The 72089-nt window shown below is 36.3% G+C and overlaps 4 protein-coding genes, 1 non-coding gene and 2 pseudogenes across 12 annotated transcripts; 4 read left to right on the forward strand and 3 right to left on the reverse strand.

Annotated features, from left to right (window-relative positions):
- Positions 1-30769: 30769 nt before the first annotated feature.
- On the forward strand, positions 30770-38443 carry LOC147489218 (cell division protein FtsZ homolog 2-2, chloroplastic-like). 2 transcript variants are annotated; one of them, XM_086569931.1, is made up of 8 exons: positions 30770-30992; positions 31078-31798; positions 32724-33023; positions 34262-34352; positions 35287-35411; positions 36733-36825; positions 37959-38024; positions 38107-38443. In XM_086569931.1, the coding sequence occupies exons 2-8, from the start codon at positions 31190-31192 to the stop codon at positions 38236-38238; spliced, it is 1416 nt and encodes a 471-aa protein (XP_086426057.1). In that variant the 5' UTR covers positions 30770-30992; positions 31078-31189; the 3' UTR covers positions 38239-38443. The 2 variants fall into 2 exon arrangements, with proteins under 2 accessions (XP_086426057.1, XP_086426058.1); XM_086569932.1 differs by lacking the exon at positions 30770-30992 and having other exon boundaries at positions 31049-31798.
- Positions 38444-39049: 606 nt separating this feature from the next.
- Positions 39050-42280, reverse strand: LOC147489219 (putative pentatricopeptide repeat-containing protein At2g01510 pseudogene; annotated as a pseudogene). The gene has a single exon (XR_015201576.1). The product of XR_015201576.1 is annotated as a putative pentatricopeptide repeat-containing protein At2g01510 pseudogene (transcript).
- A 374-nt stretch (positions 42281-42654) lies between these two features.
- On the reverse strand, positions 42655-45999 carry LOC147489220 (mitochondrial pyruvate carrier 1-like). 4 transcript variants are annotated; one of them, XM_086571737.1, is made up of 5 exons: positions 45839-45999; positions 44060-44175; positions 43561-43615; positions 43328-43463; positions 42655-42919 (listed from the first exon to the last, which is right to left on the reverse strand). In XM_086571737.1, exons 2-5 carry the CDS (start codon positions 44150-44152, stop codon positions 42880-42882), a joined length of 324 nt encoding a protein of 107 aa, XP_086427863.1. In that variant the 5' UTR covers positions 44153-44175; positions 45839-45999; the 3' UTR covers positions 42655-42879. The 4 variants fall into 4 exon arrangements, with proteins under 4 accessions (XP_086427863.1, XP_086427865.1, XP_086427864.1 ...); XM_086571739.1 differs by having other exon boundaries at positions 43328-43445; positions 45839-45978; XM_086571738.1 differs by lacking the exon at positions 45839-45999 and adding an exon at positions 45480-45639.
- A 250-nt stretch (positions 46000-46249) lies between these two features.
- LOC147489221 (U1 spliceosomal RNA) lies at positions 46250-46399 on the forward strand (annotated as a pseudogene).
- Positions 46400-47654: 1255 nt separating this feature from the next.
- Positions 47655-47848, forward strand: LOC147489222 (U2 spliceosomal RNA). The gene has a single exon (XR_015203461.1). It is a non-coding gene; the product is annotated as a U2 spliceosomal RNA (small nuclear RNA).
- A 13075-nt stretch (positions 47849-60923) lies between these two features.
- LOC147489223 (uncharacterized) lies at positions 60924-61869 on the forward strand. The gene has a single exon (XM_086570892.1). The coding sequence runs from the start codon at positions 61217-61219 to the stop codon at positions 61793-61795; it is 579 nt and encodes a 192-aa protein (XP_086427018.1). The 5' UTR covers positions 60924-61216; the 3' UTR covers positions 61796-61869.
- Positions 61870-64990: 3121 nt separating this feature from the next.
- Positions 64991-69857, reverse strand: LOC147489224 (mediator of RNA polymerase II transcription subunit 11-like). Of its 3 annotated transcripts, none has more exons than XR_015201133.1 (5): positions 68129-68206; positions 67918-68034; positions 67190-67386; positions 65973-66051; positions 64991-65384 (listed from the first exon to the last, which is right to left on the reverse strand). XR_015201133.1 is itself a non-coding variant. In XM_086570893.1 (5 exons), exons 2-4 carry the CDS (start codon positions 68180-68182, stop codon positions 67210-67212), a joined length of 348 nt encoding a protein of 115 aa, XP_086427019.1. In that variant the 5' UTR covers positions 68183-68206; positions 68305-69857; the 3' UTR covers positions 64991-65384; positions 67190-67209. The 3 variants fall into 3 exon arrangements, 2 of the variants coding, with proteins under 2 accessions (XP_086427019.1, XP_086427020.1); XM_086570893.1 differs by lacking the exon at positions 65973-66051 and adding an exon at positions 68305-69857; XM_086570894.1 differs by having other exon boundaries at positions 65956-65977.
- Between the last annotated feature and the right edge of the window lie 2232 nt (positions 69858-72089).

The raw sequence follows: 72089 nt of genomic DNA on the forward strand, positions 1-72089 counted from the left end.
CTCACACCGGGTTGAGGTCCGAGCTAGGTTTGATAGCATTGGTTATAGGTCAATGCAAAACCATAAGAAACCGAATCAGATTTCTTTTCATTTTCTAGATTTTCAAAAATGACCTAAAGTAAACCCCCTTTGTTTGTAACAATGCTAATTCCATCATGTTTAGAAAAATTGACATATGAATCTGTGAAAGGTAAAATAGCTGATGATTTACCTGTACTGATTAGTTTAGTTGGTTATGCTACTGAGGATTTATCGATTGGATTTGATGGTGTTGTCATTCTGTTAAGTTAGACATCTCTCTGCATATGGTGTTTTTCCTGAGACGACTTGGTGAGTAGATGTTTCAGCTTCAGTGCAGATCTCCAATGCCATCTTACTGTTTGAAGAAAGGCATGCATCAGTTTGCTTCTCCATTTCTATACACCCATATCCTTGTTAGAAATTCGCTGAATTATTCGCGAATAATTTGCGAATTGAATTTTTGAAGGGCAATACATATAATACTTCCGAATGTTTGAAAGATTCGGAATAATTCGTGATTTTTTGCCTTGGAAGTTGGAACATATAATACGGTTTTTGGCGAATTTTTCAAAAATTCGGCTAAAAAATATAAAAATGATGAAAATTCGGTTACACTTTTGTTATTTTTTATGTACTTTATGTCCTCACTCTTACTTTAAGTCCCCCACTCTTACATTCTTAGTGATAAATTAATCCAAAAGTTTTGCTTATATATTTTTTGGGCAAAATTTAAATGTTGTCATGACATGGTGTGTATATTTTGAAGTTTGAACTGTAATTTCAATCCAAATTAAAAACAAATAAATGAAGGCACATATGTGAACCGTTCAATTGGTTTCAATGTTTTTGTAGCTAAATTGCTTAAATATGTTTGTTATGTTGTAAAGAATGACAACTATTATTAATATTTACTAACATAATATCATTAATTTTTTACTTTTGAATTTTTGTAACCAAACGTTTAAAACTCGTATTAATTAAACACCACATAATTTCCATATATATTACTAATTTTTTACCATACCGTTTTTCTGACTCACCGAATAATTCTTGAATTATTCCCGTATCGAATTTTTGTCGTATCCCGAATTACTAATAAGGCCCCATTTCATTTAGCAGCTTAAATAACCTGTCAAATTGTTCATCCATCCTTTTCTCATAAAGATCAAATCTGACATCTATTTTCTCCAATCTGATCAGTTCATCCACCTCTACCAACATCATCTTTGCCAAAAATGAACTGCTCTGATACCAATTGTCCTGTTATGAAGATATTTGATAAGAGATACACAAAATAAAATAGAGAATAAACAAAAGAAATCCCTGATTCAAAAGAATAAGGTTGGTATTTGAGCCAAGCGGCTCGAACTCGGCTTGTTTAGCTCAACTCGAGCTCGTTTGTTTAACTATATGAGCCGAGCTCGAGTTCAAATTAAAACTCGTGTAACAAATGAGCTTGATGAAGCTCGGCTTGTTTGACTCAAATAGTATATTTGTAGTGTAAAATGACCGAGCCACTCGGGAATGGCTCGTTTAAGCTCGACTCGAGCTCGCTTGTTTAACTATATGAGCCGAGCTAGAGCTCAATTGAAAGCTCATGTAATTAACGAGCTGACCTTGAGCATGGTAAAACTCGGCTCATTTAGCTCGAATTCCACCCTTACAAAAGAATACAGAGCCTTAATCTCTGTTTCAAAAGAAACTATAGCTTAATATTTGTTTCACTGAAGAAACTAGAGCCGGAGTTTTCACTCTTTAGTTATTAGCTTTTTTTTACAATGAGTTTATCTCTTTATTTAATACACCAAATCCAAGAGCCTCTATCTTTACCATACACGTGTTCAAATCCTTACAGACCTTAGTGTAGGAACCGTTATTTAAGAATGCAAAATTTCTACAAATCGCGAAAACCTACGCACAGCAGAATTAATGGGGTTTACAGTTTTGGATTAGAGAACATACTTTTTAGATCCGGTTTTGATAACTCTGAGAATCCAAGCTTTATGAATCCGAATCAACAATCAACCCCTTGATCTTCTGTTGTATTCCTTTAGAATAGATTGGACGTTGTGTGGGCAACGATCTACCAACCCCCTTCTTTCTCACAAAGCTAGATCCAATTTTGGATCTATCTTTCCTCGCCTCTCTTTTCTGTTCCAGTGAATAATGATTTTGGCCAAGAGAAAAGAGATTCTATTTATAGGCTACAACAAGGACCATGAGGAGAAATTAGGGTTGGGCCTCCTGACGGGCTTGGGCTTCTCATGTTCACCCAGAACACACGGCCCAAGTCTATCAACAAATGGCTTATTCCATTAAAGGCCATTGTTGCACTACCGCCCTAATCCCAAATTACGTGTCAACGTTTATGGGCTCCATATTATATGCTCGTTGATCTCCCCGTGTTTAAGATATCGAATGTTCGTTGATTAAGTCAAGTTACTGACAACAACATCAATCAACTTCTTATGTCCTTGAGTAATACCACTCAACCTCATTGTCATGTCGGATCAAATCCACTTGCAGGGTTTACATGACAATCCTTATGAGCTCCTCAAGGGCACATCATCAACCCGACTTCTTGGGGGACACGGATTCCTTATATAATCAACAGCACACCTTACATACAATGTCATTACCCAATCCATCGAGTTTGTTGATTCATAAATGAATCTCACTCATTGATGATTTAAAGCAATGTACAATGCACGTAAGTGCCTATTATTATATCCGGATTAGGACGACAAGCATCCATAATAACAGAGACGTTTGTTCTCTTATATAGTCAGTATAAAGAGAAACAACCTCACTCGATCCTGTTCAATACACACAAAGTGTACTAGTGTAATCATATAGTCAAGATAGACTAATACCAGATTATACTACAACCGTACCAATAGTTTGTCCAAATCCATCTAGGTTGTGAACGATTACTTATACTTTATAAGGTACTGATGATATGATCTTCTATGTGTTCACACCATATTATCTACAGTATAAAGTATTAGACACATGCATATAACTAATAACATATATAATATGCATAATATTTACCCATATGATTCTCATTCAAAATATAAAGAATTAGAGTTAATATAAAAGTAATGCTTTTAGTATATAACCCTATCACTTAGTTATTACAATCACTAAACTACCCTTATGAACTGAAGTAGTAACTTTGCCAGTTCATGTAAGTCATAACCATCTTGCCAGTTCTAGTAGGTCATGACATTAACCTGCTCTGAATCCGACCTGTGGCAGTGAATTTGACCTTAGTTGGCCAATTAAAATTGTTTCTTCTTCCAATTTTAACCTCACTCTCTTGGAAAACTTCACAAAAATTTTCATTTTCCATCAATCACTTCTCCGCCTTTTTTTCATCTTTCTTTTGAAACTAGTGATGTAGTTTTAACAAATTAACTTTGTAATAAAGATTAGATCCGTTATCTATATTATTTCCTTTAATTGAGCAGATTTAGACCTATGAAAATTGTATAGATAAAGCTAGTTTAAACACTTAGGATTGTAATGAGATGGTGTGTCATCAACAAATATGATAATCTGGTTGACTAAAAATTATGTGATTATTAAATTATTGTAGAGGTGCATTTTAGTCACGATCTTACCATCTTGGAGAATAGGGTTTGTATAAGATGTTTAACTAAACTCAGGTCGGTGTTCTGAGCTGCCTATGTATCCAGTTATCTAATGAACTAGAATTAAGTTAGATGTAGTTCATCTTGAGTGATTGAGTTGGAGATGGAGAGAATGTGAGCCTCCCCCTTGAGAATGGAGAAGACACCTCCTTTTATAGGCGTAGATCCCCCTTTTGCGTTGTCTTGATGATTGCTTTTACTCCTTTTGTTACGAAGTAATAATCTGTCATTAATGATGTTGTTGACTAGTTTGCAGCGGTTATGTTTTCTAGGTCGTTTGGATTACCTGACCTTAGGTCGTATGCACGTCCTACTTGTAGTCTGGACACGTGGTCTGCCACGAGTGGTTGAGAGTGGAGGGTACTGACATAGCCCCTTTTCTTTATATCACTATTTGTAGAATAGTGGTGTAAAGAAAGATAATAAAGGAGACCGTGTGTCTTACTTGGTTGAAAATGGAGATTGCTGTGAATTGAATTTTCTATGTTTGTAGGATGGATGTCGTTTGTTGCTTAGAGCTTTGTTGGGAGTTGATGTGGTAGGTCCTACGTCGTAGTGCGCAGATCGTAGCTCATAGTGCGTAGATCGTAAATCGTATGTCATAACTTGTAGTGCGTAGATCATAGTTCATAGATTGGATTTGACTGATAATTAGCATTTGAGTGGTAATTACAGTTGAATCAAGTTTAACCCTATCAGAGGCCTTAAGTTGATTTGTGGTCCTTTTAGGAGTACCGTGGATTGGATTTGACTAATAATTAGCCTTTGAGTGGTAATTACAGTTGAATCAAGCTTAACCCTGGCGTTGGTGTTAAGTTGATTTGTATGCCTTTTGGGGGCATTTTTGTTGATAGTTAACCTTTTGGGGGCATCACTATGGTTGATAGCTAGCCTTTTAGGGGCATCACTATGGTTGTTTCCTGTTGAGCGTCCTTGATTATGATCTGACATCGTAATGTATGGTTTGAACTTGATCCTTAGCAGGGTGTCAAGCTGATTGGTTGATAGCTGGCCTTTTGGGGGCGCTATTATTGTCGTCGATGCCATTTGAGTTGGCTGATTAGTAAGCCTTTTGGGGGCGTTACTATGATCGTAGATGCCAATTTGGTTGGCTGATAGTAAGCCTTTTGGGGGCATTACTATGATTGATAGTTAGCCTTGAGCTAGCGTGCTTATAGCAAGCCCCCAGTTCGTAGTAGAAGCAGCCTTTTGTGGGTGTTATGTTGTTTAGCCCCAGTGTTAGAGCTTGGTTGACATGTTTAGATGGCAATAACTTATCCCAGTTCAGAGATGGCTATGGCTAGCCCCCAACTTGATTAGCTTGCAATAAACTGCAAGGGAGTGAGCTTCTATTTTGCAATTCGATCGACTCACTAGTTTGTAATATATGTGAACTATTAAGGAGGGAACTACGTGCTTTGAATTGTCATTATATCTTATTCGAGAACACTTGGACGCTTCTCGGTTTGGAATTGTTGATTCCTTGATTCGACAAAGTATTGCTTCCCCTTGATTTGTTATTTCAATTAATGATGGATATGCTGGAAACTTTTTGTGTGTGGTATAACTCCATGGTGAGCGAGCTTTGCGGTGTGGTCAGTCTGGGACAACCTACAATATTGATGTTCGTTCAAGCTCTAGTGAACTGATGACAACCTATGTACAAGCTGAACTGACAATGATTGTGTTCGAGTTGAACTGATATGATAGTTAGAATATTGGTTGCTTCTTCCAGGTTATGGACCTGCTCTGACCTGACTTGAGGATGACCGGACTTGAGGAAGACCTGAGCTGAGGATGACCTGATCAGAGGATGAGCTAATCTGAGGATGACCTGACTTGAGGATGACCTGAGTTGAGGATGAGCTGATCTGAGGACGACCTGACTTGAGGACGACCTGAGTTGAAGACGACTTGTCCTGAGGAAGACCTATGCTGAGGACGACCTGATCAGAGGATGAGCTGACCTGAGGATGACCTAGCTGAGAGTTGCAGGAGGATCTGAGTCAGATGATGCTGAGTTGTCAAATTGCACATTGATGGTACTAAATGCTCTGTTTGGTTCACTGTAATGGGATGCATTTGCACCCATTTCCCACTAACTACCCATTTATTGGTGTTTGAACCACTAATGCAAAGTGGCAGTTATGCAAATAAGTTGCACTCATGTGCACTGTATAAATAGGTCAGGAGACAACGTGTTGCAGCCAAAAAAACAGCGTAACTATTTGCAATCTCTCTCTCTCTCTCTCTCTCTCTCTCTCTCTCTCTCTCTCTCTCTCTCTCTCTCTCTCTTAGCTTTTTTTGGTAACTTCCTCCTCTTTTGTAGCTGCCACCAGTAAGAAAAATAAAAATTTAGTTTTTTCATCTCAATTTCTCCTCTCTCCTCTCTATGAAGATTTAAACCAACTCAAATCAACTAATTTTGTTGAATCTCTGTCGAAATTAGATAAAAAATTAAGGGAAAAAAAAAATTTTAGGTAGTTTTTATGGATGAGATCTGAAAATAAACTGTTCAGTATTTAAAGATTTGTTTTAATATTAAAGTGTGTATTTAGAATTTGGAATTATGGAGAGGAGAAAATCATCTGGTTATTTAGTTATGTATTTGTTAAGAAGATGAAAAAAATATAGGGTGCTTTTGCACTACTCTAACCAAACAGTGAAGTGAATTGTCATTGCAATTTTTTGTCGTGCATTACGATGTAATTGCACTCATTTACTATTTGCACTTGCTTGCATCGAACCAAATAGAGCATAAAGTATCATGAGTTGGCGGATCAGCGCAAAGATGGCAAGTAATCGTGATATTTAGCTAATTGGAGTAAGTTTGGATGCGTTTTGGTATTTTGGCCATAACTTTGGTTACAGCTGTCAGAATCACACGTGCGACCCCAATTCGGAAAAATCTCGGTGGCGCGCATACTGTCACCACCGAGTTATGCTCCGTGGTGGCCATTTTTGAGGTCAAAATCTACTGTTTTCTCTTGTATATTCACCTTTTTATGTTTTTGTCTGACCTAAGCTGATGATGCGCTAATCTGATGGACGACCTGGTTGAGGATGACCTGGAGGAGGACGACCTAGAGGAGGATGACCTGGAGGAGGATGACCTGGAGGAGGATGACCTGGCTGAGGATGACATGACTGATGACGACATGGCTGATGGAAGGCTGATGGACGACCTTGCAGAGGTCTTTGCATGAGATATGGATGAGGTTTTGATATAGCTCTATGATAAGTTGTGTTGGTGTGCACTTTTCCTCATTGATATAGGTCCATAGATTAACATGCTCTGAAATTTTTATTTGAGATTGGTTGAACCAACACCTTAGTTGACCTGGTAAGGAGCAACCTGTAAGCTAGATTCCTGGATATGTATTGTCATCGATTCGCCGTAAAGGAACGTGTGCCATGGTGGTAGTTGCAGTTGCAGCCCTCGGGTTGGTACGGGATCAACTGCAAGTGATTTGTAAGTATAAAGTATATCTTGCAACATAGAAGTGTGCACAGATTATCCGAACTAATCCAAAGATTAAAGATTAGTATAAAGAAAGGATAGTTGAATGTAGACTTATCTCTTAGAATGCTGACTTTTCGCTTACTGCCATTGATAGTTGAATGGAAGAATGCTGACTGTTCTTCCATGGTGGTTTTACCAAGTTTCATGGGCTTGAGAAAATGGTGTGAATGCTTTTTCTCAAGAAAACGAACTGGTAGACGGCGCCAATGTAAAGGTGCATTTTAGTCACGACCTTACAATCTCGGAGAATAGGGTTTGTATAAGATGTTTGACTGAACTCAGGTCGGTGTTCTGAGCTGCCTACGTATCCATTTCTCTGATGAACTGGAATCAAGTCAGATGTAGTTCATCTTGAGTGATTGAGTTGGAGATGGAGAGAATGTGAGCCTCCCCTTTGAGAATGGAGAAAACGCCTTGTCGGGGGAAAAAGTTAACCCGACACTCCCGATGTAGTGGTGCTTCCAAAAACTCGAAAGAGATGGGGATTAGGTTTTTTTTAGAAAGAGAGACTGCACCAACGTTCTGGTTGCCTACGTACCCAAAGAGGAATCCGGGATCAAGTATCTTAAAACGTAGTTCTGGAGGCTACAGAAGCCTCTGTATATATAGCAATCTCCTACCTTGGCATGGCGGCCAAGAAAGTGATTCTCAGAGATTGCCTTCCTTGATGAATCCTAGTATGATCCTACTTCTCAAATAGGATCATTCCCCAAGATTCCATTCTAGCCTTGTGCAAGATCTTATCGGATTGCACTAGGGTTTCTTGCTTCCGCAGATCGAATTACTGGATCCAGTGATCAAGACGGATTGGGTCCATGAACTTGGGCAGTCCGGATGGGCCCTGGACCTGTTGTAAACTTTGAGGGATTAGAGAACCGGATGATCCACAACGTTTTTAACAACTACTAGGCTGGTCCGTCGCTAGTCCCACACCTGGTCAATGGTCCGAGTACACTCTAAACTGAAAATATGACGTAGGGTTCGCTGGTCCCACACCCGGTCCATGGTGCGAGTCCACTTTGAACCGAAAATATGATGTAGGGTATACACATTGCCCCCTCTTCAACAGATGAGCAAACAAAGATGAAGGTGATATGTTGAAGAATTAAAGTATCAATATCAAAATATATATATATCGAGCGGTTATATCGAGCGGTCGGGGAGAAAGCAGTTTTGGGATGATCCTACGGTCATAAATCAATTTATTTTAAGAGTCCTACTTACTCTAAACTAAACTAAAGAGGAATAAGATATTATAAAGGATAAAAACAATTTTATCTTTTATCTTTTAGTACGTCTATGTCTTGATTCCATTGATATTAATCCTCATATATTAAATTAAATTATATCTGATATCTATATAAATCTAATCTAAGCATCTCGGTTTTTTATGCTGTTATATCGAGCGGTTGGGGAGAAAGTAGTTTTGGGATGATCCTACAGTCATAAATCAATTTATTTTAAGAGTCCTACTTACTCTAAACTAAACTAAAGAGGAATATGCCTACGTCTTGATTCCATTGATATTAATCCTCATAGATATATATATATATATATATATATATATATAAATCTAATCTAAGCAGCTTGGTTTTTTATGTTGTTATATCGAGCGGTCGGGGAGAAAGCAGTTTTGGGATGATCCTACGGTCATAAATCAATTTATTTTAAGAGTCATACTTACTCTAAACTAAACTAAAGAAAAATAAGCTATTATAAAAGATAAAAAACAATTTTATCTTTTATCTTTTAGTACGTCTTAATTCCATTGATATTAATCCTCATAAATATATATATATTAAATTATATCTGATATCTATATAAATCTAATATAAGTTGATTCCAATTAGGAAACTACTACTCAAAGATATTGATTGATCCAACGCTATATAAATCTAATCCAGAAGAAAGTATTCAATTGCCGCCAGAAATTCAAAATTGAAGCAATCTCCATGACTTGCTAAATAATGTATATCCCGATCTAAGTGAGCAGTATGAAGCTGACCCAAATTATTTGACCGAGCGGACTATACTTTCAGCACGCAACGATGATGTTAGCACTATAAATTATACTGCACTAGATATGTTTCCTGGGGAAGAAATTGTTTGCTTAGGTGCTGACAAGTTAGGCGCTGCCAGTGTTGTTGATAGTAGTAACGCAAATAGCTATCCGACAGAGTACTTGAACTCACTCAATCCTTCTGGGTTGCCTCCATTCAAGCTTACTCTCAAGAAGGGATGCCTAGTAATGTTGCTGAGAAATATAGTGCCAACAGATGGACTTTGTAACTGAACGCGCCTGATGATTGTGTGCACAAAGCCACACGTGGTGCAAGTTCTAATCTTAACTGGAGAAAAAGCAGGGAATGTATCATTTATCCCGAGAATATCATTAACGCCTTCGACCAATGAAATACCATTTCAAATGACCAGACGACAGTTTCCGATTCGATTGTCGTTTGCAATGACGATAAACAAATCATAAAGGCAGTCTGTTAAGTACGTTGGTATTGATTTGTGAAACCATGTGTTTATCCATGGTCAATTATATGTTGCGTTATCAAGATGCACTTCTTCAAAACGAATCAATGTCATCCTCCTTCCTGATTCTTCAAACCACACAACTAATATCGTGTATCCTAAAGTCCTGCTTTAGTTTGAGAGAAGGTGTATTTCGTAACTTTTGAGCTTTGATATTTATTTCTCAATTTCTTTTTATACATATGGTTATGAAATAAGGAACCCTTCATTGTATGTGAGGATTTGAATATAGATTAGCTAACAACGAGTGTGAAATATTGACTAGTTGTTATGTCGTAGCATTTTGCTAGATAGAGGAATTTGCTTTTTGGATATTTTTAGATAAAAAAATACAATATTTGATAGGATAATGACTTCTTAAATTTTCTGATAAATGAATGAATTTGATGCATATGTTTATATAACAAAGGTCATCCTAATCCAAAACAATCTAAGTAGCATACACCCTCCATAAGCACTCAATATTAATTTTGTAAATAATAGTTAGGGTTAACTAGTATTACCCCTAGACTAGATGAGCCAATTAGGATTCCCCTAGATGAAATTAGGGTCTCCCCTAAATACACACAAAAAAAGTCAAAGTGGGTTGACCAAAAATTTTTTGTGTGTATTTAGGGGGGAGACCCTAATTTCCCATCTAGTGGGGGGGGGGGGGAGGTAATACTAGTTCAACCTAATAGTTGTTAGATTTTTGTGTTTCTTTTGTAGCTTTTAATTTAATTAATAAAAAAATGAATAACATTATAACTCGAGTGGCGTAGCCACGGGTTAATTTCTAGTATATATATATATATATATATAAGTGAAAAAGTTTTACAATGAGGGACTAAGTTAAAAATTGAGATAAGTTGGTATAAAGGAATGAATAATGTGAACAAAAGAGGGACTAAAGTCAAAAGTTGGGAAAAGTAAAAAAGGTTGGTGGGGTGAAGTTGAAGATGTGGATAACAATTGGGGGGGTGGGAAGTGAAAGAATGAGATAAGAAGAAAAGGAGGAAGACGAGGACAAGTGAAGAACAAAACATTACAATGTAAGTATGCTTCCATTTTTCACTATTGCCTTTGTGTAGTTGTGATTAGATGTTAACTAGGTAAAACATATCACTTCTTACTTATGATCTTGAGGTGATCACATAAAACACAAAGGCATTAGTGAAAAATGGAAGCATACTTACATTGTAATGTTTTGTTCTTCACTTGTCCTCTTTCTTCTTTTCTTCTTATCTCATTCTTTCACTTGTAGTGTGCTGGGTGCATTAGTTCAGCTTAATTGTTTCACTTTTTCTATTAGAGATTGAGCTTAATTGTTTCACCTTTCTTCGCTTTTGATATTGAACAAAGGTGCTCGGCCTCTTCTTCAAACATATCACTGAGCTTGGTAAATGAATCAATTGAACGCGGTGTCAACTTATTGAACCATGACAGTGCAATGTTGCTGGAAAAATACGCACATTAATGACTCATGAAATTCCCATAAGGTCATAGCCGCTTGGTAGCTCATGACGTGCTCATTTGGACAGCCATCCACGTCATCGTAAGTCGAAAGAGGGGGCTGTTTGAATGCCTCAGGATGAACACAGTTCCTGATGTCATTTACAAATGGTGAAAATTCCGGACCTCGCACAGCCCTTTCCAAGAGGAGATCGTCTCGGATGGTTTGCCTGGTCACGACTTGGTTAATCAATTCATTAACCCTTTGTTCATTCATATTCTCATAGCCATCTTCATCTTGATTCTCTTCTCTCTAGATCCGTTCATTGCGGGCTAATATTCGATTGGGATTCAGTCGTTGCCGACGTTTAATTCTACCCTGCCTTCTCCCTGCCGCTTTGTTAGCAGGTAGTGAACTATCATTCCGATTTGTATGCTGGGATCCATATCTTGATCCAGACACTTCCATGGATGCTGGCGTTTTAGAACTGGAACTCAATGCAGTTACTGGCATTCTAGATTGTTGTGACTGGTTTGTCTGAGGATTTGTGCCCAAACGATCCCAGACATTGTTTGACTGTGAGTGAGTGGAGACAGGCACGATATGGGTGGATAGTCTGGCTTTGGCTTGGATCTCTAACTCGACCATTATTGTGAATAAGATTTTGGCCATTGTTAGAATCTTCGCACTGTCCCTGTTCGGCCCGTTGCCTTTGCCTACGTTCAGACAAATGTGACTCGACCGATTGGTGCTCCTCAGGGTCTCTAGGCCATTTGCCTAGTTGATTTCTCAAACTCTTGTTTTCCACAACTATTCTTGTCAAAAGAGATATGAGAGTTGGATCCGATTGGTATTGCAAGTTCCGAATGGAGGCTCGTGGGTTAGCATGGTGGCCTCCCCTGCCCCTTCTAGGACGTCGCGCGGTAACATTGCGGGTGGATTTAGCAGGACCATCCCTGATGTGTATTTTGGCAGCTCTTGTGCTCCGCATAGCGTTGCGGCGAGGGACATGGAGATTAGATCCCCGAGTCCCTAGCTACTCCAGAGTATGTGGAACTGCTTCAGACAGTTCGTTTCCTCCGTTCTGAGAAAAAGATCTACGACGGCTCAACTGCCCCACCTCTGTAGTGGTGCATGGAATAGTCTCCATGTTCTGTCGAGTTGCTACATGCTGATTGGCAGCTTCTGCATTACTCATCACAATTTGTTCATGGCCCCTCATACCCCTACAAATTCTGAATTAGCGGCAATATCTCGCTCAACGGCTTGTTCAACAGCACTTGTTCTGCTTCACGGTAGGGTTTTCTCTCTCGGTTCTCCCTCCTAGCCTCTTCTCTGCCCCTTTCGGGCCGTGACGAATACCTTCGGTATCCGCTGCCTCCCCTGTCAGATGACTCATATCGTTGACAATCCTCGCCTCTATCTAACGACAATACTGCCTTCCCCGGCCTTTCCATCTCCTTCTGCATAGTGTCTTCATACCTGATCGATGTATTTCTCCACCCTCGGGTATTGATATAATGTAAAATTATAGTTTTACCTACGCATAAGCTATGAGACTCACACACAAGTAAAACTAAAACTAATTTCAGCTTAATTATCAAAGTTTTCTACTCTCGATGCTATTGTAATATAGTTGGAATAGAAAGTTCGTTCCACTCCTAGTTCTTTAGAATTTAAGTTAACTAAGATTATCAGTTCTATCAAAGTCAATGAGAGTAATGATGGAAATTATACTAATCAAGATGCGATAATTCAAAATACTAAAATACTAAATTGACTATATGATAATGAATTAAGGGAATTTGATTCCACCTTAACTCGACTTAATTTACTAACGTAGAATTGTCGTAATCTGAATTGCAATGCTTCCACATAACAATTGGGTATTTCTAATCCCTAATTGTTCATTGTAATCTCTACCAACTAACAACTAGCATGTGAAGTAATCAATTCAATTCTCATGGTAAAATAATTACTTTCCAGAATAGAATAACACATTACAAACTATTCTATGCTAATCTAAATCAAGTTTCATCAAGGCTTCTTCATACCCCTCTAATGGAGGTTTTAACCTTGAATCATTACACTATCATTTCTTAAACAAGAACAAATATAACAACTCATTATTGAATAAATGGTTGAACTTTATAATCTAAATTAACAATAGTCTAATATTCAAAATGGATTAAACCGAATTTAAAACTAATTTAGAACTAAGATTATGAATACTAATTATCAAATTAAAACAACTAATTATGAGTTTAAGACAACTAAATCTAAATAAGAATTGAATCAATAAACTAAATTGAAATGAAAAACTAATACTTTATTATAAAACTAAATCTGATTCTAAATAATAATATACTTTGTTCTAAAACTAATTAATTGAATGTAAAAAACTAGATCTAAAACTAAGTTATTGGATAATAGCTAACTAAAAAACTATATTAAAAAACTAATTGACTAAGTAAAAAACTAAGTTTTTAATTATTTTTCTGATCTAGATCTAACAATGCTTAAGAGCTAAGTCTTTGTTTGTTAAATGGAGGAGACCAGATCCACAAAATCGTGCATGGGCTGAGGAGCCTGTTTTTGGCTGGAAAAATCGAGCCCAAAACCTCAATACTTCAGTTAGATTTGACTTAAATAGCTTTTTCATCTACTTATACTCCTCTGATTGGGTCAAGACTTGAACCATTGGAAAGCTCTTTCCAAGCCGGTTGTTTTGACATAAGGTAGGCCCAATTCTGAGGTCTAATTCCAAAGATACTGGCCTTTGGAAGTTCTCACGACTTTTATAGATCTTGTTTACAAGCGTTGACTTTGACTTTTCAGCTTTGACCGGGCTTTAAAAAGGCTTTTTCTCCTTGAATCTTGGCCTTCTATCATAAAACTTCTTAGCAACCAACCTTTGCTCTATTATCTCGCAAAAGGGTGCATTTCTGTACATATTCGACTCCAATGCCTGAAATACATAAGAACATGATAACAGTAACTCTTACTTATTAATCACATAATTGGTCTAAAAGTAATATTGTTAAGGGATTAAAACTACAGTTTTGGGCTCTTATCAAACCACCCCCAAACAACATTTTTCTTGTCTTCAAGCAAATATGAGAAATTAGAATAAGTGACCAAAAATAGAGTTCTAACTAATCTCGTTTCGCCGAGTGCGATTGCATTGACCATATGCAACAAGGCCTTAAACCATTAGGAATTCCCTAGTGGACGAGTTATAGCCTCATGAGAGTTTTCTAGTAAAGGTACTCACAAACTTCATCTATACTACAACGACTAAGAAATAAAACTATTGTTTTCTTATTTATGTCTCAATGATCTATACATCTCACTAGCAATAAATACAGAATAATCAAGTCAAAACCTAAGCTAATATATGCATAATAATCAATCATCTACGAATAAACATATATACAATGAGTAATACTATGAAATGCACTAACAGGTTCGTTTTTGAAACTTTGGAATAGCGTCCTTAAGTAGGTCCTCACATAAATGTCAAGACAAAAACACTCTGATTTTTCCACTCAATTTTCACTACTCCAGTGTGCAGTGGGCACACTTTACCTTACAATCTCAATGACACACAAGGAAGCCGAAGTCGATCAAATACATCTGCTACTTACTATCACACTAACCTATTCCTAATTGAGCTAGAGGTCTTTATTAGGTATTGCAGGGATTATGTGATGGTTTAAGAATGAAGGAAGTGGATATTCAAAAAGGACAAGTCTGAGAAAATAGAGTCTTCATATTATGTAACTAGAGAAAACCTTGTTCTTACTTTGCTTCTACACTTTGTTTCCATCCTTAGCCATTTTTTTTATTTGGCTTTTGACTCCTTTGATTCTGTCTTTGGAGTTCTAACTCTTTATTTTATTTTATTTTTATTTTTATATTTATTTTTCATTTTCTTTGGATGGTAACTTTCTTTTCTTATTTGAAGCAACTAACAATTTCTTGATTTCAAAGGTCTTTCTCTTTTCTATTTTTCATCTCTATTCTCAGACTCATCCAAAGAACGGGTAGGTTGATTTTTTATTTTGTTTTGTTTTTGTAAAAGATTAAAGGATTTGCGGTTTATAAAAGGCTAAAGAAAGGCTCAGAGGGGACTAGCGGAAAATAATTCATAGGTTTGAATTTTTGGCTATATCGATCCAAAGAGGGCCTAAATTCTCGCTTAGGATATGGTATAGTGATCAAGAAAGTGGACGTGTGATTTCTCTATCCGGATTTTACTTCTCCCTTGTGTCATTTCTTAAATATTTCACTCATATAAGGTTTTAGGCTATATTCTCACAGGATTTGTAGAATAAGTACTCTAGCTTAGATTTCGTTCTTATCGCCAAACAATCATAGATACTCATGTAATATATTTATAGAAATATGCAAAGATTATTACCTACATATTAACCTAAGTTTCTAAAAACTATTCTAATGCAAAAGTTAACGTGAAACTTCTAGATTATTAAGAGCATAGATAAAGAAACAATACCAATATTCCTAAGTGCATAACATAACTTTTTATTTATATTTTTGAAATTTTGAAATTTTTGCTAGAAAACAAGTGCATGTTATACATATCTATATAGTAACAGATTCCTTAATTACACGTGTTTCTATGTCACCCCCAAACAAGAAGCATGATTTGTCCTCAAAGTATTGAAATAAAAAGGGTAGAAAAATACAATGGAAACACGTGAAATTTTGGAACATCTGTGAAACAAAGTTAAAACATACTAATATAGAAAAAGAAAAACAAACGCAACTCTATATGAGTTCCACCCGTTATGGGGTTACAAGAAGTAAATTGCTTGGGACGTAAGCAGACACGAACTGAAACTAAAAACTTACCTTAACTCCATTGTTTAAGCGTCATCTTCCTCCTCTTCTATAAAGAAATGAGGTTCCTTCGCATCCTGCCATGCCATGATGATTTGCCAGGTTTCACGCCATTTATCATCTATGATCGCTAACATGTTAAGCGTCACTTGGTCGGATGGGGTGTAAGGTGCAACCTGATGAGGTTGTATCCTCCACCCTTGCCAAGTCATTGCACAGAAAGATCGAATAATACAATTGGTGGGTCTCACAATGTCGACCCCAACCCAATCCGTGAAGCGGGCACAAAAATAGGGAAGAAACATAGCATAATACGACAAACTAAAACAGGCATAAGAAGGTACTTATGCCTCATGCTATGGGCTCTTGCTAAACTAGACATTAGGGTATGGGAAATATCATAAAGTATACGTCCCCCAACTAAAGCAAGGAAAATATCACAAGTTTTGTCATTCGCAGAAGAATAACGTCATTCCCCTCTAATGTTTAGCATGATCCAAAATATAACAGTGCCCACGTTCATGGACAGCCTTCCAAGGGAGAACGTTATATTCCCCTTGGTCCTTTATTCTAAAGATTCCTGCCCCATAATGGTCATGTAAATTCTCGTAGTTATAAAGGTACATATTATCGACCAAATAGGCTTGTGAGTCTTGTATTTCAGCAGGCATAGCAAGTCCAAGAACAAAGACTAGCAAGAACCTGGTAATTTCCATTTGTTCATCCTCAATTTGTTCATCTATCAAAGAACTTACAATTATCATAAAAATAAGATGTCAATGCCGGAGAATAATGTTCATCAGGTCTTACCATTAGCGGTTCCTAGCCTACGTGTATGATCACCTCCCGAAACCAAGCACCATAGGTGTCGCTTTGGAACAAATCTTCAAAAGACTACTCCGGTATGATTGTGGGAGATGTCATCACAATGAACACACTCTAGAAGTGCTGCAAACAACCATGGAACAACTCACAAAAAATTAGAAATTTCCTGGGCTACGAAGGTTAGGGCGCGGGGTGCGCTCCGAAATAGCCTTGGTAGGGCTTGGTCGCACTCAGGTCTAAATCGAGTTACAGTATTTTCAGCACTAGGCGCGCTCAGAATTGGTCTTGCTAGGGCGCGAGGCGCGCTCCATGTGTGAAGAGCAGGATGAAGTGAAAAATAAAAGGAAAAATGTAGAGGTTCAGGGTGAGAGATGAAAGTGAGATGTGTGGGTTTTGTGTGTAGAATGAATCAAGTATATATAGGGTTTTAGTTTCTAAAACGAATCGACAAGTTACCAAAAAAAATTTAAGGCAATTGTCGGAAACAAAATATTTCCAAAACCTAAAATGAAAACAACCCATATTCCTTATTCCAAAACAAACCTAATATCTTTTAGATTGAATTTAGAATAGCAACTTCCTAACTCATTGAAATTTCATCCTACCACAATATCTAATCATAGCCACACCAATAATAGCAACATTCTCGACCAACTCATTGCAAAATTACTTCTAAAATGGTGAATCAGATAAAAGCAATGCTAAAAATTATAATACCACCCCCAAACAATTCGAGAAGGTGGGATTTACGCAAAAATCATCGCATACTTAGACAAAACCCAATTTAAATTCAAATAGAAATTCAAATAACAATTAACTACATAATTCAAATTTAACTACTGCATTTAACAACTTAACATCCAATCTATTAAAAACAATAAAAACAACATCAAAACAACAAAGTGAATCTTTTATAGTCAGATACTCAAGACTATATCTAAAACATATGTATATAATGAACATGTAGTTTACCATATATCAACAACCGAAATAGTTGTGGATCTTGCCATAAATAATTAACATGGAATGCACCCCCAAACAGAATGAAGCACCAAGATTTTCTACGACGCAACTTAGTGAAATGAAAGCGAAGTCTGATAGACCTAGAACGTAACCGAGCATACACCTTCTTCTTCATCTTTAAACGAAAGGGTGTCCAAGTGAATGATCGTGAGAAAATGGATGTTTGTGGAAGATATGTTGGATATGTATAAGTTTTATAAAGAAAGAATGGAAAAAAATGGGAATGTGGGTTTAGCACAAAACTCATTCATGGTGTAGGTAGGAACTGTCTCAATTCTGAAAATGAATATGTCAAGTGCCTTTTCCTTGGGAATTATTTCTGTATTAGGAGGATTTAGAAAATCATGAAGCACAGGAGAAACAAGAGGGTCAAGTGCAAACTCAAGGTTCCTTTGAAAAGGTGGAAGGTAGGGAAAATTGGTGATGAAAGATAAATGAGTGACAGAATGATGTGAGGTGGATGAATGGGGCTCGGCTAGAGCTCTCAGGTCTAGATCATCAGAAGCCTTGAGATAAGCAAGACATTCCTCAATTGGATGGTCAAAAGAATCACTGGGATAGAGGGTGAAAAATTTATCTTCCGTCATAGGGTCAAGGGATGAATGGATGTTGACAGGGAGGGACTCGCGAGGTGGTAAGGAAAAGTTGCAAAAGAGTCGGAGAAAATCTTCCTCAACTTCCAGGGAGTTCTCGTTGAAGTTGGAACTTCCAAAGGAAAGGAATTTGTGCATCTGATTATCAGGAAATGTGGTTTTGAAATAATCTTGAGCTAATCTCTCGATCATGCTAACCTCTCCATCCGAAGTCGTATATGGGAACTGTTTATTCGTTTTAAAAATATTTACCTCAACAGAAAGATGGCCAAAAGACATGGACATCGAACCATCGCGGCAGTTTATGAGCCAAGAAAGGGCGCCCTAAAATGATCGGAACAGAGTCGTTAATGACTTTTGTATCGAGGATAACAAAATCAGTAGGATAGTAGAAATCCTGAACCTTAACAAGCACGTTTTTAACCACACTCTTAGGATACTTAATAGACCGATCAGCTAATTGCAACGTCATTTTAGTAGGTTGCATCTCCTGTAGACCTATTTGTTTATATAAATAATACGGGAGTAAGTTAACACTCGCCCCCAGGTCTAATAAAGCGGTCGTCGTGTGGGAATCTCCTAAGGTGCATTGTACAGTAGGACGACCAGGGTCCTTGTACTTAACGATTCCATTATGCTCGGTTAAAGTTGGAAACTATTCAGTTAAAAATGCATCTTTAGGAATATTTGTCTTACGCCTAGTAGTGCACAACTCTTTGAGAAACTTAGCATGGTGAGGTAACTTTTTAATTGCTTCGAGAAAAGGTAGGTTTATCGTTAGATTTTTAAAAACCTCCCTAATCTCATCAAAATTTGTATCCTTGTTCAACATAGCTAATCTCTGGGGAAATGGTGGTTTCTCTTTATATTTAGCATATGGATCAACAGAATGTTTAACCTTGGCTTTTTGTTTCTTAGGTTGTGGTTTAACTGGTACCTCTACTGGGGTAGGATCTTCAGTTATCATTTCGGTATCTAGTTTAATATCCGGTGTAGGGGCTACTGGTAGGGTAACTACAGGCATAGTTACGGACGTTATCAACTACTCTACCAGAACGGAGAGTGGTGATGGCATTTAGCTCACCTGTGTTTTCATTGTCCTTACTAGTATTACCGTTTATCTCAAAGGCTGTGTTTGTTATTTTAGGATTAGGTATCGCTTGACCTAGAAACACACCTTTGGGTTGTACTTTATATTAGGCTAACTGCTGTAAGGAAAGCTGGATGGCTTGTAAAATCTATTGTTGGGATTGCATAAAGGCGTCAAAATGATCCGGTTGTGGAGGAGTGTTTGTTACAGGTTGTGTGACAAGAACTATGTCACGTTGATTATTAATAGGTGGGTTGTGATAGTTATAATTAACCGGAATGATACCTATATTAGCATTATAATTATTATTATTATAATTACCCTGACCTTGTCATTGTCCTTGTCGTGGTGGAGCTTGGTTATAATTGTTTACTGGCCTAACATTTTGATTATTATACCCTGGAAGTGTAACTTGTTGATTATTTCTCCAACTGAATTTGGGATGTTGTCTCCAAGGGGCATTAGGAATAGGATAACTATTAATTGAGCAAACATTATCTTGTTGTGATGTTTATTGTTCATATGCGAGAGGACAATAGAAGTCGGGATGCTCAGGACTTAAACAGAAATTACATGGATTAGAGTTGACATTCATGATGGGGACAAACTTTTGTTAAACAAAAATAGCTTATACATTTTTAGTTAGAGATTCGATTAAAGTTTTAAGCTCAGGATCGGGTTTAATCTCAAACATACCAGCGGCCTTAACTATTGAAGAAGAACTAGCGGAGCGGGAGATATTGTCACTACCCCCCCAGTTATTATTACGCTTTTTTTTATCTTCTAAAAATTTATATCAAGTATATTTTTATGGTGGTGTAAAAGTCCCTTGAAAAAGGCTCTTTTACTGAGGAAACTACCCCCATTCATTATATCAAGTACTTCTTTATAGTGGTGTAAAAGTCCCTTGAAAAAGGTACGAACTAACGTGTCTTTCGCAAGGTTATGATTTGGACACTCTATAAGAAGGTCAATGAAACGATTCCAAGCCTCTGAAAAGGATTCATGAGGATTCTGTCAGAAAAAATGAATCTTGGAAAGCATTTCATCTGTCTTTAATGGTGGGTAAAAATGTTCCATAAACAATTGAACAAGTTTGGCCTATGAGTCCACAGAATTAGGCACTTGGGCAGTTAACCAAGATGTCGCCTTGTTGGCTAGGGTAAAAGGAAATACCCTCAGTTTAATTTGTTCCATACCAACCGTATGATGATGGAATGTGGTAAGGACTTGTTCAATCCTACGCATATGCTGATAAGGTTTTTCATGGTCTAACCCATGAAAAATGGGTAACAAATTAAATATATTTGGGGGGATTCGGGTGTAGTGTGTGGTATATATACTAGCTAGAGGTGTAGTGAGTGGTATACTAGATAGGCGTGTTTGTTGACGTTGATGTTTGATTATGTTAGGTGTTTTTCTTCTACCTGACCTTAATCTCATGCAAGACTAAGACCAATCTTAACTAAACACGACAAACGTCAAAACAATCCTGATATGCTAGTATAAATCCGCTAACAGGAGATGCGAGGAGTGGAAGAAAGAAGTACCTAAATGCCTCCTTGCTTCGCTTATGAATAGCGTCTTGTATACGCGAGCTCAGTGTATTTAACAAGTTAGAAACACTGAATAACTTGAAGAAACTGAACTTTGTACTAACCGGGAAAATTGGGCTGTTCAACACGAAGAGGGCGCGGGTCGCGCTCAAAAATAGCCTAGAGAGGGCGCGGGTCGCGCTCAAGTCCAACTCGAGTTCCAGGCGCTTTAGCACAGGGGGCACTCGAAACTTGCCTTGTATGGGCGTGGGTCGTGCTCAGGTCCAATCTCGAGTTCCAGGCACTTCAACGCAGGGCACGCTCAAACTTAGCCTTATATGGGCGCAGGGCGCGCTCAGGCTTGTTCTTGGATTTTTTTTTTCTGAACCAAACAAGGGTGGGTGGGTTTAATAGGACTTTGGGAAGACTAACAATACTAATGTAAACAATTCTAAACGGAACTAAGATGGCAGTGGCGCCATTTGATATAATGTAAAATGATAGTTTTACCTACACATAAGCTATGAGACTCACACGCAAGTAAAACTAAAACTAATTTCAGCTTAATTATCAAAGTTTTCCACTCACGATGCTATTGTAATATAATTGGAATAGAAAGTTCGTTCCACTTCTAGTTCTTTAGAATTTAAGTTAACTAAGATTATCAGTTTTATCAAAGTCGACGAGAGTAATGATGGAAATTATATTAATCAAGATGCGATAATTCAAAATACTAAAATATTAAATTGACTATATGATAATGAATTAGAGGAATTTGATTTCACCTTAACTCGACTTAATTTACTAACGAAGAATTGTCGTAATCCGAATTGCAATGCTTCCGCATAACAATTTGGTGTTTCTAATCCCTAATTGTTCATGATAATCTCTACCAACTAACAACTAGCATGTGAAAAAATCAAACCCATTCTCATAGTGAAATAATTACTTTCTAGAATGGAATAACACATTACGAACTATTCTACGCTAATCGAAATCAAGTTTCATCAAGGCTTCTTCTCTAATGGAGGTTTTAGCCTTGAATCATTACACTATCATTTCTTAAACAAGAACAAATATAACAACTCATTATTGAATAAATGGTTGAACTTTATAATCTAAATTAACAATAGTCTAAGATTCAAATTGGATTAAACCGAATTTAAAACTAATTTAGAACTAAGATTATGAATACTAATTATCAAATTTTAAAACAACTAATTATGAGTTTAAGACAACTAAATCTAAATAAGAATTGAATCAATAAACTAAATTGAAATGAAAAACTTAATAATTTATTATAAAACTAAATCTGATTCTAAATAATAATCTACTTTGTTCTAAAACTAATTAATTGAATGTAAAAAACTAGATCTAAAACTAAGTTATTGGATAATGGCTAACTAAAAAACTATATTAAAAAACTAATTGATTAAGTAAAAACTAAGTTTTTAACTATTTTTCTGATCTAGATCTAACTATGCTTAATAGCTAAGTCTTTGTTTGTTAAATGGAGGAGACCAGATCCACAAAATCGTGCATGGGCTAAGGAGCCTGTTTTGGGCAGGAAAAATGAGCCCAAAACCTCAGTACTTCAGTCCACAAAGGGTTTTTCAGTTAGATTTGATTTAAACAGCTTTTTCGTCCACTTTTGCTCCTCTGATTGGGTCAAGATTTGAACCGTTGGAAAGTTCTTTCCAAGCCGGTCGTTTTGACATAAGGTATGCCTAATTCTGAGGTCTGAGTCCAAAGATACGGCTTTCGGAAGTTTTACTGACTTTTGTGTACTGTTTCTGCTCACGTTGACTTTGACTTTTCAGCTTTGATTGGGATTTAAAAGGCATTTTCTCCTTCAATCTTGGCCTTCTCTCATAGAACTTCTTAGCAACCAACCTTTGCTCCATTATCTCGCAAAAGGGGCGTATTTCTACACATATTCAACTCCAATGCCTGAAATACATAAGAACACAATAATAGTACTAACTCTTACTTATTAATCACATAATTAGTCTAAAAGTAATATTGTTAAGGGGTTAAAACTACAATTTTGGGCTATTATCAGGTATAGATCCTGTAATGTCGCAATTTCATTATTGGCTACCAACTCATGTTCCCTCGTCCCTGGACGTATACCTCTCTCAAAAGCTATCACCACAGTATTTTCATCCAAGTTCTCCACTTTCAAAGTCTCTGCCTTGAATCTGCACAAGAAATCCCTCACAGACTCTGCGGATCTTTGTCTTACATTGGACAAGGCTGCGATGTCAACTACTCGCTTCTTTTGGTGTACGAAGTGATCTATGAATGCCTGCTCTAACTCCTGAAAGTTGTTGATACACTTAGACGATAACCGGTAATACCAATCTGAGCCCTTTTAAGCTTGTCCGAGAACATCATGCACCTCAACCCATCATACCGCAGCTCCTGCCGAAAATGGTGGGTGTGGTCCGCTAGGTCCCCCGTCACATCATACCTCTCAAACCTTGGCTGGTTGAATCTCTTTGGCACCTCGGACTTCCAAAATCTGCGTCCGCCAAACCAATTTCGCGGTTTAATCCCGCCACCACCGGCTTGCCACTCCACCCACGCCTTGGCCTATTCGAGGTTAGCTTTTAGATCGGCGGTGATCAATTCCCTCACTTGCTCCTTCCGTGAGTCCAAACCACCGCTGATCGCCAAATCTTGCCTCCCTTCCTCCTTTCTCTCACCCCGACGCCCCTCTCCGGACTCCTCTATGGTCTCCTTCTCTCTCCTTAACCCCTCATTTTCTTCTCTCAACCTTGCTATCTCCACATGTAATGTACCTCATTTTCTCCGAATCTAACACTCATCGCTCCTCCTCCCCTCGCTCTCCCCCCCTCACTCCTCCTTCGACTCTACGTCCTCCTTGGTGACCGCCGCCTTTCTCGGTCGGTCCATGCCTCTTTTTGCCCTCATCGCCATCTCTCTATTTGTCTCTCTCGTTCTCATAGACAGCGCCAAATGTAGTAACATCTTTTTCACCCTCTAAAACTCACCTCTTTCTCCTCTTCTGCACCTCTCACCTCCTCTTTTTTCCTCCTTTCTCCTCACTCCACTATTCTCTTTATACCCCTTCTCACTCCCTTGTGGCCCTCCATCTGTCCCTCGATCTCTCGGTCCATTTGTTGCCGCATGTAGGGTTTCCGTACGTGCCATAGGGTTCCCCCCATACCTTATGTCACGCGTGTATCATGCTTGCCTGACTCTAGGCTCACCCCACCCTTGACTCGCGACCTTCCCCTGCCAGCTCTAGGCCCTAGGTGTTCATCCCTTTCCCACTGTATTCCGGTGGCCACGACCTTGCTAGGATGCCTCCCATTCCACTGTCTATCTTATTTCCATGTCCATCTGTCGCCGGTCTTCCGGCAGTCATAATTTAGGTCGCTACAGCAACCTTATAGACTGCAGAATATGCTTCCGAGATTATATTAGTTACACTAGTTCTTCTTTTCATTGATTTAATTATAATTATGTAGCTACTATCATTTGCTAATAATAGTATCATCATCATTAGTTACCAAAAAAAAAAGTATGTGAAAACTGCGTACTAGGACTTGGGAGTCAGCTCAACATTTGGTCAGCTGAATTCAAGCGGTGCACTCATTTACGTATGTTAAAAAGTTAAAAATAAGAATGTAATAAAACTATAATCCGACCTCTCCAGAAATTGTGAAAAAATAATTTGAATTTCAATATTTCAAAGTGATTAATATAATTTGAATCATCTTCGATCAGCAGCAGCAACCACACGAGGTCCTCCTGAGATGAATCATGAATAGCAAAGATCTCTTGCTGACAAAAAGTATCATTATTATCAATGTAAAACATAATCTATGTACATCATCAGCAAGTACCAACTGGTTACCATAACTTTCAGCAAGAAACTATTCACCAAAAATCACGACCTTATTCAACAATTGTGCTTCAAGCACTGCTTGTCTAGCAATGCTTTATCAGACCTGTGTCAACTGAAGTTCATAGTTATAGGCAGTGTTATCAGACCCGGGCTGGCCCGGCGGTTTGACCTGTGTCAACTGGTCAAATTGCTCTGTAGCAGAGTTGAACCCTGGTTGTTTGTGTAAACCAACAATTGACCTACCACTTCGCCCATTACACATTACTGATTGAACCTAACACCTCAAGCTATATGACATAAACAGAAATACTTATATACACACACAAAAGTTTTATGCGGTTCAACCAGTACAACGCACTGGTTGGACTGCCAACCTAGTGACCCAGTCCTCACACCGGGTTGAGGTCCGAGCTAGGTTTGATAGCATTGGTTATAGGTCAATGCAAAACCATAAGAAACCGAATCAGATTTCTTTTCATTTTCTAGATTTTCAAAAACGACCTTAAGTAAACCCCCTTTGTTTGTAACAATGCCAATTCCATCATTTTTAGAAAAATTGACATATGAATCTGTGAAAGGTAAAATAGCTGATGATTTACCTGTACTGATTAGTTTAGTTGGTTCTGCTATTGAGGATTTATCGATTGGATTTGATGGTGTTTTCATTCTGTTAAGTTAGACATCTCTCTGCATATGGTGCTTTTTCTGAGACAACTTGGTGAGTAGATGTTTCAGCTTCAGTGCAGATCTCCAATGCCATCTTAGTGTTTGAAGAAAGGCATGCATCAGTTTGCTTCTCCATTTCTATACACCTCATATCCTTGTTAGCAATTCGCTGAATTATTCGCGAATAATTTGCGAATTGAATTTTTGAAGGGCAATACATATAATACTTCCGAATGTTTGAAAGATGCGGAATAATTGGCGATTTTTTGCCTTGGAAGTTGGAACATATAATACGGTTTTTGGTGAATTTTTCAAAAATTCGGCTAAAAAATATAAAAATAAAAAAAAAAATCAAAAATTTGGTTACACTTTTGTTATTTTTTATGTAATTTATGTCCTCACTCTTACTTTAAGTCCCCCACTCTTACATTCTTAGTGGTAAATTAATCCAAAAGTTTTGCTTATATATTTTTTAGGCAAATTAAAATTTAAATGTTGTCATGACATGGTGTGTATATTTTGAAGTTTGAACTGTAATTTCAATCCAAATTAAAAACAAATAAATGAAGGCACATATGTGGACCATTCAATTGGTTTCAATGTTTTTGTAGCTAAATTGCTTAAATATGTTTGTTATGTTGTAAAGAATGACAACTATTATTAATATTTACTAACATAATATCATTAATTTTTTACTTCTGAATTTTTGTAACCAAACGTTTAAAACGCGTATTAATTAAACACCGCATAATTTCCGTATATATTACGAATTTTTTACCGTACCATTTTTTTGACTCACCGAATAATTCTTGAATTATTCCCATATCGAATTTTTGCCGTATCCCGAATTACTAATAAGGCCCCATTTCATTTAGCAGCTTAAATAACCTGTCAAATCGTTCATCCATCCTTTTCTCATAAAGATCAAATCTGACATCTATTTTCTCCAATCTGATCAGTTCATCCACCTCTACCAACGTCATCTTTGCCAAAAACGAACTGCTCTGATACCAATTGTCCTGTTATGAAGATATTTGATAAGAGATACACAAAATAAAATAGAGAATAAACAAAAGAAATCCCGATTCAAAAGAATAAGGTTAGAATTTGAGCCGAGCGGCTCGAGCTCGACTTGTTTAGCTCAGCTCGAGCTCTTTTGTTTAACTATATGAGCCGAGCTCGAGTTCAAATTAAAACTCGTGTAACAAATGAGTTTGATGAAGCTCGGCTCGTTTGACTCAAATAGTATATTTGTAGTGTAAAATGACCGAGCCACTCGAGCTTGGCTCGAGCTCGCTCGTTTAACTATATGAGCCGAGCTAGAGCTCAATTGAAAGCTCATGTAATTAACGAGCTGAACTTGAGCATGGTAAAACTCGGCTCATTTAGCTCGAATTCCACCCTTACAAAAGAATACAGAGCCTAAATCTCTGTTTCAAAAGAAACTATAGCTTAATATTTGTTTCACTGAAGAAACTAGAGCCGGAGTTTTCACTCTTTAGTTATTAGCTTTTTTTTACAATGAGTTTATCTCTTTATTTAATACACCAAATCCAAGAGCCTCTATCTTTACCATACACGTGTTCAAATCCTTACAGACCTTAGTGTAGGAACCGTTATTTAAGAATGCAAAATTTCTATAAACCGCAAAAATCCACGCACAGCAGAATTAATGGGGTTTACAGTTTTGGATTAGAGAACATACCTTTTAGATCTGATTTTGATAACTCTGAGAATCCAAGCTTTATGAATTCGAATCAACAATCAACCTCTTGATCTTCTGTTGTATTCATTTAGAATAAATTGGACGTTGTGTGGGTAACGATCTACCAACCCCCTTCTTTCTCACAAAGCTAGATCTAATTTTGGATCTATCTTTCCTTGCCTCTCTTTTCTGTTCCAGTGAATAATGATTTCGGCCAAGAGAAAAGAGATTCTATTTATAGGCTACAACATGGACCATGAGGAGAAATTAGGGTTGGGCCTCCTGACGAGCTTGGGCTTCCCATGTTCGCCTAGAACACACAGCCCAAGTCTGTCAACAAATGGCTTATTCCACTAAAGGCCATTGTTGCACTACCGCCCTAATCCCAAATTACGTGTCAACGTTTATGGGCTCCATATTATATGCTCGTTGATCTCCCCGTGTTTAAGATATCGAATGTCCGTTGATTAAGTCAAATTCCTGACAACAACATCAATCAACTTCTTATGTCCTTGAGTAGTACCACTCAACCTCATTGTCATGTCGGATCAAATCCACTTGCAGGGTTTACATGACAATCCTTATGAGCTCCTCAAGGGCACATCATCATCCCGACTTCTTGCGGGACACGGATTCCTTCTATAATCAACAACACACCTTACATACAATGTCATTACCCAATCCATCGAGTTTGTTAATTCACAAATGAATCTCACTCATTGATGATTTAAAGCAATGTACAATGCACGTAAGTGCCCATTATTATATCCGGATTATGACGACAAGCATCCATAATAACAGAGGCGTTTGTTCTCTTATATAGTCAGTATAAAGAGAAACAACCTCACTCGGTCCTGTTCAATACACACAAAGTGTACTAGTGTAATCCTATAGTCAAGATAGACTAATACCATATTATACTACAACCGTACTAATGGTTTGTCCAAATCCATCTAGGTTGTGAACGATTACTTATACTTTATAAGGTACTGATGATATGATCTTCTATGTGTTCACACCATATTATCTACAGCATAAAATATTAGACACATGCATATAACTAATAACATATATAATATGCGTAATATTTGCCCATATGATTCTCATTCAAAATATAAAGAATTAGAGTTAATACAAAAGTAATGCTTTTAGTATATAACCCTATCACTTAAAAACATATAACCCTATCACTTAGTTATTATAATCACTAAACTACCCTTATGAACTGAAGTAGTAACTTTGCCAGTTCGTGTAGGTCATAACCATTTTGCCAGTTCTAGTAGGTCATGACATTAACCTGCTCTGAATCCAACCTGTGGCAGTGAATTTGACCTTAGTTGGCCAATTAAAATTGTTTCTTCTTTCAATTTTACCCTCACTCTCTTGGAAAACTTCACAAAAATTTTCATTTTCCATCAATCACTTCTCCGCCTTTTTTTCATCTTTCTTTTGAAACTAGTGATGTAGTTTTAACAAATTAACTTTGCCTTGAAACGAATAATACGAATTTTGTCGAATTTTTAAAAATTCGGCTCTAAAAAAAATGAATGAAAATTCAGTTGCATTTTTGTTATTTTTTATGTACTTTATGTCCTCACTCTTACTTTAAATCCCTCACTCTTACATTTTTAAAGATAAATTAATTCAAAATTTTGCTTTTATATTTTTGGGCAATATTTAAATTGTCATTTCATGGTGGGTATTTTGAAATTTGAACTGTAATTTCAATCCAAAAACAAATAAATGAAGGTACATATGTGGACCATTCAATTGGTTTCAATGTTTTTGTAGCTAAATTGTTTAGATATGTTTTTTTTTCGCTAAAAGGTAATTGATTCAAAAATTTTAAAAAGTTACAAGAAAGAAGAATATGAAGTGTAAGATCTGTTTAGTATGGGTTGTATCACCTACAAGCATACTAAGATCGTTTTGCAAAACATCCACCAGGATATTCATGAACTTCTCAAATCCAAATATCACACCTTTATTTGTATTAAACTTACATGCATGTAATATATTTTTATGTTCCAAAGTCAATGTAATGCGAAAGTAATCTGTATAGTTATATTGTGGCTAACAAAAAGCTGGTTGGCATCACTCGGTTTTACAGAAGACTCCTCATGTAAGTTAGTATTTGTTTTGTTTTACATTTTGTATTCCTTTCATCATGTCTTTTATTCTAGTAAACACTGCTCTATATTTATGAATTTTTATATATTTTGCAATTTCAGCGACCTGTTAAGCTTAATCTTTTATCTAAATCGAAACAAGGTTCTACATGGTAATTTGGATGATGTTTCTAATGTCGTTTTCGTTGGTAACGACTTGAGGATAAAACTCAAAGGTTTCGAGACTGCCAATGCAGGCCGGTAGTCCCCCTATCTTTTTATTTTGGTAAAGGGAGATATTTATTTATTTATATATCGAGAAGTACGATTCATAATACAAATAGCATATTTGATCTGTCATGGAATGGTTTAGATATGTTTGTTATGTTGTAAAGAATAACAACTATTATTAATATTTACTAACATAATATCACGAATTTTTGACTTTCGAATTTTTGCAACCAAACGTTTAAAACGCGTTTTAATTAAATACCGCATAATTGCCATATTGCGAATATTTGACCGTACCATTTTTTTTAATCACCGAATAATTTTCGAATTATTTCCGTACCGAATTTGTGCCGTATCCCAAATTTCTAATAAGGGTTGGTTGTTATTTTAATTTATTCTATGGGCCCCACCAGTAAAAAAAATGAGGGCATCTAGTGTGCGCAGGGTGTATGGGTGCACAGGTCTAAGAGGACATAGATTCAATACCTTGCCATGAAATACACCCTCAACTTGTGTGTATGAGTGGCCCAGATTCAATATCTTTTTCTCTCTCATTACGCACACTAGTTTTTCTCAAAAAAAGAGTTAAAGATCTCCGTAAAAAGCTTTTTTTTTTCTTATCCATTCTCTTTTTCTAAAAAATATAAAGAGACCGTACCTTTTTTTTTTATCCATTCTCTCTTTCTATTGTGGGCCTCTGTAATTTTTTTTTTTTAAGACAGAGTGGGCCTCTGTAATGGCACTACTAATAGGGCAGGGATCGGGTCGGATATGGCTATATCCGAATCCGAATAGTTTCACAATATCCGAATCCGAACGACCCGATCGGATAATACTAAAATTTAAAAAAAAAAAACCAAATATTATATCCGAACCTGAACCCGACATATCCGAATACATAAGCGGATATTAAAATCGATCCGAACCCGATATATTCCGTAATCGGGTCGGATTCGGGTGCCCTAACTACTAAATGGAATTATCTCGTCAAGCATTCACCACGAGTTTTCTTCATCCTATTAAAAAAAACCTCGAAATTGGTAGAATGGATATATATCGTAGTAACATAAATGATATTTTGAAACATATCGTAAATGATATATTTGTTTCTCTCGTCTTCTTCTCTTTTGTGTGAGAGTGAGAGTGAAAGAGGCAGCCCCACACCTTTATTTATTTATTTCCATTTCACCATCATTAGTAATATTTTACACAAAACAACAAACGAATGCCCACCCTTTCTTTCTTTTTCTTCTTTTTTTTTTGTTTTTTGTAAATGCTTTCCGAAATAATAATGTTCAGCGAGGTACTATTTATTCCTTTACTTTCAACTTACTGAAATAATAACTTGTGTTGCTCGGATTTGATTCTTTGTTTGTGTTAATGGACAGGTATTGGAATTTGGAAGTTATATAATGAAACTTAAGATATTTCGGCGTATTGATTTCTGAGTTTGTTTATTTTGTTTTCGACTTATTATTATTGGACTTGTGTTTTTGAGTGATGGCTACTACACCGCACAGTTCGGTGGGGGTGTTAACTGTTCTTGGAGGGAGAGTTTCAATGGATAATCGTATGGGTGGTGTTAGTTCAGTGAAGATGTTTGACGAGAGGAATGGTGTTTTTCGTCAGTTTAGATGTATGGCCGGTGGTTCGCACAATGTTAAACAATATCACACTAGTAAAGACTCTTTCTTGAATCTACATCCCGAAGTCTCGATGCTTAGAGGAAGCGAGGTGAATGACAGTATTACTGGTCTGAGAAAGGAGAGCTCAGCCAGCATTGTCACTGACAACTTAAAAGACCCATCCAGTTCCAACAGTTATAACGAAGCCAAAATTAAAGTGGTTGGGATTGGGGGTGGAGGTTCCAATGCTGTAAATAGAATGATTGAAAGTTCCATGAAGGGCGTCGAGTTCTGGATAGTTAATACGGATGTTCAAGCCTTGAGGATGTCACCTGTATATTCAGAAAACCGATTGCAAATCGGGTCCGAGCTAACTAGGGGGCTTGGTGCTGGTGGAAACCCAGATATTGGCATGAATGCTGCCAAGGAAAGCAGAGAATCTATTGAGGAAGCAGTTGATGGTGCTGACATGGTTTTCGTCACAGTAAGTTCAGCCACCATTATTTTAAATACAGAAAATCTTTATAGGGACTTATTTTAAATTCAGCTGAGATAACCTCGCCACATTTTATATGCATGCTCCTCTGTCTTACAGCAATTGTATTAGTTAGCAGCTTGGTTATGTTGGATTTCCGTGTTTCTCAAATCTGTCCTCAGTTCGTACTACCTGAACTGTTAGATTTTGTTTTTTTTTTTTTCATTTTGCTTTGATTTGTATTTTTTCTTTTATTTCCAAGTACTTACTTGTAGGTTGATGGAAAATCTATTATACTTTGCAATAAACCATCTGATTAGTAAGTCGCTGTCCTGTTTCCTTATGTGGGAACAGTGGAACACTGTTGGGTGCTTATACTGATATACATTATGAGATAAACTTGAGACACTCTAGGTATAACATATAGATGTTTAGATTGACATGGTCATATACTATATCATTAATACTCATTTGTAAAATTTATTTCTAATCCTCCCTCTCATTTGTCTCAATATCCCAATATTGAAATACTGCTTTACTAATCTATGAAAATGTTCTTTCTTCATTTCCCAATATTTTACCTCATCAATCATAGCTGGCCTGATTGCTTTCTTAAAAATTCACCTTGAATATGACTCAAATGTATTGATCCCATGGCACACCCAAATCACACCTATATCCAGTTGTTGTTTTGTGGGCAACATGCTCCTTGATCTCCTCATCCTTACGATAATAAAACCAAACTATTGAAATGGTCATATCTAGGAGTTTACATCAACTCTCACCAGAATATTATCTCTGGTAAGGGAGAATTTTCACATGTTTCTGTTTTTTTTAATGCATTTATGGGTAAACTAGGAACAACTTGCGACTGTATGTCATATATTGTTTCAACTTCCATATTTATTTCCCCCAAACTATCTCATATATGCAGGCTGGAATGGGCGGAGGAACTGGCACTGGTGGGGCCCCAATAATTGTCGGAGTTGCAAAGGCAATGGGTATCTTGACTGTTGGTATCGTCACAACCCCGTTCTCTTTCGAGGGGCGTAGAAGGGCAGTTCAAGCACAGGAAGGTATTGCGGCTTTAAGAGAGAATGTTGACACACTAATTGTCATTCCAAATGACAAGTTGTTGACAGCAGTTTCCCAGTCTACCCCTGTAACTGATGCTTTTAACTTGGCTGATGATATACTTCGACAAGGTGTTCGTGGTATCTCCGATATAATTACGGTAAAAAATCACCCACAATGTCTTGTAGTGAGATTCCCAGTTCTATTTCGTATTTTTAGGTATTTAATCGAAAAATTATTGGCTGAGAGATCATTCAATTCAAATTAATATAGTTTCATTATTTAAGCAATTCGATAATTAGTTAGTACATTTCTTTTTTTGAGAAATGAAAGAAAAATAGAAATTAACTGTAAGGAAAACAAAGTGGGGTATACTGCAGTGCAACATACACCTGCATCTGTTGTTACTGCTCATTGCTGAGTAGTATGCAAACAAGATTTTTGGAGCTGAACCACCTCAATGTATATTACTTTTTTGGCCAGTACACCACAATTTGATTTGAAGTTCATGCACATGTACTCAGCTGAAGGCTCATTGGCCATCAAATTTATGTAGATCCTCTCCATCTACCACTCTAATTTTCTTTCAGATAAGTTTGATAACAAACCCCACCTTCTCCAGTGTTCACATAGATAAGATTAAAGATAATTAATGTCTTGCGCCTTTATGCTATTTCTCTTGTGCTGTTGTGCATGAACATATAGAAAGCATGTGATAAATGCAACCTATATGGCTATGTCTATCATTTTTTTTTTCCATACTTATGTTAATGGTCATCAAAAAAATTGTTCGACCTTAGGCATAGTGTAGAGGAAAGAGGGGGCATTCTGTGAGCAGGGGCGGCTCAAGAAAACTTGAGGCCCTAGGCGAATTCCCATAGAAGGCCTTTATAATATGAGTTTTATCTGTGAAAGTAAAGATTTCTCTATATCTATGAGGTTTTTATTTTTTTGGTAAGATGGTCCATGATTCCTGTTTGGACCAACAACATGACATCTACGAGTAAATAATTATTATAAGAAAATGTGAACATTGAAAACAGAATCACAGAAAAAACTCATTGGGTTTAATTTGAAAAACAGACATAAGAAGGAACACTGGGCTACAAAATATGAGTCCCCCACCAGCTGGCTCACCTGCCTATAGGGTGAGCCAGCCCTGTCTGTGAGTTGGGTTTCCTTTATTACTTTGGTTTTTGTCTATTCAAGCGAAATTACAAGAAAGATCAGAACAGTACATCCATGTCCTTACAGCTGTACAAATGGATGCCTGTTGATGTCCTTTGTCTTTATATAAGTATATGAACAAACTGGAGTGTATATGTTTATATTGTTTTGCAGTGTTAGTGTTCTCCTCTCTTTTCTTTTTTCTGATTGTGGTGGCTTAATCAATTGCAGGTTCCTGGTCTGGTTAATGTTGATTTTGCTGATGTGCGAGCTATTATGGCAAATGCAGGATCATCTTTAATGGGGATAGGAACTGCAACAGGTTATTTCGATCCTACTCTCAAGATTAGTTGTAGATACTAGATAGTAAGTATTCATCAATTGAGAGATAAGGTTTTAAATCTAGCCTTTCAGTACAAAGGACCTCCTTACAAATAAATCACTATGCAAGTGGGGCATATTATGGAGCTGTGACTATGTTAATAGGTTGTGATCGTAGTCTTTTAGGGTTTAAAAGAAACTTCAATTTGAAATTGTATGCTTAATGTGTCTGTGTGTCCGATGATATGTATTGGACACAAATCTTTTTGAGATTATGAACTGTCATGTTACATAACTGTTAGGTCGGTTGCCATCACAGGGTAATCTGTTTAATGTAGGAGTGTATTTTTTTTTCCTAATTCCCCTGAGATCCCCTATTCCTCCCCGTGAAGGTGGGAAACCTAGACCTTGGGTCCACCCTCCCAAGTCTCGACCAGTAGGCCACTGGACATGTTTTCTTGGCAGGACCCCTGTATTATGGCCTTCAGCATTAAGTCTCTGCTCACATCTGTTGTTTATATACGTTCTCATAGAATTACAATTTACAAAAAAGAAGCGCTGCGCTGGGTCCATTTTTTTTTAAAAAAAAATTTAATTTGTTGCGAATGCCAATCATAATCTTGTGAAGGCTGATTGATAAGCCTCCTATATTTTCGTGATGAACTTTTCTACCTTAGATTATCTTTTATATGTTTTGTTCAAGTTCTTTAGAGGAAAATCATTTGAGTTATAATGGTCCTAAACTCCTAAACCCTAATGATGGATTGTGAACGCTCTAACTAGGTGGGTTTAGATATCGAGATTGTTTCAGCTAATTAACTGTGTAATAGATTAAGTTTCAACCTATTGATTAGAAGCAAGGCAACAAAATCCTGAGATTGATATTTTGTTTTTGTATTTATATTTATATTTTAGCCATCCTTGTTTCTTTACAGGCAAGACCAGGGCGAGAGATGCTGCGCTAAATGCCATCCAATCACCTTTACTGGACATTGGTATTGAACGGGCCACTGGAATAGTGTGGAACATCACTGGTGGAAGTGATTTAACTTTGTTTGAGGTATGTAATGTGGTTTCTTGCCTCGTCTGTTCTTTACGGAGCAAATTGTTTTTTTCGTATGGAGATGTACACTGTTCATGCTGTTTTACGACCATTTATGAGTGTTCTCCTTTTATGTGCTATACAGCCTATACTCTTTGTTAAATTAATTATGCTTTCAGAAACATGCAAAATAGGTTAGCTACAGCCTTGTTTGACCATGTTGAGAGCTCTCTTTGAATTTGCGTAGTGAGCATGCATAATAGCTTTGGAACATATGCTTTAGCAGCACTTACCCCATCCTTTACAGAAAGATTGCGTTCAAAAAGCCCTGCAATTTCTACTTTTTTATATTGAGTTTCTATCATATCCCACCATTTGGCAGTTTTTATCTGAAGATTTTCTTGTCTGTGATATCTGTATGGGACTCTTCCGTTTCACTGTAGTTTGGTATCTAATTCATCAATTCTTTCTGAGTAATGCATGAGAAGACTGATGTGGTTGTACTATAGTCCTAGCTCCTTTAAAGCGTCAAAAGTAGTGACTGAGGAAGAGGATAATAAGATTCTTCCTTGTGAGGAGGGGGTACTAGTAATGAACTATCCGCTCTTCTCCTAATATGTTTTTGTTTTATAAATATTCAAGGGAAGAAGCCTTGCCAACATATTTTTTGAAAGTTAATATTTTTGCTTCATGAGATATGATACGGAACATGACATACAGGAATGACCTATGGGAAAATGCTTGGAATTTTTTGCTAATTGGTGGATATATTTTATTTCTCTGTGTAGCTCAAAAACTAAGATTAGGAAAGATCGAGAACGAGAACTTTTAAGATATATGCTATTAATACCATGCGTCACTTTCTTTTTACTGGGATATTGACATATCGTAAGTGTATATGTTGCTCTGCAATAAAAACTTCCCTTGTAGAAATTTCTGAACAACATCACACATTCTCACAACAATTTTCCTTTATTTCTCATACTATTTTTGGAAACTTGGAATTTGAAAGCAGAAATAATTAGATGCTCCTTTCTCCTTAATAAAATTTGAACTACTGAATCTCTTACTTTCAGCAAACTCTTTCAATCACAAATTATTATAGTGCCATAAAAATAATAGTGATAAAAAAAAAAACTATAAAAAATATTACATGCCAATAATAATGATCTGGACTGCTACTGTACATTTTCTCACATGGTGGTTAGACTTTCCCTCCGCTGGTGTAGTTTTCTAAAGGTTACTAAGATTATGATTTTTTTGTCCAATCCTTTTATCTTTCTTTGTTATCTCTCCCAAGTTATTACTCATATACTCATTCATATTGGATTTCTTCCAGGTAAATGCTGCAGCCGAGGTGATATATGACCTTGTGGATCCAAGTGCAAACTTAATATTTGGAGCAGTGGTGGATCCATCAATCAGTGGTCAAGTAAGTTGTGTAGTAAGAAATAGCATCCTCATACTTGTTCTTATTAAGTGTTGTTTTTTGTTTCTTTCTTTTGTCTCTTTTGGTGAGCTAAGCTTGAATTCACTGTGTCAATCTTGAAGTACATATTTGCTGGGAGAGATGTCTTAAAAATATACTTTAGAGTGGAGTGTGTGGGTGAGAGAGTGGAGAGTGTAGCCCCTAGACTCATCTCCAGCTCCTAGTTTACTGCTTGCGCTTTTAACTGCACATAGGGCTTTACTTCTGACCACAACATTATAACTTACACCCTGCTGAGCTGAAAAATCAACACGACATCAAAAATACTTGTGATGCAATCATTCATTTTGCCAAGAATAGAACTTCGAACTGGTCGAAGCATTTTTGGTTTAATAGGTAATATGAATCTCGGCATGGTATATAACAAAAGATTGTGAGCTACAAAATAAGGATGTTTAATTAGTGGATGATGCTTGGAGATGCATATAACGCGAGCAAGTCGAGCTTCAATATGTTCAGGCTCATACTACACTAATAATGAGTCATCTTGACTGCGACAATGGGGGGCTTGCTCATGAGTTTGGGGCGCCCTATGGCACGAGTTAAGCGAGCCAAAAAGGAGTTGGGCGTTGTTGAGCCTGAGTAGCTTGGTTCGTTGACCAGCCCGTATGTAGAACTGAAGTACCAAGAACAGGTGTCAGATGGGTTTCTCTGGACCGGTCCTACCTGATAAAAAGGAAAATCACATTTCATGTAGAGACGTGCTCCCAAGCTGTTTGGGGAGTTGTTCCTAGGTTTTAGGGTTGAATATTTTGTGTTGGTGTTCTGAACAAGGTTATGTAAGTTAAAGGTTCTCTTTATCTACAATGAGCTGGACAGCCTTGTTTTAGCCGGTGCAACATGTATTTCCTCTATGACTTGGCAACTATAGGTTGCATGAATTGTATGTCTGCCTTTAAAGGCTGTGTTGCACCATATGGTGGAAGCTGCTAATGCTCTCTAAAGAGAGTTTTGTTTTCCCATTCTAGGATAATTCTTTCTGTCACTAGTATTGACGCAATCAGTTGTGCCTTTTTTAATAGGCTTGTAAGAGTTCTAAGCCAGGTAGAGCTTATCCTCCATTGTCTTCAATTCAGGTCAGCATAACTCTAATTGCTACTGGATTCAAACGCCAAGATGAAACTGATGGGAGGCCACTCCAGGTTTTCTTTTCCCTCCATTTATCTTCTTTATTACATCTTAGTTCCCTGTTCACAAGTATCTGAGTTTCTGCTTGCAATGCAGGCAAGCCAGTTAGCACATGGAGATCACCTAGGAATCAACAGACGCCCGTCTTCTTCTTTTACCGAGGGTGGATCTGTGGAGATCCCAGAGTTCCTTAAGAAGAAAGGGCGATCACGCTTTCCTAGAGCTTGACATAAATTTATTTGTAATATAACTTTGGTTTTTGTGCCTTTTCCGTCAGCCTGATATCCTTTGAGAGATTTAGAGTAACATCTAAAGTAATATAGTTTTCGTGTCTTTCCACATTCTAGCTAGAAAAACTCAGCAATAGGTATTCCTGTCTGTTAAGATTCCCTATATCCTATCAGTTTTCGAATAAAATGTAGATTGGATTTGATTTGTGCGTTTTCTTCTTCTTGTTTTTGTTGTTTCGTGTGTATTTCTAGTTTTCAATTTGGTCCAGCTTATTTGAACCCACCAGACACGCAGTTAGAGAGTTTGTGTTAGGTTTCTTTGCCAACACAACACAACCAGTAATGCTAGACCGACCCACTTATTTGATCTACAATTTGGACCTACTGATGTGTCAAAAGTCATAATCATTGACAACCAGTCAGGCATCACTGCAGTACTTGTGTAACGAACATCCAATTCCATTCCAATTTGTGGAATAGTTGGTTAGTTCCCACAAGTATTAACTTTGACAATAGCAAATGGAATCGACACTGCATATGGGCGAATGAAGTGAGACTATAACGCGAACAATCTTGTTATTGACTTAACTGGCCTTACTTTCATTAACAAGACTTGGGAGGCATTCTTTGTTATCTACGAGAGTTTCTTTCGAAAATAGAAATGGATAAATGGACAAACTCTGGAATTGGTCTTTGGATTGAATACGATTTGCTCCTTTAAAGTCTTGCGTCTTGTTAAAACCAAGCCAACAGCCTCAGAAATCAAAGATTTTCCAGCAAGACATTTTCCACAGTTGGAATGCGACATATAAATGTATAATTTGAAACCATTATATGAAATAACTAAATTAATATATTAGTACATCAATTATATATCTACAAAATTCCTAGCCAACAAAAGTCAACTGAATTGCACTTTGGACCATGCAAGTCAGCTGATGTAAAATTTTTTCTCTACATAAAAATGATACCTTTTTTAATAGGCCATGATGCTCGAGAAGCAAGCTCCTCATCAGGCCGATAACATTATCACATACGCATGTGGGAAACGTTGATACTTGATAGTCCTCCCCACACACCCCCCTTCTTATCCCACCAAGGTGAAGGCAAGTCTTCTGACATATTGAATGCCAATAATTTACCTTGTGAGGATGATGCTCAGCCAGTTAACCTCATCAGAGCATGACATGATAATTTAAGCTTGTGAAATGCTGGAGAAACTCCCTCCTCATGGTGCTGATAACATCACCTCACTCCTCAAATCCTTCACACCAACCACACAACCACATGGTTACTGAAATATAAGCCCTGTGAAATACCTATACCAAAGTAGTTGATTGTGAGGAGGATGCTCAAGCTCGTCAAAATAGACTTCAAGTTCTCAACATCCTACCAGAAATCTGCACAGGAACACAGTCCATTTCCAAAATGATGAAATCTGTTGTCCCTGACAATTATCTTTCTCCCAACAACCTTTGAAATAAACTTAATGGCAGAATGACAATCCATCTCTTGGCATGCTCTCCAATGGTGATATATTGGATTCATTACACGATCGAAGTTAAGCTTTGAAGGTGCTTGAGAAGCTCGCTCCATCCCACACCTGTGTTGGAACAGTTGACACTCTTCCCTACAGACCACCTTCTTATCCCACCAAGGAATGAAGGCATGATCTCTGATATACTGAATGCCAACTACTTACCATGTGAGGATGATGCTGAACCAGTTAACTTAGTCAGAATATGATCTCAATGAAAGTTACGCTATTCCAATTCTGGAGAAGTACACTCCTCACGGTGCTGATAACATCACCTCACTCCTGAACTCCCTCAGCTATAAGTCCTGTGAATTACCAATGCCAATTAGACGGTTATGAGGATGATGCCCAAGCTAGTCAAAATAAACTCCGCTTCGACTGTTGCACACTTCAAACTCTCAATATCCTACCAGAAGTCTCCACAGGAACACAGTCCATCTCCAAAATGATGGAATCTACTGTTGTCCCTGACAATTATCTTTCTCCCAACAACCTTAGAAATAAGCTTAATGGCAGAATGACAATCCGCACACACTCTCAAATTTTTCTTCACAATAATAGGCTTCCCAGCTGGCATACTTATCAATGCAAATGCAATAGCTATTTTCTCACTGTGATGATGGAGAGCTCTCTCTTTCTGAGCCTCCTCCATGTCAAATGGAATGGATTCTGTTTGCGGAACATATCCAGCTTTCCTAATCTGATCTAAGAGATTCTCCAGCTTCTCATAGATTTCTCTTATTTGTGGATGAGAATAGTCCTCAGCTCCAAAAGCATGGGTCTTGTTACCAACATCGACCCAACTATAACCAGGAAGTTTCGTGACTTTGCCATCCCTCATCATCTTTCTCATACTTCTTACACCTTCCCATTGCCCTGCTGAGGCATAGATGTTTGAAAGCAAGACATGTGTCCCACTATTCTCAGGTTCTAGCGCCATCAGTTTTTCTGCAGCAAGCTCACCTCTCTCTTTATCACCATATGTTCTGCAAGCACCAAGATAAGAGCACCACCCAAAAGCATTTGGCTCATATGGCATTTTATTTATAAACTCTTCAGCTTGATCTAATCTTCCAGCTCGACCAAGCAAATCTATAACACAAGAGTAATGTTCTGGTCTAGGTGCTACACCATAAACCTTTCCCATAGAATTGAAGTACTCTAAACCTTCCTCTACCAATCCATTGTGGCTACAACCTCTCAGAATATTGACAAATGTGATTTCGTTAGGTTTCACTCCTTTACAAGTCATCTGTTCAAAAATCCTTACAGCGTCTCTGCCCAGACCATGTTGTGCAAACACGCCCACCAAAGAATTCCAAGCAATCCCAGTAGGATCCTTAACCCTATCAAATACTTGGACCGAAGAATCTATCAGTCCACACTTTCCATACATGTCGACCAAGACAGAAGAAACAAAAGGATCCTTCTCAAGATGACTTTTTATCACTTGGGCATGAAGTTGAGCCCCTTGTTCAAGTGCAGCTTGGTTAGCACACGCCTTGATCAAAGTAGAGAAAGTAAACTCATTAGGTTCGATTCCCTGCCTCTTCAACTCAAGAAACACACTCAAAGCTTTATCAATTTGATCTTTCTCAACATATCCATCAATTAAGGAAGTACAAGACACCACATTCCTACATTCAGAGTTAGTCTCAAGCACACGTGACGCACTCTCCAAATCTCCAACTTTCGAGTACATATTAGTGAGAGCATTGCCAACAAAAATCTCTAATTCAAAACCCAATTTCACTATAAATGAATGAAGACTTTTTCCTAATGATGAAGCCTTTAAACCAGCACAAGCACCCAAAGTACTACAAAACACATGATGATCAACATTCACCTCTTCATAAACCATCTTTTTAAAAGCTAATGAAGCTTCCTCAAAATTCCCATTCTTCGTATACCCATCAATCATCGTCGTCCATGAAACCTCATCCTTACACGGCATCTCATCAAAAACCCGACAAGCATCAACCAAATAACCACATTTAGAATACATATCAGCTAGATTACTACCAACAAACAGCTCAAAATTAAAACCCAACTTCACACTAAGACAATGCAACTCTTTCCCAAACTCAACCACCCCCAAAGACGTCGAAGCTTGTATAGCACTAGAAAACGCAAACTGGGTCGGGTTTTCTCCAGCAAGTCTCATTGAAGAAAAGGTTTTCACAGCTTGTAAAAACTGGCCATTTTGAGAGAAGCCAGAAATCATAGCAGTCCAAGAAACTATGTTTCGTTGAGGCATTTTGTCGAACAAGGTGAGTGCGTAGTTGAGTTTTCGACATTTTGAGTACATGTTGAGAAGGTGGTTTGAAACGAATATGCATGGCTGGTAATTAATGCGGATTAAGTGGGCGTGGAGTTGTTTGCCTTTCACAAGTTGTTTCGTTTTTGCGTAGGTTTGAATTACTTGCGCCAAGGCGACAGAGTCCCTTATTAATAGCATGTCATTCAGAATTTCAGTCACTCGTTTTATTTCATTTAATTTTTTTTTTTTTTTATATATATTTTATTTCATTTAATTACGCAATCTCAGTCACAAATTAATCCGAACCACCACTTAACAATAGAATACCTCGAGATCAGTATTTTCTATTATATATTAGATGAATTTAGATAATTCTGTAATATTCTACTAGTTAGATGAGCCAATTATAATTTTCCCCAACACAAAAAAAAAAAAAATACCGGTCAACCCAATTTGATTTTTTTTGTATATTTAGAGAAGACCCTAATTTCCCATCTATCTATCTAGTGGGGTAATACTCGTTAACCCTTTAAAATTTAGCTGTAGGGATGATTATTGTAATTTTGTGACAGCGTATTAACTGTGTGAGTACTTCGATACCAAGCAATCGCAAAGACTGACCGCGGCATTTCACTGTTATTGATTGGTAAAACATCGGTTTGCAATAATTCATTCGTAACTGGTGACCGTCTCTACATATTTTAAAAGTTACTGAGAACAAGATGAGCTAAAAATTAATGGGTGATTTTCTCACAGGCTCTCTTATAGACAAAAAGATGACGAGCAGCACGCAAATTTGTTCAAGTTCAGATGGTGCCAAAAACAGGAACTAAATCTCGAACTTATTGTGGATTAGCTTCCTCAGTTTTCCGCTCCAAATAACTGGCATAAGAAAACAAAGAGAATAAGGGATCTGTCATTCCAATAATAGTTTTGTCCAGTACATTTGAAGTTTGTGTACATGCATTTTATATAGGAGAGCAAAACATGGTCCAGAAAATATATTCGAACGAAGGCAGCAAAAAAAGAAAGAAAAACTCACTCATAATAAAGTACCCAACCAGACAACTAGTACTTCCCATCACTAGTGCCCATTACGTAGTAATTGGTTTATAAGACAATCCCAATTGATGAGGGGAAACACCATCTTTTCTTATTAGGTAGCCTGTAAGTCTTTTCTTTTCTATTTTGTTTATGAACAAGCATAGAAACCCAATTAAAAGTTATAAAGTTTAAACTAGTTAAACCTAGTTTCTACAAATAAGCATATAAGCATCCTTGATCACTTACCCTTTGGCCTTTGCCCAACGAGAGAGCTGATAAAGCTGCACTGTCTCATTCGAGGCATGACATGCTAGAAGCAGATAGTTGCGTGGCTCTACCATCCATGCAAATCTCATGAATAAGCCTGAATATACACACATTGCTGCAGCAAAAGATATCAAACTAGCATATTAAAATGTATTGATATAAAACAACCTCTATTTGAAGTTCATAATTTATAAACGCATACAAGTCCTAACCTGCTGTCATATTTCCCGATATCAGTTCGGGGGGTTTCTGCATGTCCAGCAATCCCTGTCAAAGTCACAAGTCACAAAATTCATGATTGGGTTAAGTGGTGCAACCTAAAAACAGAAGTAATAAGCCTCGAAAGAACCATATTGAAATGGATGGACGATAAGTGAGAAGGTATTGCATGTATGATTCACACAATAGTGTGTATTAATAACAAGCATGTCAGAATGAGAAAACCATCTGACTGCCCTAAACGCACAAAAGATTCCTTGTGGTTAAATCCAAATAACTGGCATCCATCACAGCCTAATCTTCCACTCCAAACTTCATCAATGGGGTGATTACAGGAGTTGTTTCCCCTCACAGTTACCTTATGATTTTCATAGGGTAGGTCTCACAGACTCACACCCCATAGAAACGGAACCAGCTTGTCAGTTTTTCAATCTCAAACCATCAATGGAAAGTAGTATACACTAACAATCAAGAAAAAGGGGCAGAACATACAGCAGCAACGAATCCCCAATTGGCAACAGGACCCCAAAAGTGAGTTATCTTGGGACCCATAGGACTGTTCCAGAATGCACGGAGTGCTGCCATTTATAACTGATTCCTTGATGAACCTGTGGGATCATTTGTTACAAAGTCACAATTCAGAGTTGAAACAAATGACTCAGAGAACTACAGAAATAGATTGCAGGATGATAAGTCAAGCTCCAATTTCGTTAAACATTTGAACATAGTTCACTTAGTAGTTAGAGCAAGGGGGCATCCCATGATTCATCTCAAGCAAGAAACAATCTTACCGCTTATTTCTTTTATAAATAAGTGGGTGAATAATTGACCACAATTTGTTTTCATCTCTTAAACCCCAACACAGGTAGGATCTGGAGTTCTACTGATTTTATTGCTTATTTTTCCCGCTCAAGTTTGATCAGTCAATTAATGAAGGATTACGAAAATCTACAGAAATGTTTAAAATCATTTTGTACTAGCCACTTTTTACTGAATAGGTCATGTATAGTACTTCAATATTTTTTTTGTGTTATTGTTTAAGAAGGATCTATTATCAAAAGTAGAATGAGCTAACCTAAATTGTACTAAACAAAAGACAAACACCGATAGAAACACAATATACTGTCCCAGTATCATAACATAATAGAATCCCATATTAGAACATTAAACTTTAAAAGAAACATGATTCAACTCCTTATGACTTCGGAGCAGAAGAGCAAGAGACTGTTAACCGATAAGAATATGATCTCACTAATCTCCATGAATTTCTTTGTAGGTTTTTTACAAACCACAATCCGCATAATATGAGGAAGGCAATCAATCTCTAGAGCTAAAACTTTCGCTCTCCCAGCAGTATAGAACTAGTCAGTCGAGAACAGGTCATCCTTTCAACCAGGTGCATAGTTTTCAAGGCATTGGTCGAGGTAAAACAAGTTGCCCCCCAAGGCTGGCGGAACCCTAAGATCTGGGGCATATAGAAGGCCTATGCTTTTCTTAGAGGTGTATGAAGTGTAGATCTCTAGCATGTGGACAAGATATGCACCCCTTGAGATGCTATCCCAGTCCAACCACCCTTATGGGACTCGACGTGGAACAGCAGATTTGATGCAACTCATTATCAATGCTCCTCACCCTCACAACATCCCAACTTCCATATTTAAGATGAGAGATGCCTATTGGAAATTAGTAATGAAATGAAACAGCACATTTCATTCTTATGTTTAGCTCTTATACATCAGATTATATGCTTAGTCTTGAGTCTTCAACAAGCAACTATCTTTTCTCGATAGTTTGAGTTACTTCTTGTCATAGATAATCTATCCTTTGTTAGTATCCTTCTCGGCATGGGCGACTTCCATACAGACAAGCTTCTTCTAACTTCTAAGGCACTGCCGAAACAAGTGTTACTTACCTGGATGAGCACTTTCCTTTTATGATCACCTTCACCTTTGTCTTCCTAGTTGGGGCGACAAGCCCCATCCCCACCTTTAAGCCTAGCATAACGAAAAATGCTAGATGCTAGATATTTTGGATTCTATCTCCCAATTTTCCATAAGAAAAAATATGATTATAATAAGGTATAAGGATCACCATCAGTGGTAAATAAAAAATGAAATGGACGAGAGAACACTCTATCTACAATGCCATTAGTAATCATATAGTAATCCCCAATAAAAGCTTTCATCAAACGAAATTGACTATGACAGTTTGGCCACATCTCACTACGAAACCCAATCAGATAAAACAAATTTATTCGAAACAAATTGATACCTGTAAATTTTTAATAATGAAAGCCCTGATGCTGCTCGTCAACTATTTCCCCTTTCCTTTTTCTTGTTTATTTTTTAACTTGTGTTTAATTAAGCCCAAAATTTTTGTTTTGTTAGCACAAAACTTACGCACCTCCCAAGGGTAAGTCCCAAAATTAAAAGGGGACATATATGGGACACCACTTCCATCATTTCTCTTTTTATTAATGGACCATATATGCCGAACACCGCCTTACTAATCAATGAACATTACTGGTTGATTTGATCTGCCAGATTGAACAACTGAAGTGATGCCAGTCTGAGTGTCTTTGAATGTTATTCGGCTCTTAGTGACTTAGTCCCACATAGAAGAGGTGTAATATTTGTAAGGTATAGGTGGATGTACTAAAAGTAGTGCCAAATATTGAGAAACATACTTACCTGGACGGGGTCAATGGGCGATCAGGAAGGTCTATGGCCTAGGTTAGTGACTTCCATTGCACTCAGGAGGGGCGCTGGCCTAAGATATCTCCAAGTGGGATAATCTACGTCATAATTTGGTACGCGTTCGCGCGGCCCCTGCAAATCTGATTTTCAAATTTTTCTGTTTTTCTTAAACTGGCAGTCTAAGGTGCGTGCCGAAAATGATGTTGCTAATCTTAGTATTTGTTTACACGGAACGCGTTTTAGCTGCAAATATGATTTAAAGCGTGTCTTTGAAGTAGATATATATCTGAATCAAGCTATGTGAGTTAAAGGTTAAACATCGATGATCTGGCTGCAGCTTGAGAACTGCTTTTTCGAAGGCGCACTAAAAGAAGTCCCGCTGGAATATTTGTACTTGGCTTATTAAATCCATCATGAAAGTGATGAAACAGTTACTCGAAATCATTGAAGTCATGTCAAAGTTATACATTTACTGATCAAAAAAAAAATTGATACAAAAGGCGAGGCAGGTTTTAGTTCGGCCTTTCACTATGTTAGTAGGAATCAGTCTTGAATCTTGTGGACGCAGTATAAATTTCTAACAATGCGCTGTTTGGTAATTTCAATTTTGAAATATTATTAGCCTAACCTTACAGAGATTAACTAAAACCCCTCTAGATGGGACTGATGATTAGTACTTAGTGGTGCACAATGAACAGAAAGAGCCGATAGAGTGAACATGGTGTAGTACTTGGAGGATAATATATACCTCCTACCTTGACAAAAAGTTCTAAGTTCAGATATATGAGGAGCTGCTAGGAACTAGCTAGTCTGTGGGTTAATCTTGTTAATCCATTTTGAGAGGTTGATATTTAAGGAGATGCTGAGGCAATCAACTAATCATTGAGACTCTCTTGAATTGGAAACAATGCAATGCATCTTTACCAAAATGAACATGTCCAAACATCTACATACATAGTTGTGTTTGGTTGACAAGTAATATGCTTGTTGAACCCTGGACAGGCTATCTAATCAATGTTTTTGTATGTGTGACTAGGCTATCTAATCAATGTTTTTGTATGTGTGACTATACATGCATATATAGCTCAACATACAACTAAAAGTACTTGGCTTATCAGTTATCATCTTAAATCCATTAAAATCCAACATGAAACATGCAGTTACAATTAAATATCCGATAAATGCTTTTGTATGTGTGAATGTAAGTGCTTTCATTCCTAACTACGAATCTGAATCTTCTCAGGATATTCATTCCTACCTAGCTATAAAGCCTATAACTAAACATGCATATCTTCGGGATAGTCGGATAAAGTTTAGTCCCACATTGTGGAGCTAAAGTCATTTGAAGGAGTGGGATGCTATAAAAGGGGAAGTGAGATACCTAATAACTCATACTTTTCTCGGCCTTTTGGCTAAGATCAAGTGTAGTATCTGTTCTTATCAGTTTAATATCTGATATGTGGGCTATTCACACACGATATTAAATTAATTTTTTAAAGGAGGAAGTCTACCACAATAGCTTGCTATTGGGGCTTTCGAGAGTTGCTTATGCGTTTCACTATTGTATTGGCCTGGCTCACCCTCCAAATCTATTGAAAATTATTGGAGTTGTAGTTGTATGTGTCCAATCAGTTTTTGTTAATCTATATATGTATCGAAAATTATTAGAGTTGTATGTGTTGAATCAGTTTTTGTTAAAATTATTGAAGTTGTATGATATATGTAGATCATATATATCAATATATGAGGATAGATTTGTTATTTTGTTTTTTTATATTCTTTTACAAAATAAGTTAAACGCTAATATTTTATGAATATGATCTAAAATTATCTTTTGATATGGTTAACACTATTAAATGAGTTGAAATTTTGTTGTGGTTATCTTTATAGTTTGCTGGACATATTTGGAGCATAGTATAAACCATGGTATATTGAAAACTCCAAAAAAACTTCACCATGAAAAACAATGAATTAGAAAGTGATTTTTGTAGAAAAAAATCAACAAATTTGTAGATATCTATACATATTAAAATTATAACATTATCCAACTATCTAGATTTTTCAAAATTCAAAATAACTTTTAACAAGGTTAAACATTTTTGTTTGAGCTTATTTTTTATAGAGAGATTTTTCTATTATGAAAAGACTATATTCACCAAAAATCATCCCTCAATTTATCTTGTTAAAAGTTTATTTGGAGTTCATATAAGGTGGAATTCATATTTACAAAGGTTTTATCTTTGTCCAGTTGTTAAAAGTTTATTTGGAGTTCATATAAGGTGGAATTCATATTTACAAAGGTTTTATCTTTGTCCAGAATATATAGAGTGGCGGGTACCCATTCTTTAGGATCAGGAGACGATTTCCCATGACAAGCGAACATATGGGAAACTTTGTTTCCCACTTAATCCAAAACTTATCCGCATGGTTTTACGATTCAGCTGCTCATTTCATAAACCGGTTCAATTTCGTGGTTTTTACTCAATCTAGTCGAGTTGACTCAACACATACATTAAATATATTTATTTATCAAAGACCATTAATACTGAGTAGTTGAGAATGCTCCCAAGACCCCACGTCAAGTCGACACATCAGATTTTATATAAAAAAATGAATTCTATGCCCTTTTTTGTCGATTTCAATTGTTCGTGGTCCAAAATACATAAAAACCCAAAATAGATAAGTAGATAAAAACCTCATTCTTAAATCTTATCTCCATTCTTCTTATATCTTATCTCCATTCTTAAAACCGGAATTTTTATATCATCGAATTGGGCGAAAAGAAAATACCGAGGCGATCATCGAGAATGAGCGGATGGTTCCCAAAATACGTCCGCACATGGCTCAAGCGGCCGAATCCATGGGTATCAACCATTACCTCTCCATTATATACATCGACTTCAACCCCTAATGATTCGAGAACCGATATCATAGTTCTAATGTCGAAACATTAGGAATGTTATGAAGTTTTGAATTTCCGAACAACAAAGAGTTCCTAAAGAACCGCCAATCCGAGTTCATCACAAAGAAACTACCAACCCCAAGCAAGCCTAACAACAAAGAGAAGGTAAGATAGTCAATACCCAATTCAAATAATTCACCAACGTTACCTCTCCATTATATACATCGACTTCAACCCCTAATGATTCGAGAACTAATATCATAGTTCTAATGTCGTAAAACATTAGGAATGTTATGAAGTTTTGAATTTCGAAACAACAAAGAGTTCCGGCAAGAAACGCCAATGCCGAAGTTCATCACAAAGAAACTACCAGCCCCCAAGCAAGCCCTAACAAGAGAGAAGGTAAGATAGCTGAATACCCAATTCAAATAATTCACCAATCTCAAAACCGGGTCGAATCGATCTTTTTCACTTGATGCGGTTTGTGCGTAAACCCAACCACCTACATTGCTCCCCAAGAGAATGCAGATACCCAAGGTAATGGCTCATTGATTTTAATACTATCCTCAATAGTCAACATATTCAAAGAAAATTCTGCAATAAGATGACAATAATCATTAGTATCATTGTAATCCGTCCCTTAAGCATTCGAGAAAATTCGCACTTTCGAATACTAAAGTATAAAGCATTGCTTTGAGAACCAAGCTATGAGACTATGGCATTAAAATTACAACGAATGTGTCTATGACGAAACGCTATGGAATCTCGAAAAAGGCATGTTTTTTTAATCGAAAGTGCATAGCTACAAACAAAGACAAGTAGCCAACTGAACCATAATTTTTTGGATCGAGAACCAAACTTAGAATGACCAAACTCATAATACAAGGATTCGTTAGCATCTTACATCTAAAATATTCTTATTCATTCTCCGTCATTGATATTCCGGACCATCAACGTTACATTATGTACTCTATAAGAAATTACTAATATATGCTCCTCATCCAACTGAAGATTCAAACTATTAACATTAATAATACGTAGATCATGTGTGTTTATGCATTATGTATTATATAAACTAATGTAATTGAGATCCTCCAAGTAGCAAAAAAGATAAACAAGACAAGATGGCTTATATAGGCATTAACACCACGTTAAACCAAAATGAAAGAAAACCCATGAATTATTATTACCTTCATGGTGTCTTGATATCAAGCCTTTCATCTTAATTTCCTTTTTCTGAATATCTGCCTTCCTCCAAATGAAAACAAAAAGTAAATTAGTGACTATCTTTGCCAATAAAACAATCGGAGACTCAACATTTTCAGTTTTACTAACAACTACAACAAGATATATATAAAATGAAGATTTACATGAGAAGTGAAACTCTTATTAAACAATCCTTTCCTTTTTAAGATGGGGAAAGAAAATGTCATTTGGAAAGTTGAAGAAGAAACAGGTAACATTGTATTCTTTGAAGAAAATGAAGAGAAGAGAATTATAGAGTTGGTATTGAGGTTTCTGTGACCAGATAGCTTGGAACCACCAACGATAATGAACTTGTCATCTGAGCTTTGGGTTTGATTTGGGGAAGCCGGAAGGAGGATATTGGAGTGTTCGGATGAACTTCCGGAGGTCCTTTTGTTACCACCAGTTATGATTATGATGCTCCCATAAATGAATATGGTGAGATAAGATTCTTCCGAGAAGTCTGCATGCATTGGTTGCTCATGAATTTTTTTGGTTTTGATTGCTTTAAACTTCACGACTTGCAGGTTTGGTAAGGCAACCTAAATTTGGGCATCTGAAAAATCTTCATATGGGCTATTAAGCTCTGTGAGGGTGCTTTAATTTTTGTCGACCCGTTACTACTTCTTTTTAGGAAGCTTCCAACAGTAACAATTTTTCTAATATCAATGGTATTCCACCTGTTCTATCTTGGTAACTCAGTTGCCTTAATCAATCATATATATATTTTGAGAAAGTGTATTCTCTTCCAACTCCGAGGTTGTGCAGCCTTTCTTGCGAACTACAATTCCAAGTCTGCTTTGCCAAAGTTGTGTTCAATAACAAGCACTATAACTTGCTTCCTTGGTCAATCAGATCCTTCCCTCGATGGTGAGAATGTAGTCTTTAATACCGCCAAAAGTAAGTAGTGTAAGCTATAAAGAAGCTCAGATAAACCTATTTTAATATCTTAACCAATCAATATATATATATATATATATATATATATATATATATATATATATATATATAACATAATCGAAGGGTAACTAAATCCTAGCTGTTTAAAGATGTATTTTTGGTAGGCTTTTCCACTGCTCCGATGCCCTTGGCGGCTTGGCCCCTATCTTTCTCTCTTTTAGGTAGATTGACCGATATTTCCTTTAAGTTCTTTCCCTCTCTTTCTTGGTAGATGTATAATTATTTTTAAGTATATGTCTTTCCCCTTTTCTTTCAATTCTATATATATATATATATATATATATATATATATATATATATATATATATATATATATATATATATATATATATTTTAAACCCATGATGGCATGATATACCCTTGCTTCTCTTGCATTTAATTTTTTACCTCTTGAATGTTTATTCTTTTGGAATAGCTCCATCTCCTTTTGAGGCTAGCAGCACAATTGCAACCAAGGCAGTCACCACCAAATAAGCACCTTTTATTGCTTCAAAGATGTATCATTGAGTTTTGGATACGGTTTCCACTTCCCACGGACTACTCAAAACCAGAGACACGGACCTACTGTTTTAGTAGCCACAAGTGGAGAAACCAACAAACAACAATTGAATTAATCTACGTCACTTTTGATTTTACCCTTTGACCATGAATTCGATCTTGATGCTTTCTTGCCAAAAACACAGTTTTGATCCATTTTCTTAGAGATTTCCCCATTCCAAGAAGTAAAGATCCAGATAACCAAGTTGTTTCGAAAACAACAAGCTCGCCCATAAAGAGTGTTATGCGACTTTGATCCAATTGAAATAGCGGTTTGAGAGTCCCGGTTTTCATACCACAGATACCATGAATCAAGAAAGTCCATACGAACTACTTAAAAGTAGAAATGTTGACTGTCTTCATTCTTAGATATGGAACAAACTTCATCAGTGAAGTAGAGTAAACCTTTTTTCTTTTTTTGGGCTGACAACCTTGGTAAACGAGGAAGCCTATGTATAATATTATCCAACAGTGTACAATGCACAAGTTGCAATATGTGCATGCATGCATCATAAAACATAAATGTAGATTTGATTGTCATCAAATAGAGGTATTGAGAAAATGCATACTACAACAATAAAAATATTCAAGTATAATATAGATGCTCAGCATGAACCAGTATGTTACATACTCACATCTTCCTTTTTCGATTAAAAAAAAACTAAAATGTGCTTGCACGCAATTGTAAAAAAGTTACAAACACACTCATAACTTTTCGAAGGACATAGAACATACTAAAAACACCTATGAAGGGTTGGAACTATACCCAGACTAAACAAAGATTTTTGAAGATTATAGATCATCATATGCTTTCGATAAGACATCAAAACAAAATGGCTTTGAGCTTTTCGGTTAGAAAATTCCGCATTAATTTTTCGCATTTTTCAGCCCAATTTCAGGTTTGTGACCCTCCACATCGAGCTATACCACTCTACTGCCCTTCTGTTTCTCTGCATATTTTTAATAATCAACTGAGATGAGTTTAAGGTAGCCACATGGATCAACTCATCGGGCGACTTAATTTTCCAAATATAGTATTTTCTATGTCCAAAAAAGAGATATATGTACGATATTACTAAAATTGACGCTTTGCCCACTTGGTGAAGTATGAGTACCACATGCTAGGACCAAAACCCAGAATCACATGGACCATCCCAATTGCATGTTTGTGCCCCCCACGTTGAGCAACACCATTCTAATGCCCTACTGTTTTTTAGCAATCAATTGAGATAGGCTTGATGTAGGTACCAAAAAAAAAAAAAGTCATCGATGGCTATAAATTTCCCAATGTTGTAATTTGGTTTGTATGTTCCCCAAAGGATTTATGTACAAGATACTACTAAAATGACTTTTGCCCAGTTGGTGAAGTCACGAAAGTACCACATGCACGATTCAATGCCTTACAAAGATCGATCATCAAACAAGTTATCTAGCAATGTAACGAAAGAAATAGCTTGATGGAAGGCAAGAAAAAAAAACGATTATGCACTTGAACTCATCTTGCCTAATCAGGGATTTACTAACTACTCACCTTTACTAAGGTGGTATTAGAAGCAACATTTAGTAGAAGTGCTGAAGTAATTTACAATAATAAGTTTACACTGATTCGGAAAATGATACACCAAATAGAAAGGATTGGTGCGAGAAGAGTAGTAAAATCTATATCTCAGTGTTTCACAAATTTTACTTGAGTAGTTGATGAGTCCATTTTTTTTTTGGGTGGGGGAGGTGTGACCCATGACCCAAGGCCGTATCCCCACTATATGACTAATAATTTCATCATTTGCTGGAAGATGAATAGAAGAAGAAGATACTACGAGGGTCATGAAACATGCATGATAATATCAAGTTACCAGCAGTAGCAATAACAATAACCAGGAAAGGAAGGTGATCCTGATGAAATAAAGTTTACCAAACAAAATAGAAAAATAATAATAGTAATTTAGAACAAGGCAACTTCCCAAGAACCGTTCATTTTCCTACTTATTAGAAGCTCCAAACTATTGAAGTAAACGGTGAAATCCAACACTATATCTCTGGCAAGATAGAAAACTTTGGAAGCAATAAACAACATTTACTGAAAAACAAATTTCAGATTGAGAAAAATAGTCGTCTTGGTGAAAATCTTTCATTACTTATCTTTGTTTATCAGAATAATCTCCGAAGGCAATACTTATTTTGATAGAATCTACTCTATTCATCTTCTTAGGCACCAATTCATCTAAAAAGATATGGTAGAAACTGCATGACCCCACAAAATGAATGAAGATATTAGTAGTAATCGTGAACGAGAAGATAATGGACGATGGGGTAAGTGTGTCCAATGTGCAAGAGCAAGGGATTGTTGAGTCTGACACTGAAGGTACTTTTGGTTCTTCTTCTTACTTTTAATGTCATTTACAAGTTTATATTGCATGATGTGGCTATGTGTAGTTGTGGAAATTTAAGTTAGTGAGGCCATGGCCAGTGAATGGCCTCTAGACGGTTGGAACACAATATTTCCAACTGTACTAGATACCTGGATGGGTGAGATTCCCAAGTAAAGATAGGATAAGGTCAATGAGTGCAAGTTTTACTATTGGAGAATATTGCTCAATCCCTGGGCTTCCGTTTTACGTTCATTGTGTTGTGGGAGACATACTTTTTATCAGAGCATCACTGCGAGACAAAGAGGGTTTATATGTCGAATTCACAACTTATGAGTGCAATTATCTTTAGTGTCTGTGTTAGGTTTAAATATTCTTTTTTTTTTTTGAATTTCAGACATGAAGATTATTCCAACTATTAAATTAGAACACGTTCTAAGATAATAGTGTCAAATTTACTGTTTGTCGATTTTCTCTTCAATTCAAAGTCACATTGGGAAGGTACTCGGTTTATGCTTTATATGAGATTTTCAGGGTGTCAGCCCGAACAGTTTTGATGGGCATGGAAATACGGGGTTGAGTGGTGTTGATGCGGGCGAGGAGACTCCTGCTTTCTGGGCCTGAGTTGAGTTCTCACCCCTCAGGGGTCAAGGTAGAGTGATTCTAGCTTACTTCTTATTAATTAAAGGGATCCATGTCATTTCACTGAAGACCAAAGACCGCTTATTCTTCTTTTCCTCTTCCCATTTTTTTGCCTTTGAAACCATTCTCGATTGTGACTTTAGTGACCGGCAAGGGAAGAGAGTTCCTTTAGGCAATGATTGTATTTTCTTCAAATTCCTGCTAACAAATTAGGTGGTTCTACCGAAAATTTGTAAATCATGTCATGCATTTTGTTGTGTAACTCTACCTTTTGTTTCTTTTTTACTTCGGGTTGATCGGTCGAACCTGTAGTTGAGGTACTCTCAAAGGATGGAAAGCCGTTTAGCGTTGACCACGATGTGTGTGTGTGGAGTTAAACAACCATTACAATATTGTTTGAATTTAAATTGGTCATTGAACAATTTCGGTGTACAAATAATTTTATGCTCATTTTGCTTCACCCATTGCCTGAACTTGGAAGTTCTCTTTTTCTTTTCTTTGCAGCCTCTGTTTGTTATTGAGCCCTGAACAATTGAAAATATACTTAATCTTAATGTTGATCCACAGTGTTTTAATTGTTTTTCTTTGGTTTTTCAATTGTTCGCCATCCACCCCGAAAACCCCAAACTCTCTAAAAGAAAAAGGAAAAAAAATCATCTAGCCTTCTGAACCGTTGCAATGATTCCCGTGCCTTCAAAGTTCAAATTGAACTGCTCGCTCCAACTCTATACGCCTAAACGTTCTATTACTCCAAGTCAAATTGATCGTTTTTTTTCTTGAAGAGACCTCGACAGTGATTCCCCTAGCTTTTGTTTTCCTCAATTTCTTAATTCAATTATATTTATTTCCTCATATGTGACTCCTGTGGATTTCTTCTACAAGAGAAATCATGACTAATGATCAGTGATACTTCCTCTTCCTCTCAATTAATCTCTGTGACTACCTTAATTAAAGGAATAATCTTACTACATTGTGATAAACAATAAAAGAATTGTATTACTATATTGTTTTGATAAGAATGAAGAGAGATATTATTATGTTAGTTTCAGTCTATCTTCCTCTGTTTGATGGTAGTTACAAAAATCTTTCATTTTCTTCTTTGACAACCATATAGATTGCATGTCTGCTCAATCAGGCTTTATGGATTTATGGGATCTCATCTTTTTCTCCTTTTCTCTCTCGGTGTCTGGGTGTTGATAAGAGAAAAGAACGAACAAAACATTCAATTACATGGAAGACAAGAACTCATTATAACTGGTTGGAACCTCAAACTTCATCAACTAAAAGACCAAAAAGAAATTATTCTACAACAAGTAATTTGCCTTCTAGCACATTTAATGCACGTGTTCCAACTCGAGGAAGGATATAACTATTTAAGAAGACAACCTATAGAGAGCCTCTTCAATATTCTCACAAACAAAAATGAGGACAACTCTCATTCTTTCTTGCTTACTATGGCATCTTTTCTTTATTGCAGCATTGCATCATCAGAAACTGGCCTATGCAGCCGGAGGGGGGCCAATGGGCGCTTTTACGAACAATATTGGGATAGCAAAGACTTGCACATGCGTAGCTGCTAAACAACAACCAGCGTGGTTATCTTTGATCGAACTAATTTTGGCACATCAAATATTTCGTTGCCCAATGGCAAGTGTCGAAATGATTCTAATGAAAAGGCAGTTATCATATATCTACTTTAATTTATAACCAAATGGGATATCATATTGTGTCATATCTGGTCTAATTGACCTTAAAGTTGGGAGCAACATTAGCCATCATGATTGTGTTTTTCTTGGTTGTCAAGATTAATGTGATTATGTGAAAGAGATGGCTTCACTAATAAAAATAATAATAACAGAAGAATAATGAAAAAGCATGTGGAACTCTGTGGTGGGTTTTTGGTTTTCATATTTAAATCCAAGCAAATTTAAATATGAAAACAAACTGATTTGGTTGAACATGCCTTACTTTGAAAGAGATGGGAATAAGTAGTCATAATGATACTGATCCCAAGTGGAGAATTCTAATGAAGAGTTGGCGTGTTGGGGAACATTGGTTTTGCAAAACCAAACATGGAGTTATAGAGAACAATATCCGGTTAGGGATTTTTGATCATACAAGTTTTGGGAATAGTCCATTATATTGTGGTGGAGGTGAGAGTGAAATTGTGGATGAGTTTGGTGAGGATAACAAGTTTGTTAAGGGTGTTTGATTTCATTATAGATACTTGGATTTGTTTGAGTTCTCAAAGGGAGTTGCATTTGGATATTTAATTTATAACATAGTTAGGTCCTTTCAAACTAGAGTTGATGAAAGGAAGTCAACTTCATAAAAAAAAATGTTTATCGAAAAAAAAATAAAAATAAAAAATACTCTATATGACCCATTAAACTAGGGGATGAATATGTTGCATCTGCATTCATTTGGTAAGTTAAGGTAGTGCCAATGGTAATGTTGGAATTGGATTGTATAGTTTGTGCCAAATAGTTATTTGCCGAAGGGTGCATTGACAATCACCAAATAATAATAATAATTTTTGTTAGCATTCCTTTGTCAAAAGAGTAATTTAAAATAACAAAAATTTAATTGAAAAAAAAAAAAAAAAAAAAAAAAAAAAAAAAAAAAACCTTCATTTCTTTTCTTTTATTTGGTATGTCTCATAGTCTCAAATGAAACCACATTGCACCCGTGGTCCTCAAACCACCTTGCACATTGCAAATGTTTGAATGTTGAAGACTTGAAGGGTTTAAGGTGCTTAGAGGCTAGAATGACTTGGACAAATAAAAGGTCGGAAGGGCAAAGAAACTTTTGATTGATTTCGTCCAAAAGAGTCTAACAACTCTGCCAAGTTGGATTGGGTATGATCGCATTTTAACCGAATTCACAATCACACAATGTAACATATCCTAGAACAGATATGTTAACATATATAGCAACAACTATCAATGTATTTAAATTTTCAAGGGTGTTTGATTTCATTATAGATACTTGGATTTGTTTGAATTCTCAAAGGGAGTTGCATTTGGATATTTAATTAATAACATAGTCAGTCCTTTCAAACTAGAGTTGATGAAAGGAAGTCAACTTAAAAAAAAAAAAATGTTTATTGAAAAAAATAAAATAAAAAATACTCTATATGACCCATTAAACTAGGGGATGAATATATTGCATCTTCATTCATTTGGTAAGTTAAGGTAGTGCCAATGGTAATGTTGGAATTGGATTGTATAGTTTGTGCCAAATAGTTATTTGCCGAAGGGTGCATTGACAATCACCAAATATAATAATAGTATAGAGGCACAAACCTGTACATGAAACATTTTTAGCTGAAGTGTTAATAACAATTCACTTCTGGCATTAAGGACCTCCGACTTTATTCAATTAAATAATCCTAATTAAATAATTAACTCTTTATGGACTTGATCCGTCAGTAACTTTGTAGAGAAATTTAGATATTGAACTAACGTCCACATCTGTGATGAAACAAAGATTAAGGTTTTCTAATACATTGAGCTATGGAATGGAATAGGAATTACTGTGACTTGATTTGTAATGTTGTGATTGGATATAGAGTTGATAATCACACTAACATGCACACTTTTGTAGATGTGTCAGTAAATAATCATGGTTACCTTACTTTGTAATCCAACTAATTCATAGTAATTGTGCTATCTGGTATGGGACAGTTACAAAGACATAGTCACAATATAGGAGATTACACTTTGCTTTTGTATTGAATGTTTCATTGTAAAATGTGTGTTGAGACTTGGGATTCTGCTATCAAATATATCTTTATAAATTGTAAAATTGTATATACATCTAGGTAACTAAAGAGTCATTACGAGTTTACTAATTTTCATTATTTCTATGTATAGAACTCCGAATGTAAATAAATGTCATTAAATCATTGATTGTCGTCACAACACAAACAATTGTGTATTAACTTCTGTTTAGTTTGTTTAATGATTAAAATAGGATCTCGATTCTTATTTATAACTATTATGATGCATTAGTATGTAGGAGTATCCGCATTACATAATTGAAATGTCGTTAGCCATTTGTTTTTTAAGAGCAATCTGTGGCATATCACACTTATATGCCCACTTGCTCAGTTTCCCATGAATAGTTCTTTGTGTGTTATTCCCTACTCCGTTGATCCTCTAAATGATCTTCTGTTGAGTGGACTTTGGAAGAAGTCAATTTTAGATACAAGTAGTGGTTCGATATAGTTCTAAGATTGATATCCGGATTTACACTCACAAAACTTGGCAGACAACTCATCCATACATCAATTGGGACTGGAAATCCAATTTGTTTGCATATCAAACAGACTATAAAATGTGTTCCTGAAGATTGACCTCTCAAGAAATCGACTCTTTTGGCTATCGATCGGTCGGTCAACATTGTAGGAAAACACGATCCTTTCTTGGGTGGGGAGGACTTTGACAATGTCATAGTGAAGTATTTGGTGAGTGAGATCAAATGCATTCATGGGATTGATGCTACAATATAATCGCCAAGTTAGTCATTCCAAATGCTTCGCAAAAGCGGAGAAAGCTAAGGTAGGACTCTCATCTAGATTTGAAATTGACATCGATTTGTCTTTTCGCATCACTGATGTATCAGCCAAAAAAGATATATGTACGATTTACACTTACTAGATCAAGGTTTGAGAGCTTGCAATCCCCTTCAAAAAATATTAAAAAAACATAAACCCTTCAAACAAAATATGCAATGAATCATTAGCTATCAATATACATATATTATTATTCAAGTGGACTTTAGGTTTTTGAGTAATTAGCTATCTATGCAGCAAGTCCGGCCATAGGCCGGGCCAAATGGCTAGTTAACTTAAATATATAGTATTATATTTTTTTTAAAAATATTAACAAAGAACCGGTCGGATTTTAGTTGAACTAGTAGTTTGAACCGAGACTGATCTAACCCAAACCGATTCTAAAAACCATGCTCATCCATAGCTAATAAAGCTAGTCTATCAGTTTGGGAGTTAGCTTCCATTTCCACCATTTCCAAGTTCTTATAATTTAACTTCAAGCTCGATGGCTTTGATCACCCCCGCTTTCTACTTCTTCTGTTGTGTTATCTTTTCCTTGTTCAGTTCCTGCAGCCAAGAAATAACCATTTGAGTCTCTTAAAGCATAGCCATAATTTGAGTTCTTCTCTTTCAAGAAAGAATCAACATTTAGCTTTACAAAGTCATTGATGTCCAAACAGTTTTATGTACAATGTTAACTATTGGTTCTTGCAGAATTAGAATGTTTTATGGGCAACGCAATTAAAAACCTTTAATTTGAAGACTTAAGGATATTTTAAACGATTTGGTCTTCTATGATCATGGTATACTGCATCTCTCTGACCAAATATTCCAATACAAGTGTAACCAGATCGATCCCCACCTGTGTTTATTAAAAGTTCAACCTTACAAAGCCTTCCTAAATAATTCCTAAATAATTAGAGAAGGCACACACAATGACTTACAAAAGCTAGAGTGTCATCCAAAAACTTTTTAGTGTAGTCCTCAAGATTTCCCATCCTCCTTAAAACAAAAATTTTTACTTTTCACATTGATTTAACAAAAAAATTCACTTTTCACATTGATTTAGGAATAATTGAAACCCTACTTAATAACTCTTGCAAGTTGATTTCAAACGCAGCCTTAATTTTGTTTTTTGTTTGGTCTCAAACGCAGCCTTAATTTTGTTTTTTTTGTTTTTTTTCTTAGTGGAAAAAATATAAATTGTCTCGTAAGGTTATTGTTTTAAAAGTTGAATTAAATAAAAGATATGACTTTTCAAAGGGTGAATGCATACAACAAAATATCTCCAATTTGTCCGTTCAAGACTTCAAGTCAACATCTAGGCTAAAAGAAAACATAACTAAAGTATGAACAATTAATTTGACTGTAACGTAGCTAAGCGTATGGACCGGACAAAATTCCTCAATCAACATCAACCTCACAATCCTTCCCCATGCAAAACCCGCTAATAAAGCGTAGAGAAATCCAACCCACCCAATTGCCCTATGCAACTATCTCACTAAACCACACAAATGAGAATCCATTATCATATCAAACACGTACTCATGTCACCTACCATACGAAAGAGCAAATGGGACGTGTAAACTAACCCCCCACCCATTCCATCGCTTTGTTCAATTCCCACACATAAAGGTACAGCCACTCTTCAAGCATTTCTTTAACACTATTCAACATCAACAGTAGCAACAACTAGAAGAAGAAGAAGAGAGACAGCCCTTCTTTGAATGCAAACAGCTTAACAACATGAATCAAAGCACCAACAGCAACAGCAACAGCAGTACCAGTACCAGTAGCAGTAGTTGCAGCAGTAGTAGTAATGGCCACTCAGATGTTCAAGTGATGAGTCACTCAGATGTTCAAGTGATGAGTCCCTCAGAACCTGTGAAGAGTGTCCAGATTACTGAACTCGCGAAGAAACAACAATTTCAAGATGACCAGGTTGCATTCAAAGGGGTTTATGATGCTGTAGAGAGCAAAAGGGAGTCATTTGATACACTATTACTACCTGTGAAGATCCATCAGACCAACATTGATCGAGTCAGTATGCATAGGCCTTGTCCTACTTCTACGGACAAAGCAAAAGAATCTGTCGATAAATCATTGCCGGAGGTCTCAGGGCGTGAAAAACTGAAAAGACATCGAGTTGAAGTAGCTGGTCAAGTTTGGATACCAGATATATGGGGACAGGAGGAGCTACTAAAGGATTGGATCGATTGTTCAGCCTTCGACGCCTCACTTATCCCTACTGGGATAATGTCGGCTCGTGCAGCACTTATTCAAGAGAGTGTGCGAAGGAATTCGGGTGGATGTGTTAAATCTTGATTTTGAGTTGGTATGAGCTTATTATCAAGCAAATTTGTTTGTTCATATGAAAGAAATAAAATATATATATATTTTAAGAATCTCCTGTTTTTTGTTCAGATGGGTGAATTGGGACATTTGCAGTGTCCGTTCCATAGATTTTCGATAATCCATCTTTGTTTCTCTCACTTAAATAATCTCCAGCAACAATGTGTTGTAGCTTTTCCTTCTTGTTTTTTTGCAAATTTTTCTTTTGCATGAAGTATAGTGGCAACTATATTCTTGATCAAATATAGATTATTAGAAAATCCTATGGACATAAGCAAACCATGACATACTAATTAGATGTAGACCTATCATTTCACATCTAGGGGAAGCCAATGGTGACACTTAACTGTAAGCACAATCACATATTTGAAGAGCATCTGATAAAATCTTGGAACATATATTGCTATTTGACTATTTCTATTACACTAAATATATGATGGGTAAAAACCTACAGTGACTTGAGGGTGTACAAACAGTCGCAGCCGGTATATAAATGCAGTATATCTGCGGAGGAATTGAAATATCTTCACCGACCATGGAAGGGCAAATTAGGACTGAAAAGGGTATATATGTGCCAGTTGACAAACTTCCATATGTTTATAGCAGAAGCTAGTTCATGAACAAAAACAAACACATAGATACTTGGTTGTTGAAGTGGCCGGAGAATCAAATCTAGGAAAGGTGAGAACCTGCAGTATGGTATCTATCATCCATTTCTAAGGAACTCGAGATATCGACAGTACCATAGACTACTAGCTACAACATCAATATATGTGCCACACGGAAGATTATTTCAACTCGATCTCATCCAACGAATTAGCCCAAAAGTACTTGATTCACACTGGTATCCTGATGGAAGCTCGTTAACTACTGACTCCGTAAAATTAGTTACATGTAATAATAGGCAGTAGTACAGTAACGATCGGTGTGGTCCAAAAGGATGCTGCGCGCGTTCAATTCATTGTGCCCAAACTAGACGGCTACCAACCAGATTAAAATACTTAGACCAGGTGTTCTACGCATTTTTTTTTTTCGATAATCAATACGCATCTTCAGTTTTTGTTATTGTATGAGATTGAAATCTGCTGGTATATAGTTTCCAGGTCCCCGTTCACTAGAAGCTATATATGGTAAATTGTATGCTTCGATCTTTTGAACAAACTCTCTTGAAGAAAATCACCTGGCCACTCTGAAATGCAGAGCAGAATTTTTTTTCACTTATCTGTAAGGCTTGCTTAATTATAGCGCTGCCTCGTCTTTGTGTGATGGGTGAAAGTTCAATTGAGCTAAAGAAAGCAGATATGGTGAACCGAGACCATCCATAACAGATATACAAGCAAAACCTTACAGCACTGGACCTCTCAATAGCAATAGCACGTTATTATTACTCCTCAAATGTAGACCAACACTAGTGTGAAACTCCGCTCCCATGAACTCACATCAATGTCCAGAGATTAACTCTCCTGAATTCAGCAGCTATTCTATTGCCATTATGTATGAATCCCAACTTATAGGAAATCAAAAATAAACAAATGAGAGCTGAGGAAACTATAAAGAGGTCTGCCACAGTATTTGGCGTTCTTGCTTAATGACCATATAGCAAATCAAGCAGCGGGAGCTCAGTAGTGTTTGTTACTAGTCACAGAAAAGGCGGGTGAACCATCTGTTTTAAATTTGCTTAGTAAAAGACTAGGTATAGAATAATAACTAAAGGGATCAATCCTGTGCTCACACTAAATAGAATTATAGAACCATAAAATGTGGTTCCGGTGCTCTTAAAACATGCAAAACGGGTCACTGTTTGTCCTGCATCGGTCTTAGAATAACTGGTGCACTTTATCAGTAGTTCACGGTAGACTTGCGAGAACTTGGGTTTTCTTTTTAATGGAAATAACTTCTAAACTCCTATATGTGGCTGGCTATGTGCAACGCTAGAGAGCATCGTTCTTAAGTCATAGACATAAACTTTTGCACCAACGACCTGCCCTCATTACTATTTGGCATTATTAGAAGACCAACTTATTGACCCCACATCCGGACCTTTCCTTCTGCCACATAGTTCATGATTTGGCCTCATACTCTATTTGCAGAATACTGCTAGTAAGAGACGTGCTGATATTTCAGATTAATTACCCTCAAACTTCACAGTTCACACATCAAGATTGATTTGAACTCCCACGCGTATCAGTACGTGAAACAATGAGAAATTAAGAGGGAGAACAAATTTGTGGCCATACACAGCGAAAGTTGATTGATCCACGTAACGTAATGAACTTAAGCTAGTGTACCGACAACTTAGACCAGCACATCAGTTTTTCTTTTTGTTATTTCTTTATTTTTCTTAGGAGTTGTTTGTTTTTTTTCCCGTTTCAGCATTTAGCAACACAAAATGTTGTTTGTTTTTCTAAATAATTTAAGCGTTCAGCGGCAAAATTGGGTTTCAACATTCCGCACTAAAATTGTGACGAGTACCACTCTTACCCTTTGTTTAATTGCTCATCTTCATTCTCTAGCACATCAATTTTTCTTTTTGTTCCTTCTTTATTTTTCTTAATAGCAAAATAAACAGATTAATATATTAATAATAACTGATACAGTTAAGAGAATGGAGTTCAAACGGGAAACTTAGATTAAACCAATAATGTTCTTCTTCTCCAGCAATAAAATTATTATTTTCTAGTCTCCCTTTTCACTTTTTCCCTCTTCACTTTTTCCATGTCTGGGCTAGCTTACGCGTATCTCGACTAATTCCGGAGTCCTGGTTGGAAATTCAACTTTGTACTGCCTGGCCAGTGGCCTTTGAAAGTAATCGAACTAGTGACCATTGGAGAGCAAATCCAAAACCAGACCAGTTATGAAAGACTTTTTTTCCTTCTTATAAAAGATACCAAAATCCAAAATTTAATATTCAAATTGAAGGTATCACACCTAGGGTCAACGAAAATGAAACGTCAATAAACAACCAAAACAAAATTATGCAGAGATTCAACACCCCACACTTCTTCATGTTTTTGAATGGCGAAATCTTGTTTTGGGGATGGAAGGGTATGGCTCTTTATGGTATTAATTCCATAATAAAAGAAAAAATTGAGCTTGTGCATTTCACAGCATGAGTTCCGCCAAGGATTATTGGAGGGATGGAGAAGTTGTCAATTGAAGTTGGAGAGATGGAGAAGTTGTACAGTGAAGTGTTCATGACGTGGACCAATAACTTTTAGCTGTTGTATGTCCACAAATTCGTTCTCAGTTAAGAGCTGCCAAATAACCACAAAAGATATACAATAATTCAAGAAGATTTTCTCACTACACCTTTGGGAAGAAAGGCATAGATTCCAAAGTACATTAATTTCAACCGTTCCAGAATTTTCTTGTTAGGATCTAAACCGCTGAAGTACTAGCACGTAGCACCTACTGTGCACTAGGAAACCCACATCATTTCTTCCTTCCTAGTCATGATAAATGCTCAAGATGAATTTAGGCACATATCCAAGTTATCCATCATCTTCATCAGAATAACTGAGGCCTCTACACCAGATGATGACACGAGTCTCCACCCAGACAGCTGCAATTAAATTGTGAGACAGTCATGTTAGAAGTTTCCTATTTCCTTTAATTGTGAGTAACTTTTATGCCATAGAAGCAGAAACCACACACAACTATGCAAAAGCAAAGACTTGAACTAAATATTAATATACACAAAGGTATGCCATCTGATAAAAATGGGGGTATATCTTTCTATAGTATTCCAGGTCCAGTTAGAGACCATCTCTAATAAAATGGGAGTAAGTTACTTTGTGGGAGGTCGAGACAGCGTCAACTCTTTCCAACTAATGCAGCTTTTGTGGGACGGGCAAGTTATGTCTGATGGAGGTTTACAGCTCTATAAGTTAAACTTAAGGCGTGTAAAGAGAGAGTTTACAGCCAGTGAATTCCTAAACGAAACAAAATAACAGTCCAGAGTTCGATGATGACAACGATGTTGAAAGGGTGAACTCATAACTGACTTTCAAAGACTTCTCAAAATGGAGGAAACCAAATGGAGACAAATAACAGGTATCTGGTGGAAAGAGTATCACATTCTTCCATAGAATGGCTAGCTTAAAGAACAGGGAAAGAATAGATGGATAGATTACCAGTGAGGCAGCCCCACCTTCCCTATGAAACGACCAAGAGAGGGAAGAGTTTAGCACATCCAGCCAACAAGAACAAAGAAGCAAGACTGATTAACTCTACAAAGAAAAACAAAAGAGTTTTGATCGCATGGTGAACAAGCAAATCCATATTCTCCCCTCCTCCATATTCTACTATTCAACAAGCAAATTCAAAAACATACTATGTAGTGAATACCTATATGTACTGAATCTTTACATTGACAAAATATCTTTTGGCAATTGCCTAATCTCTCTTCTTAATATTAAGCACAATCACATATTCCATTTGGTTTACTGCTTGATGACTGACACCACGATGTATCCAAGTTGGGAAATGACTCCCAAAAATTTTAAGCTAAGAGCAAGATGCCATGTATACAGGGTCCTAATAGCTACATTACTAAGGTGCATAATATGTAAGGATCTCCCTCATCTGTCTAACACTTGATGATCTTTATAATTATGAAGTGTGTTAGAAGTGTTTTAAGTATCATATAAAATAGACATATATACTTTATCATTAGGAAATAAATGGACATAATTTTTTAGGGTTATATGTTCCTCTATTCAACTCAATGTAATATAGTCTGAGCCTAGTATATACTTTGTGATTCAGAACCACCACACTAAAATCCCTTCCAACCTTCTTTAGTGCTTCTCTTCCCAGTTGTTCTTCCAAAACATCCACCTCATAAATTATCCACAAGCGCGTCCTACTCAGGACATACACATAAATTGTACAGTACCAACAAACTAATTATCATAGCTTCTTAAATCATCTCTCTTTTTTCTTTTTCTTACTTTTTTCTTTAGATGGATAACTTGTGTTTCCCAGTGCAAAAATTGTCTCCTCGAGATATGCATCAAATAACAACATGAATTAGATAGCAATAGATGCGTGCTCTACATCCTTACTCTTCCACAAATAACATAGATGAAACTACTATGTTATCATTTACCAACTATTCCACATTCCATCTATTATTTTATTTTTTGTCTTATTTGTTTAGATGATATTGTCCTAAACGTATAGATGCTTGCCTTAGAATCAATTATCCCTAATAAAATGAAGGAAAGTCACATGTGCACTTTATTAAGGACAATCAATATGGAACATATGCATATATAGCACTTTGCCAAATCATGAGAAGAAGCATCCTATGGACGTCTATTTAGAATTGCAAATATGCCATAAGTTTAAGTCAAGTATACTTACAACTTCTACAGCATGTAATGTCAGACTAAATCCTGATATTGATCAATGTTTTCCTTCATGCCATCCAGTTGTTCAATAATGTACTCTAGCTTCTTGCAACAAATCTCATTAGATATTCTTGGACCATAATCACACTTTTCAAATGGACGATACTCACATGCGCTTTTAATTTCTTCCCGCAACGTCACTTGGATGTCCTGGGTCCACAATCAGCATGATCGATCATGAGTTTCTTTCAAAAATAATTGAAAAATCAAAATAATAACATGAAATCCACACAAAGACTGTATCTTAGTCAACTCTGTGTTTAGCTCCTTCGCATTTTCAGGGCTAAAAAGGTGTACCAGTATAAACAACAACATTATAACTCAATGAATTGACCAATCCCCCAGAAACATATGACACAACTATGTAAGCCAGACCTTACTTCCAACTTTCAAACGAAAAAGAAATAACACAAACAAAGATGCACCATGGAAAGAGAATAAACAGAAAACGGGACGCATTTTCCATTCTAAACGAGTAAAATGACATATCAGTATCAAATGATTGCATAAATAAGTAAAAACTGGGACCATACATAGAATATGTAAATGTCATTCATGTCTTATCGTTTTAATAGCTCTATGGACTTAGTTTCGAGATGAAGGAAAATTTCTTTTGACAATATAATCAATTAACCACATGTTGGACTTAACATATCACCACTCAGGCACTTAAATACAAACCTTGATTGACTGCATGAATTCGCGGCAATGGTTATTGACGATCTCAACCCTTGGACCAGTTGAATTAGAAAGCTCGTCCATTACTCCTCCTGCTATCTCTAATACCCTAACGATTCTCTGTACACATCACAAACCAAAATAATAAATGATTGTTGGTGCCAAGTTTAATAATAATTATTATGCTTGTTAATAGATTAATTATTATTATTACCTTCTCAACATTGTGCAGTTTCTGCAATGACGTGTTTTGGCTCTGAGAATCCATGTGACTAGCAAAGGTGCATGTGCGCTACATGTGGACAAGCATCAGTCATTCCGTAAAGTTTAAATAACAGATCCAATCATAATAGAAACCAGTACATTTAACAAGTATTGGCATATGAATACCTGGAGCGTTCGTTTGAATTAGTTAGATAGTTGTGCACTTCTTTATTATTAGATTGTGAAGTTAGATGGGGTTCTTTATCTTCTAATTCTCTTTCTCTCCCCTTGTTTTGTCTAAACTGGAAAAACACACGATTGAAAGGAAAATGAGAAGTTGAGAGATGAGGTTGTAGATTTGTTAAAGATTGGTTTGGGTTTTTTTTTGTGTTTTTTTTTTTTTTTCAAATGTACTTCAAAAACCTTTAGTTTATCCCAATATATGTCGATATATCAAAAATAGTTGTACGGCGATTGTATCATGAAATATCCACATTGATGGTTGAAATCTCGTGGTATTTATCGAATATATTATGCTTGATCAAAGAAAGTTGGCCAATGTTTGTTTAGGGGTCGCGGTATTTACACCCTGCTTTATGATATAAAAATCACCCACAACAAGAAGTTGCCGCGAAAAAATAATGCCCACAACAAGGAATTGCAGCAAGATGGCAAATCCATAGAAGGTTGTTGTCGTGGGTCTTTTTTGTTTTTTTTTTTTTTTGATAGCCACCGCAAAAAAAAAGACAGTTGCCGTGAGATGATTGTCTTCACCAAAATAGAGTATTTGCTTGTATTAATTATCAAAACTCTTCTTGATCACAAGTTTTTCTTAGAGCATATGAAAAAATTTGCCTCGAGATAGCAAGATTATACCTTGATTGTACATTTTTTTTTCATGGGTTTGGTGTTGTTCTTGGAACGTATGAAGAAGCTCTAAAGAAGAAGATGAGGTATACGTATGTTGTATGTGTTCAAAATTTAAAGTGAATAAAAAAATAACAAAAAAATCCTCTGCGGCAACTTGCTGCCGTGGAATGTGTGATCTCGCCGCAACTCACTGTCGTGGAACCATCGAGCATGTGGAGTGTAAAAGGATTCATGTACTCTTTTGCCAAAGGTGTGTCAATCCCATAAAATGGGGTGTAAATACCGCGACCCTTGTTTAGTGGGAAAATATGATATTTGCCAGTATTTTTTATTGCAAAAAAGTTTATCAACTATCAAAAAATGAAAAAATAAAATAAAAAATGAATTGATAGCTTGTTCAGCATATAACAACTAAAAATGGTCATACAATTGATTTGTATATAACAACAATCTATTCGCACTTGATAGCGAGAGTTTGAGAGAGAGAATGAGGGTAGATTTTATTTTCTTACTTATAGTAGTTGGAAATAATGGGGTATGAATTTTGAATTTTAGTTTGTTGGTTTCTGTTTAGTAAATCTATGATTTATGTGTGGGATTAAGATGATAAAATTGTTATTTGCATGGTGAGCTGTTTTGTTTTTTGATTAATTTTGTATTATGCATGTTGGGTGCGTGTTCACTACTGCAGAAAAATCCATAGACAGCATGCAAAAAACGCTATGAATTTTACTTGACAAAACGCTATCAAACACGATGCTATGCTTTTATTGATAGCGTTGTCTGCAAACAAAACTTATTTAAAACTTCATAATTCACTAAAGAGATTTAAAACTTCATACAAAACACACAAAAATCGTCATAAGAAAAGAGTATGTGCAGTAAAGAAATAAAGGGAAAAGGAAAGAGTTATTACTGAATTAACTCACTACCTCCACTGGCTAGAAATATTTGTCGATCGATTCCTTACAAAATATGAAACTAAGTTGGGATAACCAATGAATTAATCACACAATTCATAAAAAATAATCTTACTTTTCTGTAAAAATAAATGTAAAGTAATAATGGATAACCAAGGAATTCATTAGTAACCTCTATACAGGGTGCTCATGGAGACACCGAATTTTCATTGCTTCTAAAATTTGGTCTAGCTAGGATCCTCATCATTTTAACGAACATTGTTCTCTATATCAAAATAAGCAAAACAGCTATGCTAGACTTCCCACAGTTCTTACACTCCAAATAACATTCTTTATATCTTTTTCCCACTTATATATCCAACTTAGTGCATAACTAAGTTGACTGAGTAATCGCAACTTAGTCCTCCATTGCAATTCTCTTAGTGAAAAAATGTACCAAAGTACACAACTAACCCCTTCACCTCATTGACCAACCAAGATACTCCATAGATTTGCCTGGACTCAATCAGTAAACTAAAACATTGACTGTTTACAATCAGTGCAATCAAAGCACAAAATCAAACAATTGCAAGAACAAAACGTCTATCACCAAATATGCAGAATAATCTTCAACAAAAAATAATTATAGTCATGACAGCTTAAACTCCATTCTCTTCTAGCAATATAAACTAATCAAACCAAACCACCAAAATATGTTCAGTTAGCAGTTCAATAAATCCTAGTTATAGTTACATTAAATTTGAACTCTCTTAACTTTCAACTCTAAATTATCAGGCTAAAACCTTAAATATCAAGTTCCAATCATCAAAATCCTAATTCCCAAACATCAACCACACAAATATCAGTAGAATTAGTAAAACTAACCTTTGATCTTGAATCACCTGATCTTGAAAACCACTTTAGCTCAAAAACACATCTTACTTCACCTGCATTGCACAAAGTCCCAAGCTTTAAATTCAAAACTTCACTACATCAATATAAAACACACATAGGCTTCGAGTAATCGCAACACTACTATAAACAATCACAGATAATGAATTGCACATATTACAGACCCAAAAAAACCAAATTTAATATTGACCAAAAGTCCATACTCACAATTTTCCTAAAAGTGAACACAAAACTCAACTCTGGGTCAATTCCATGTTCCAAAAAATCTCCATTTTGAGTCGACACACTGCAAAAACTTCAAAGAACCCTAAACAAATTCAAAAGAAATATTGTTAAAAATAAAGATAAAATTGTAACAATTGAAGAAGATGAGCTCTTCGTGGACCCGGATAATATGGGCCAATCCAGCTTCACAAATGGGCCTCTTTACTCTTTTGGAATCCAAATAAAATAGAATACATAAAACAGGCCCAGGACAAAATTGTGTTTTAATCGCTTCTAGTTTAAGGCTCCAGTTGCAAATATGCCCTTTTTTGCTTTTGAACCCAAATCTTTTAAATGGTATTACCTTTCTCTTTTGAACCCCTTCTGTTTTAAACCCAACTCTTTTGAACCAGTTGCAAACTATTTTGTTTCTTCTTCAGCGAATGAAAACTCATAAGCCACCATTGTTAGTATTAATTGTAGATTTTTATTACAACCTCATCTCACTATCTACCTTTGTTAATTTAAGAAATTTGAAAGTCCTAATTTCTAACAATTTGAGAATAAGAAGTTCGGATCAACATAGTGATGAAGATTTGAGAATAAATGAAAATGCATATAATGAAAAAGATGAATTACCATTAATTGTAAAACCCTAACTTTTGTGATTTATCTTATTTACATTTTTATTGTATGTAAATATGTATGTAATTGGCATGTTGTTATTCAATTTTTACTTTTATTTACAGCTAATTTGAGCAATGAATTTACATGCATAAAGTTGTTTGCATGCTCTAACACACTCACACATGCATAAATTTATTTGCATGTAAATTGACTGAAATTATTGGTCAATTTATTTGTTTGGGCCTAAATCTTTGAATATAATACATGCAAATAAATTTATGCACGTAACTTAATAAGTTATCCAAATGTAGATTTGAGAAACTTAAGAAAAGTTACTAAAAACAGTCTTAGGTTCATTGTATCAATGATGATACAATGAATACCTGTAAGCCTAAATACTTTGGGTTTTCTTACCGTATGAGCAAAGACATCATTATGAAGCATCCCTTACTCTGTTCT

The sequence above is a fragment of the Coptis chinensis genome, chromosome 7 (genome assembly GCF_015680905.1).
Source record: "Coptis chinensis isolate HL-2020 chromosome 7, ASM1568090v1, whole genome shotgun sequence".
Taxonomy (NCBI): domain Eukaryota; kingdom Viridiplantae; phylum Streptophyta; class Magnoliopsida; order Ranunculales; family Ranunculaceae; genus Coptis; species Coptis chinensis.

Excerpts from the sequence above, each read along its gene's own strand:
- LOC147489224 (XM_086570893.1), bottom strand. The coding sequence starts at position 68,182 with ATGGATTCTCAGAGCCAAAACACGTCATTGCAGAAACTGCACAATGTT. Across the intron at positions 68,035-68,128 it reads AACTGCACAATGTTGAGAAG|AGAATCGTTAGGGTATTAGA; the intron begins GTAATAATAATA and ends TGATGTGTACAG. Across the intron at positions 67,387-67,917 it reads AATTCATGCAGTCAATCAAG|GACATCCAAGTGACGTTGCG; the intron begins GTTTGTATTTAA and ends TTGTGGACCCAG.
- LOC147489218 (XM_086569931.1), top strand. The coding sequence starts at position 31,190 with ATGGCTACTACACCGCACAGTTCGGTGGGGGTGTTAACTGTTCTTGGA. Across the intron at positions 34,353-35,286 it reads GGGGATAGGAACTGCAACAG|GCAAGACCAGGGCGAGAGAT; the intron begins GTTATTTCGATC and ends GTTTCTTTACAG. Across the intron at positions 35,412-36,732 it reads GTGATTTAACTTTGTTTGAG|GTAAATGCTGCAGCCGAGGT; the intron begins GTATGTAATGTG and ends GATTTCTTCCAG.
- LOC147489223 (XM_086570892.1), top strand. The coding sequence starts at position 61,217 with ATGAATCAAAGCACCAACAGCAACAGCAACAGCAGTACCAGTACCAGT.
- LOC147489220 (XM_086571737.1), bottom strand. The coding sequence starts at position 44,152 with ATGGCAGCACTCCGTGCATTCTGGAACAGTCCTATGGGTCCCAAGATA. Across the intron at positions 43,616-44,059 it reads ATTGGGGATTCGTTGCTGCT|GGATTGCTGGACATGCAGAA; the intron begins GTATGTTCTGCC and ends TGACTTTGACAG. Across the intron at positions 42,920-43,327 it reads CGTTGGGCAAAGGCCAAAGG|TTATTTGGAGCGGAAAACTG; the intron begins GTAAGTGATCAA and ends TTCTTATGCCAG.